Source organism: Sphaeramia orbicularis, chromosome 6 (genome assembly GCF_902148855.1).
Source record: "Sphaeramia orbicularis chromosome 6, fSphaOr1.1, whole genome shotgun sequence".
Lineage (NCBI taxonomy): Eukaryota > Metazoa > Chordata > Actinopteri > Kurtiformes > Apogonidae > Sphaeramia > Sphaeramia orbicularis.
The window spans coordinates 48,507,692-48,568,639 of NC_043962.1; the positions used below are offsets into that span (position 1 = coordinate 48,507,692).

A 60,948-nucleotide genomic window follows, 5' to 3' on the forward strand; every position below is an offset into this window, starting at 1 on the left:
TCATCCAATCCAGTCCACTTTATTTTATTTAGCACATTTAAACAACAAGAATGTTTCCAAGTGCTGCACATAGAATCGTAAAAACAATAAAACAAATAAAAGAAAATACACTAAAAACAATAAATAAGTACATAAAACTGCAACAATGCTATAAATAAAACAATAAAAACCAAATAGTTAAAAGTAATAAAATAAATAAAAGACACAGAGGACCACACAACTAACACACACAACTCATGATAGAGAAAGATCAACAGGTGATGACAGGAAGAAGAGCAACAAACTGTTTCATTGATACCTATGAAGAGATATGCAATCTATATAGTCCTAAAGACAGAAGACGGTAAGTCCATGTAGAAAGAAGACTTTGTTTTGACTGAATATGTACGTTAAATATAAACTTTTATTTAACTGATATGACTTTACAAGTTTAAGTTTTTGATTTCAGTAGCAAATGCAGATTTCTGTATTTATGTACAATGCACAATGGACAGTTTATTCAGGAAGTCAGAGAAGGGTCATTGCTCCACACTTTAAGAGGCGTACATCCTGAGCATTACCTCATTCTTGCTCAGGGTTACAAAAACATGGCCTCTTCTGTCACGCATTTATTTGATCTGAAGGTAGCTACAAGATTTTTCTGTTTCTGTTTCTCTGGTTTGATATATGATAATCCTCCTCAGGTAGTGCTTTGGGGCTCATTTCTTATTTACAACTAGATTTTTTTTATGTTAACCATAAATGTCAAGCTCCTGGAGACAGTGAGTCTGGGAGGTCCTACCAGGACAAAAGCATGTTGTCCAACCTCGGTCTAGAGCACAGGTACATTAAATCATTATTTTTCAGACAGGAAATATCTGCCATAGGACATTTTGCCTGTAAAATGTATTTCTAAGATGAAATGATTCCTGCCTGGCAGAACTCTCATCTGAGCTGGAGTGTTTTAACACTGATCTTTTCAGTGTTTGAGTTTGTTTCTGGTGAAAACCTGAAATGTTGTTCGTCTTATGATTAAACCATGTGTTTGATCATGTCCTTGATGTGATTCAGAGTGATTCAAGAAGCAGAAAAACAAACCCAAAGCCCAGGTCTTTGACCTGGCTTTATGAGGTGCTGACCACATTAGCATTCCTCTCTTGGCTTGATGCTGGGGTTTCTGACTGTGGCTGGCCTCTCTGCAGTGGCCCTGTGCTCCTTACTCCCCTCACCCCAACCCAAACCACAAGCTGCCCCATATCTGATGCCCCCTCTCATTCTCCTGACCTCAGAGGCAGACCCCAGGCCGGCTGAAACCCCACACAGTCCCCACACAGCCAACACCAGTGGTCACCACCCTCCTGCCCCTGACCTATCACCCAAAACATTACCATAAACTTCTGCTTGGCTGCCAAACAACACACACAGCATGGCTTACAGTCAGACTCTGCACTCCTCGTCCTTGTAAAGATAGCTCTGTCTGAGGGGAGAAAGTGGAGCTGGTGCAGAAGAGTGCAAGCGCTCTTGGTTATGATGGCATTTTACACACGACATAAAACCCACTGTGGTGTTTTATGTTTTGTGGCTTGTGGTGATGCTATGGCATTGCCTGTGGAACAGACTTCTGCCCGCTGCATCAACTACTGTGCAGTATTTGAGGCTGATGAAAAATGTGAAGCATTTTGAAACCTGCCACAAGTCTTCGTGCTCCACGTCTGTTACCCCTTGCTTGACAAATCGTGCCGTTTTGCATTGCCTCAGTCTCTGCAAAAATTGGAGAATCAATAGAGGTCTAATTGAGAGGACCACACACACATGGCGTTACGGTAATGACGGGCTGAGTCTGTTTGTTTACATAAGTGAAGAGCAGGCTCAAATCATTAATGAGTGCTTTGCATCCAGCATGTAACCACAGCTAAGCCAGTGGGTCAGCAAGGTTGGCCAGACTAACCACTATATAGGTGTGTGTGTGCGCGCATGTGCGCACGCACACACACACACACACACACACATACATGCGTGCATGCCTCCATTTTCCTTTTATAACTCCTTACATCATCTATAAGCACTCTCTGCAATGTTTCTATATTTAACATCATTCTTTATTTATTTTTACTTCAACACAAACAGATACAGTTTTGTTTCCCCAGTGAAAAAATACAACTATGAGACATTTCAGTGAATATTTAAACACTGAAGAAAAAAATGCTTCAGTTGAAATTTCCAAATCGTTATAATGCACAGTGTGAGCCAAGTGCACTTCACCGACTCAAAGCTGATCCATTTACTGTAAATGAGCTTGTCTCTGTTGGTTTCCTGACCAATTACTGTACAGTGAACTTAGGTTCTGTATTTATTTATCCATAGGTTATTTTAAATGGACTGCACTCAATGCAGAGGCCTTGTTGAACAGTCTTGTCCTCCCAGCCTGCCCTGGGACATGCTAGCAGTGCTTGGCAGACAGACACGGATGCTGAAGGCTGCCTCTGGACAGCTTTATCCTGCGTCGAGAGAGGCCACCCGCTTCGTGCTCACCAGGGCACAGTGACTGGCACAGCGCTCCTCAGCCTCAGTTTTCACCTCTCAATTTTCTGCTTCTCCTAGAAAACTGGAGAACGCTGTACACCTTTTGAAGTGCCATGACCATTAAATGGATATCAATGCCAACCAGAGAACATAAAGGGGTAAACTGAGTAATGAATACTTTTTTGGGGTTTTTTTTGTAACTTTACTAAAAAGTTAATTAGGTCACTGCATGCAAACATACAAAGCAGTTTAACAGTTGCCAAAAAAGCACATACAGATACTAATCTTACTGCTGGCAAACGGAGAAGGGAGTTGTCATGTTTGATTATTAATTGGTAGGCTTTATTATGGTCTTAGGCTTTAGTATGGTCTTGTGTAGTAGCAAAGTATTCATAAAAGTTACTGATCTGTCATATTCAAAGATTTCTAATTTTACTGACAGCACAATTCAATTTAATTATAAAGCTAAAATTGGCAAATGTGGTCAGCACAGGCATCATTGCCTTTTACTGAAAGCCACATGCTCTGTTACTGAAGTTTTCCCTATACATAGATAAACTTTAAAATTACACACTTTGTCATATAAGTATTTTTTGTGTTCAACACGTAAAAATGAGATCAGGACTAAAAGACACTGTAGAAGGATACTTAAAGCCCACAATTCAAGCCAGCTAGGGAAACTGAGCCAATCACTTGCATTTGTTTTTGACTATTAACAGGAAGAACTGAAAATACATGCACTTTATGAATAAATGAGCAAAAATGTAGATTAAAATAAATGACGTTTGGGAACACTTTAATCTCTTCTGTGGAGTTCTGTAGCAGGGTTTACATATTAAAATGGCATTACGGTTAATTTAATTCAATAGCATTGCAAGCACTTAACCAAAATCGAAACCACATTATTAATAATGAGGCTGGCTGCTGATGAATATGAAAATGCACACAACGTAGAAAGTATGGCAAATGTTAACTGCTTTGTTTTGTGATGATAATTTGTGGAACACTTTGAAATCCTGTTCTGATTAGATGGCGATCATTGTTTGCTGGACTTGTGTTGACCTTCAGCTGATGAAACATTGTGTAATTCTACATTTTTCAAACTGGTTCTTGAGGAGAAAAATATTCCCACCCTTTGAGCAAAAAAACTGTATTAAAAAATAACCCTTTTTGTATTTCTACATTAAAAACACATGCTTGATGACATCTTGATGATGTAAATGTTCAAATGTGTTAATTCACTAATGAACAGTGAGTCCATTAGACACACGATTACATATTCTGGGCACCAGATAAATCAACAGTTGAGTGTAATTCAAACATGGGCTCTGGCCAGACAGCTTGTTTTCTGTCCGACTGTGGTTTTCCAACAGTCTAAATCCATGAAGCGGATTTGCTCACAACAGCCAACATATTTCTCCAATCTGCATCCCCTTGTAAAGCAAAGGAAGGAAGGTAGAGCTCACAAGTGTTTGTTTTGTGCTGCCCGTGGTCTCACAACCCTGTAACATAAGGCTGGGCTTTCATTGCCTCCACTGCATGAGCAAAGGGGGAATTAGCTTTTAAAAGTTTGTTTTGTAAGAGTTGTAAATAAAGCGGCACTATTTCAGACCTAGATCCCCTTTCTCTCAGATGGCTTGTGTGGGTGGCTTTGGAAACACTGAGGCATGCTGAATATGTTTATATTACACTGTCCCCAAGGAGAGTTGAGCTTTGTGGTGAAGATGGATTACAGGGGGGAAAAAGCTGTTGTAGACCTTTAAAGTTTGGTGTTAATGGTGGGAGTGAAGTGGCTGCGTAGGTGTGATGTATTCATTTCACAGGTCACAGGCATTTCTGTCACTGAAAGCAAAGGGGGGATTCCAATATCAGCTCAAAAAAAAAATTGGTTTGACGAGGTTTAAAGGAACAATAGTTTGATTTGGTTTATTTGGTATAATTTAGGTTAAAAATGCTAAAATGCAGTGTCATTTTAGCCTTATAGTTGCATATTTGGGTCACTTTCACAGCTGTCTTTAGCATCAGCAGAAAATTAAAGTGGAAAGAAAACTGATTGAAAAAAAAAAATACCTTAAACAAAGTTAGTATAAGACATTGATACAGAACTTAATCAAAACATGCAAAATGATCACAATTTTAAGAGCTGAAGAAATTTTAAGATTTGTTAGGCAATCAAATGAGACATTAAGTCAACACATTGGTTAACTTTGGGGAATTCTTTGTTTGAAAATGTTTTCTTTTTAACAATATTGTAAATGTCTTGTGTGCAAGACTTAGGGGGTTAGGATTATTAAACAGAAATGCAATAGAATATTCATAATTATGTTTTCATTAGTGTTCAGTCACAGAAAAAGTAGAATCATTATGCTTTCCTTAGAATGATCTGTTTATATCTACAGATGGAGTGGGTCACCTCCACAGAGTCTGCCATTTTTCTGCAGTAGCTCTGCAAAGTGTTAGCTTCATACACAGCTCACCTGTTAAAATTACATTAAGGCTTAAATCTATGCATAACTAAAAGAGTGGCCATTCTGAGTGGATGACTTTTTGGCTGTGATTGACATTTAGCTCAGCTGCTGAGTCAGAGATACACAGCTGCAGTTTATTACAGTTGAGTTTAAAAAGATACAGTATTAGCATTAAGTAGTGTTGGACCTGACACCCCCCCACCCCAAATCCACTCTTTCCCCGGTGCACAGTGGGTTCAACTCGGAGACAGGTATCGTCCACATGCCGGGTATGTGGAGTGGCGGTCTGCAGGGAGCATTATGTTACTGCAGTACCTGCTTTCAATCATCTTTATATTGCTGTTTTATTGTTGTAGTTATTGTTCCTTGTTGTTGTTATTATTGTTAACTAATTGGTAATTGTTTTATTCTTGTAATTAAAAATGTGTTATTTTGTACAAGCGTTAGGTGATCGATCCTCTTTGATTTATAGGTGTGTATTTTAGGCACACCCATAAATCAGAGTGACAGGTGCTAGTATTTTAGAACATTTGACCTAGCACAAAAAATAATAATGCATATTAATCAATGTTGCTATTAGTCATTGACATATGCCAGGTTGCAAAAATAGGTAATCCAATTTTCATTTAGTATTTTGAAAAAAAAATATATGTTTTGTGTTTTTTGCATCAAAAAAACTGTAGCGACATCATGATCAAAATAGAAGATTTAAAGGGTTAAAAAATGCCAAATTAATGAGTATTTGATGTTTTCTGATTAGGACTAACCTTGATTTACAAAAATAAAATTACAGTAGAAAAATAAATCAATAGGTAATATTTAGTAGCTTGATTTATAGGTGTGTTTTAGGCACGCCCAGTGACAGGTGCTAGTAGTTTAGAACATTTGATGCAGTGCAAGAAATAATAATGCATATTAACCAATGTTGCAATTAATCATTGGCATAATATGTCAGTGATTATTAACGTATTATGCCAGGGTGCAATAATGAAAAAATAGATCATCCGATTTTTAGTATATTGGGAAAAAAAAATAGTTTTTGTGTTATTTGTATCAAAGACTATGGTTTGTTTCATTACAAACATGGCGTTAAACAGAGGTGCAGAGAGAAGAAAACAGCTGGATGGCCAGGGGGTTCCTGTCCGCATGTCCCCCTGCTCTGGTTCCACAACCTACTCCATAAAGTAACAACAAATGTCCAAAACTTCAAACTCTGGCTAAAGTTTCTCACTCCACTCCACTCCGGTAGCAAATTTGATAACTATTTTTTGCCTTCTCGTCACCAGCTTCATTGAAAACAAATGCACATGGTCGGAGGGGGAGGATTTTATGACAGTGAACATGTACTTCAAAATTGTAGGGGGAGCTCTTTAGAGAAAAATGCAACAAAAACAACGAAGAACCAAAATCTTACACAGTTCCAGTTTAAGAGTCTGTCAGCAATGATAGTATTCAGTTCATTCATGTAAACTTCAAAACTTTGTTTAAAATGTTTCATTGCCTTTGTAAAATCATGATGTCAGATTTAAAACCTGTATAAATCACATTCAGATGTAAATGTTGGTCCTACAACAGTGTACTGAGGTCCCAGTGGACATTTCGGAGACCACCCATTACATTGTTCTGTGTTCTGATTTAATCATATTAACTGGTGACTTTCTTGTGTTGAAGCCATGAAATGGTAAGGGGTTACTCTGGGTTACTTTCTTCTGCAATGTTAATGATTACTTTTTTATTACTGGTGCAGAATCAGAGCCCACCAGAAGATTCTGTCAGGAGGTTTAATGGTATTTAATTACAATATCTGGTCACTTACTGGACCTTAGCTACATTAGCTAATATTAGCACTAAACCACATTGATATATATGGTCCGTCCGCCGATGTGTTTACATTATGCAGTGTTGACATTACTATTATTGTGAGTGTTTTCATAAAGTTTCTGATTTACTCCTTGCTCTTCTCCAGCTCTATTCTGGAGAAGAGCAAGGAGCTATGAACATGGGAACTTCTCTCCGAAAAACAAAACAAAAAAAAAACAATGTAACGTCAGTCATCTCCAGGCTTCAAAACAGCACTCCACAAACCAAAGGGTGACATCACAGAGGCTTCGTCAACTATTTCTACACAGTCTGTGGTTTACAGATAGTTCTACTGCCACCAAGTGGCAAAAAAAATCTCAAGTTAGCAATGTTCTTAGACAAAAGGTAGGAGAGAAAAAACACAAAGTAAAAACAGTTAGAAATGTTGATAGATTTATTTTAACACCTCTGCAGCTGTAGATATCTGTTCCCAATCAGAATTTTTTGTGTAAGAGCACACCAGCCCTCCTTTACAGTAATGAACCACAGCAAGTGCAGGCCTGTGCTATTTGGACGGCACTGTGTATGTATGTGTGTGTGGGCGAGCATGCCTGAGGTTGCTGAGCCTCGGCCTTCTCCTCAACATTAATAAGGACTTCCTTCCTACCAGACAGAGTCAAACACCTGATCACTTACCAAGGAGGACATGCCCACGCATCCCTCAGAGCTGGCAGCCTGTGGCCTCTAATAAGTATGGGTCTGTGTTCTTTAGTAGCCCATCAATAAAAATGTTCACATGCCGGACATCCATACACAAGTTATGTTTTCTCTCCATCCATAAACCTTGCTCCACCCTTAATGTGTAACAGTCTGTTTGTCTGTAAGTTTACACTGAGATATCATGGGTGGCAACTACATCCAGGGAGACAGAGCAAGAAATAATCCTTCTTATGCACACACACTTCAAAACTTGTTCTCCAATGGCAATAAAGTTTGGCTTCTCTGTAAAATGTCGAGCCAAGACATACGGGGTGAAATATGCATTTTTATGATGTGCATAACCTCTTATTTTTCCTCTTTAAATATCAGGTTTTGAAATGGTTTTTCTGTAATTGAATTAGAGTGGCTAGTCACAACTGACTGAAGCACACTGACAGAGCTTCAGCCCAGATGCTGTCAAAAAATCACTCGGCCAAAGAAACCGACAAGTTGCTGAGCAGAAAATGGTCTTATTAAAGTGCTCAGACTTCTGACTGCTTACAGAATTACTTCAAATATCTTAAAAATCTTCATCAAATTACACCTTTTCCACTTGATGTTACTGCGTTGGCTGCTTATTGGCTGTCATAAATCTGGCTTCGTTCTGATGAGTCTTACTGGATCATATTATGTCAACATACCTCCTGTAATGTTTCAGTGGCAAAAGTAGTCAGACATTGTTAGGACAGTTTCTGTGACTATTTATTTCTTTTACAGCAAAGCAGACCATATGTGTGTAATAAGATACTTACTGAACATGGGTGGTGGAATGTAACTGAGTACAAAAGTAAAAATTTAAAATACTTGTACTTTAAAGGGGCTAAATGTGGTATTTCTACTTTCAAATATTAAATAATGACCTGAATGTTGTCAAAGATGCCAGTGTACTGACCACTAGAGGGAGTAGTGAGTCACTCTGCTGGTCTCCCATGGTGAGGAAGAGGAATGCCATGGGGCCTTTGACCAAAGCGTCATAAAGTGACCTGATGAGATAAAGTGGAAAAGTGATGACAGCTAGAAGCACTGTTGTTTTCACCACTGGACATCTAAATGAAAAGAATCGAGTATGATGCCGAAATGGCACCATTTATGCTACAATGGTGAGTTTGATTATTAGTCTTATAAAGGTATAAAGCTAATATGTAATGTAATTTTTTGGAATTTTGTCATTCTACAGTTCAGGCTAAAACAGTGACAGTTCTAACATGGTATGACGATTCCAAACAGGTCTTTGGTGCTGCTATTGACAACACAAACTGTACAGAAAATGGAGATCATATGTGGCTTTACTTTGCCTTATTTGGGTCAAAAAACAGAGTTAAGAAAACAAAACCTCCATAATTCCCTTTCAGCAAATTGCAACATGTTGTAATGTAGAAATTTGGAACAGTTTGGACATAGAAGAGCTGCAGAAGGAATGGCTGCATTTTAATATGTAGGGTTTTTTTGCTGACTTTTACTTAAATAGGGTTTTGAGCGTGTGTATTATTTAAAGGATTCATTGAAGTGCAATAATTATGGTGGTTTTCCTACTGAACCCTTTCCTTAACTACATGATTTGTAAAGCAACAACTCTGATGTCCTCCATTAAGTTCAACAATTATTTTTAATCATAGGCCTGTGTGATGTGAGCAAAATATCTGAAATGTGATAACATTGTATGACTTACATTGTAAGTCATACAGTGTTGTAAGTCTTACATCAACTTTATATTGCTGTTTTATTGTTGTAAAACAGCAATGCATATTGAAGATTTAGGTGTACATGTTAGCTGCTGGCCCCAAGTCTCTTGGCTTTTGGCTCAGATGTTTGGCTTTTATACTTTGTCACATCATATTAAGTCTCCTCTTCTTCCTCAGTCATCTTGCTAGCTAACCAGTTTATCTGACGGTACCAGTCCATTGGCTTTATTACCTCCACCGGGAGGTATTGTGATCATTTTGCTTTGTGTGTTTGCATGTTTGTTTGCGTGTTTGTTAGCAGGATAACTCAAAAAGTTATGAACGGATTTTCATGAAATTTTCAGGAAATGTTGATACTGGAACAAGGAAGAAATTATTACATTTTGGTGATGATGGTGGGGGGGGACAGATCTGTCTTGGCAGAGGTCTGCGCTCTCCGAGTGCTTTTCTTGTTAAGGATGTATTCACACCTACTTCATTTGGTCTATTTAAAATGGACCAGAGTTTGTTTCCCCAGAAAGTCCAGACTTTTTTTAGGTGTGAATACAAACATGCGAACTGTGATTCGAACCAAACAAGCGGACCGAGATCTCCTAGAAGAGGTGGTCTCAGTCCGCTTCTAAATGGACTCTGGGCCGGTTTACTTCTGGTGTGAATATAACCGACCTCGAGCCGAAACAAACCAAGGAACCATGAGCCTTTTTGTGCTTGACGAGCCACCGTAGCTGCTGGAAGTAGCCGAGCCTCATGGGTAGTCAGCAGCAGCCATGAGCCATGGACAGATGTGGAGCAATGAGGAAACTGAATGTGCCATTGACATTTGGTCAGATGCCCATATTACAGAACTGGCTCCGAATGAGCTTTTCTTAAGTGTTAACATTATTTCTGTAAATTTGTGTCTGTAAAAATAGAATTTATACTACAAAAATGATAACTGTACGTAGGACCACCACGTCCATTTTCATCACCAGTCGCCTCTGATTCATCCCGCCCCTGAATTTGCGTGCTTCTGTTCACATATTTTGGTCCACTAGCAAAAAGTGCAATGAGAATGCGATCCAACCCAAATGAAAAAAATAAAGTCCGCGTTTGATCCAAATCAAATAAGCAAACCAAAGGACTTTTCAGGTGTGAATACACCCTAAGTTAGTTTAATTTCTGTGTGCATAGTTTGTTAAAGCTATCAGTAGTAAGCCTTCAGTAGTATTTTCAGATTGTTCTGTACTTCAAATTATTTTGTAAAGAGCATGCTAAGTGCTTGCTTTAATTTTGTTTTTACTTTATTTTGCTGGAGCCAGAATTTTCCTTAAGGAATGAATAAGTAAATTCCAGCCAGTCTCAATATGACGAAATACTGACGTGTTGACTTCATGGCACATGTAAATGAAATGCCTTTTCTTATTCTTGAGTTTTTTTGCAATGTGTCAGTTGTACATGTTCATATCCTGATGGTGATGAAAATCTAACTAGCACATTTAGCCAGGTGTAATCGCTCAGCCTTGGTAACATACTGAACTGAATGTACTCTGCTTGACTTTGTCACTTTGGAAACATCACAGGGAGTAAGAATGACCCAATCTGTGTTCAAGCTGAAACCACAAAACTAAGTAGCATTATCAAAGACAAATAAAACTGGCCTTTATCAGAGCTCTGTAGAGCTTGGTGTGGGTTTTCCACAGTACAAATCTACTAATTCAAGCCCTACTATTCTACAGTGCTAAGGTTCTCAGCTCTGTTTGATTAAGGCAACACACAGGAGGTCCACTGCCACGGTGTTTTCTTTACCTGGGCCCATAACTCTTAAAAACACACAAACACTTGGGTTGTAAATGACCTGTTCATCACACAGTGACAGGAGGGGTGATTCTGGACTCTTGGTGGGCCAGGTGTGCAGATCAGGACGGCCGTGTCGTGCCAAGACCTGTTGGCATGGCGACGCGGGACCATGGAAAGTTCTGGAATCTGTCGCTGCTGGCAGGCTGCTCCTGAGCGGGACTGGTGTTGGCTTTGCCTCCAGCTGTTTCTTTACAGACATGCTGAACGCCAGCAGCAGCCAGGGGCCAAGATCAGCCCTGCGAGTCTGGCCACACACAGGCCACTTACACACACATATACACCCACATTTACACAAGCACACACAAACAAACACACACACACATTACCTGCAATCAGACTGTCTCTACCAGGGCAACAAAATGCAGTGAGTCCAGACACATTTTCACACATTTAGATTTTTCTCATACACCAATATTCATATCATCGTTTAAGTAGATTTTTCTATTTACAGTAAATTATTTTTTTGTTTGGTCAATTTTCGTGTTGTAAGTATTCTAATTTGGGCTTTACATCATTTTGTTCATGTTCTTTGTACTTTGTGCTACTATAATCCTCGTTCCTCTTATTAAATTGTACTTTTTGCAGTCCAGGTTTTTAAGGTTATGAAACTCTCTCTCCAAGGATCAGGTCAGCAAACTCTGATGAATGATTTAAATCTCAGCAACCCTTTATTCACAAAGATTTGTTCCTTTTCCATAACAAGTCTCCTCTGTCTTGTATTGAAAATATCTACAGCATCACAATGTTTTACTTTGCCTTTCTTGTAACTCTGAAGAATTGTGTAACCCTGGTTTTGAAAGGTGCTTCACAAGCAAAGTTTTCCATAGCCTACTTACTCTTTTCTGTTTATTTTTCATTGCTTCATAATGTTTACTTGCCTGATAATTAGACTGTGATGCCATTTCATATCTCAGTTTGAAGCCAAGCAAGGTGCTTGTTTCTGTAGCATCTAATCTTTTCCATGCCCATATAGTAAAAAATACAACTTATTGTATACATTTATTCTAAAAACTTAAATAATAAGCACACAAGTAGCCTGAAATGATTAACACGTACCTCATGTTAGCAGTGCAATACTAAAGCTCTTCTTTGACAAATACTTTACAGATGTTACTTTTTTCCTGTGTCAAAATATACAAAATATACCATTTCAGTTCTTAACTAATTATAATGTGTTACACTGTAATGTACCCACTCGAGCTAAGCATTATCAGTGGTGCCTGAAACCCGTGATTGAGGAACCTTTGAAGGTGGTGTCAGTGAATAATCACTCTGTTGAAATGGCTTCACCACAGAAAAATAAACTTGCCATCCTTTGTTTTCCTTATGTGGTTCACGGTAATTTATTGCGTAAAGAGAGACTGGATTGGATTCTTTTGAGGCTTTTGTTTTCTAATTCATTACGCTCTCCAAACTGGGGAAAGTGGCCATGGAAATTAAAATTTATTGAAATCTATTTCAGTGGTAAAGTGGGCTGTGTTTCTTGGAGCGCTAAGCCCCCTTTTAAACTCTCATATTAAGGTTTGGTCAATGAGGTGAAATACTTATAGGAAAAATGTGTAGGTTTGTGTCCGGTAGAAACAGCTGCTTCTAGGTGTATGGCTGGAAACCTGATAGAGACTGATCAGCAGTCTTTTGTGTTTGACTATGCCTTGTTTTCACATAAAATATGGCCAAATAAAAACCCTCAGACCATTTTATTAATCTCCAATAACGTTATGGAGCACGAATGTGTAACACCTGGAAATTAGCCACCAGCCAAATTCATTGTGGTTTATTGTCGACACTTTGTCACTGAACTTCCGCTCATGTAGATACTGTTTAAAGTGTTGATAGGTAAAAGCAGTACAACAATGTAATGAGGACTGATGTATAGCCAAAAATTTTATCAGCTGATATCAATAATTATCATATTAAGTCTCAAATCATTGTTCTTTTGAGTAATTTGTTTTCCATAGTCATAACTCCAGAATCTAGATGTTTACTTGTGGTTTTAAACCATTTTTTACTGTCAGATCATGATAAACACTGGCCAATTTGCAGAACATTTCACAACAAGCAATATAACATGCTGACTTTGTCCTCTTCTTCTTTGTGGGTCAAGTTCAGTGTTGCTACATGTGAAATGATACCATAGGCCTTTTTTTTTTTTTCCATTTTTGGGATAAATGACTGTACCCAGGTCATAAACAAGATGTGTGCACCACATTAAGTTTTCAATACTGTATTCAATATAAAATACTTAAACTTATTAATTACTTGAGGATCTTGTTGAAGATAATTATGCTTCACATCACATCACAACAAATTTGAGGGGTTATAAATATGTCATGTGAAAAGAGGTGCATTCATGGACAAAGAAGGTTGATTATAAGTGTTAAACTATAATTCAAGGTTCAAGGTATCTTTATTATCCCTGAAGGGCAGTTTGTTTTGCAGCCAGCAGAACAACCACCAAGCACACAACAGACAAAAACATGATAATATGTATGTATGTATAATTAGCATTAAACATTGTACAGAGGGCAAAGTTATTGTACAAATGTCTTATTGATCAGTAACAATGATTAAGCTCATTCAGTGATACACTGGCATATTGTTGCCCTCTAAAGACTCAATATATACACATGACAAGCACTGGAATCATATCAAATTTTATTGGACTTCAGTAATATTTAATTAATTAAAATTGTTATTGAGATGCTAAAAGGAATAAAACTCAACTTGATTGGTCAGGAGCAGGAATCATATTAATGGGTTAGTTTTTATGTAAAAACTCGCAGTTCTAATATCAATACTATAAAACATTGGTGAAATTCACTTCTTTTGTAAAGTGTAAGATGTCAGACTTGCCTCAAAAACATTGCATTGCCTTATGATTACTACCTACTACTACTACCTAAGGACTGCTCCTCCAGCAGCTCCATAGCCTGTTGAAATGAAGACCTGACTGACTGCAAGACTTCCTCTTCCCTGTCTCACTGGGCACAGAGTGGGTGGATACAGTCAGCAGCAGTCATAACAAGCATTTTTCAAAATGAGCTTCATCTGATGACAAGCTTGGACATATTGAATGCTCAACAGTGTTTTCAGGTCCAGGTCTCTCACAGTCCAACACAGACTTTGAATGTGTAGAGAAAGGAAATATGTTTTTTTGTTTTTTTTTTAAAGGTTTAGGAGATGGAGCAAACAAAACTCAGGGAAAGCTATGTTTTCGGCATCCTGCACAGACTGAGAAATATATGGCTTCCTCATGCTGCTACAAAAATTTTCACTTAATTCACCCCAAATCATTATGCTGTCACTTCAATTACAGCCTCACATATGGAATTATATGTCTTAATGGATGTGGTTAGTACAGTTATTACTTACCACAATGTGTCTATCAGCTTGCAAAGTTTCAACAATAAACTAATTTCCATTTATTGTCTGCTGCTGATGTAAGTACACCGTAACTTTCCATATCTGTGATGACTGCCAGCACCCGTCCAAACCACCCATCTGGTCTCACTGATACCTGAGGTTGCCATTTTGTCAGTCAGAAAAAAGTAAGAGCTATAGAAAGGTGACAACAGTTTCCCCTCCTAGTTTACCTCCCTGCACCACACAGAGTCTGACAAGCTGCTGAAAAATAGGACCGGGTTGCGTTTCACCCTCAAAAGAATGTGCAGGAGCTGTGAGTAACCCTGTGGTCTACTTCGGCATGTTTGGTCTGGCTCTTCTTAATATCATGTAGTGTGCCATTGAGGAGCAAGGGCATGAAGACCAAAGAGAGGTGCCGAGGGCGTTCCTACTTTGGACCAAAACTGAAGCCAAAACCTAATAGTAGCACTGTAATCAGTCTTCTCCCTAATATTAGCACCATGTTTTTTTTTTCTCCTGGGTGGTGGTTGATGTGTTTGGCTCAGTACATCCTCACTGACCTTAAAGTCAGTCCTGTGGCTTTATAAAGCACCTCTTGGCATCAGCTGGAGTCAGCACACTCATATAACACTATTTGTACCTTGTATTTGATGCTTTAAGGTATTACAGAAGATAATGATAACAGTAATTTTAAAAAGATCCAAATACTAATCATTTTCCTAAACGATTAGTGAATTGATCCATTATGCATCTCTGGCAGAAGTACAAAGACTTAGTTAATGTACCTGAGTGGACTATTTAAATATCTGTATTTATTTTTCTGACAACTTTCAACATTTACTACCTACATAGAAGATGGATCATCTTATTCAATAAACAAAAGGGCAAAGAGTCTGATTCTGTATACAAGCAAGCTGTCACACTATGTGGGCATATGTGTGTGTGTGTGTGTGTGTGTGTGTGTGTGTGTGTGTGTGTGTGTGTGTGTGTGTGTGTGTGTTCAGATATTTCCCTAAAACATTATTAGCGGAGCAGTAATGTAAAGATGGACCACGAGCATACATTTTATACCTATGAAGTTATTAAACCTAAGAATTACTCCTTTAATTAATGGTTTGTGGTAAAAGATTATTTTAAAAGTTCTGTTTAAGTGTATGGGAGCTGAGCCTTAGTTTTATAGTGGTTGTAGTTAACTTTGCACAGAAACTGCTTATACTTGTTACTTTTATACATTGAATATATTTCAGAACCTGTATGCTTTGATTTTTAAAGTAAGAGTAAATATGTTGTAACACTGCTTCTACTTTTACCCGGACCTGTACTCCTACTTGAGTAAGGAATGTGTGTACTTTTGCCACCTCTGCTCTCTGACATGTCATATGTATTAACTTCTTGGGCTTTTTTTGCCATATGGTTTTATCATTGAATTCCACGAAATCTTATGGAACTGGTTTGCATTTTATCAAAACCAGAGGGGCTAGAGTTAGCATCCTGAACCCAGCGCTCAGAAAGAGTCCGGTTTCACAGAGAAATAAACTATATGTCCCAAAAGGGCTTGACATTAACTTAAAGATAACTTGGTCAGTGTACTTCAAATCATATTCAGTATCACCCCCACTGGCTATTGTTGCACCTCCTATATGGTAGGGTTGCTTTCTAACATTGCACCTGTGCTGAATTTGCAGGAAAGTTCATATCCTCACCCCGAAGAGAAGAGAATGTCAATTAAACTGGAAGCCGATCTCTGGTCAATCAAGCCACCCAGTGTGCACTCTCACTGTGAATTAAAATTAAAATTGATATCCCCAGCAAGGCCAGTATTTTTTGTTCTGCCACTAAACGTCGTCGATTTATCATTCAACTTCCTAGGGTTTTGTGTAGGTACTTTTGGACCTCAGGTTCAGTGGGTTTGATGCTCAGCCAGGGACAATATCGAATCCTTGCCAAGAGGCCAAGCTGTGAACGGTTGTCTGAGAGTTACCGTAAATCCTTCTGCTCGCACCACTAAGAAGCTCAGAAAGCCACAGCCATGCTATTTGCCACCCCTGTGGTCCTTACAGGTAGCCACTGAGACTCCCCATATTGTGATCTCTATGTATAGGGGAGTAAAACATGAACAGAGCTGAATGGATAAAGGCATACCTTTTGCCCCTTATTTTACCAAGTGGATATGGTCTGTCAGTTTTCACTCTGTGTTGATGAATCTGGCACTTTATTGGATATGATCCTGATGATTAATGCTGTATTATTATAATGATTCCCCCTCTGATAAAACATGCAGATTTCAACCATTTCCTGACTCAGAGGGATATTTCTGGCACATTAAATGTTTGAATGTGATAAAAATGTATTGTAAAATTGTTCTAATGTCCAAGGTGTTTCAACATGAAACTACTAAAACTGCACTTAATATTATATTATATTTATTCAATTTAAACTCACACAAAGAAACACATAAAATGGAGTAATATTTGTTTTAACATAAAAGGTTCAGGTGATGTGTCACAACATTGTTCAGTATTGTATTGATGAAATAAACTGTGTTAAATCACCGCCACCATATCGACCCCATTTAATCAGAGAGCTCCATCTGATTAACCTTTTGGCTGACTCTGGTATATTTACGATATTGTCCATTAATTTCCATTGTCCCTGTTGAAATAAACAAATAATAATAATTTAAAAATATGAAGTAATCTATGATGGGTGAGTGTTAGGATCATCACATATACTGTAGATCATATCCCATTGACTATAAAGGCCAGAATGAACAAACCAAACACCAGCTGTAATTAGGCCATTTCACATCCTTTGTGTGTTTTGCATTTTTGGGACCACTTTAGGGGAAGGGGAGGTGAGGGGTCTTCACTGACTTGCAATCTGGAGCTTCATTGCCGTGTCATATTAAAGAAGCTCCATGGGCCCTTTCTTGTTATCTGTGGTTTGATTATAGCAATTTAAGTGGTGATTAGAAAGAATTGTTTAAAAAATCACTTCTGTGAATATGTTTCACTGATTTTGCAACAGCACTACAATAAAAACAATGAATTAGCATAGTGAAGGTAAATACGATAATTTTGCTAATTATATTCATATTTTCCAGACAGATAACGCTCAGTTAAAGGTGGCAAAGTCCAACACTGCCCCCACCAGGAGTTCCCAGCAGGGTTCTGGGATCACACATCAAGGTCTGTCACTAGCCCTCGACCCCTGCCCAGGCCCCTGTGACGGGAAGGGGTGAAGATTGAGTGGGCTGGAGGAGACAACACACATTAGCTGTGTGCAACTGCACAGTGAGTCCTTTCGGTCTTTGCCATGCTGTAGCTGACCGCAGGATTGCAGTGTTTACTTAAGAGCCGGTGCATAAGAGAAAGGTGGACCACCGGCAGTCGCCACCCGCCGGGCCCTGGCAGGACCTGGGGCTCATCTTTGTTGAAAATGGCTCTAAAACCTGCCACCTCCCACCGGGCCATTCTATATTTAGCAACAAACTGAAAAACCTCTTCATTCTTAAAAGGCTGTTTAGGTTTCCATTGAGAAGGGGGTTCAGAGGAGGACGGGTGGTGATGCTGCACTCCTGTGGCCGGAGGGGTGCGTCTCTTTGCACTGGACTCACCTGCACTTGACATTTATGTTTCAGCAGGTTACCTGGAATGGAAATAGTCCATCTCTGAAGGACATCCAAAAGACCAGGTCCAGGGAAATCTAATGGGAGACAAAAGCAAATCAAGAATATCATATGAAAATGCAATTTTCACGATCACATATAAACACTGACATGTTCTGATGTACTTCTGTTCTGTAGTACTGTAGTTGTACAAACTGTGTGAAGAGTTGCCACCATGCCTTGAAAAAGTCTTAACTCAGTCCGGATCAAAACCCTATAACTTATGAAATGTTCTTTCTTTATTTGTTAATTTGATGAGGACAGTGCATATTAATGAACACTCAATACAAATAAAAACATTACTTTGAGTAAATATGCCGGATTTAGCTGGTAGCTATTTTCCATGTTGTGGGTTTCAGTTCAGTGAAAATTAAGTAAATCAATCAATCAATCAATCAGATTTTATTTATATAGCACCAAATCATAACAAAAGTTATCTCATGACACTTTACATTTAGAGCTGGTCTAAACCATACTCTTAAGCCAATTTACAGAAACCCAACAGAATCCCTCAGGAGCAAACACTTGGTGAAAGAAGCATGTTTCTACATGTAATGCAAATAAGCAAAATGAACCATTTAATAAAAACAAGAATAACAAGAAAAGCACTTGGAGAGGCCAAACCTCCGCCAAGGCAGATCAGTGGTCCCCCCCCCCATTCACCACCAAAATTTAATCATTTCTTCCTTGTGCCAGTATTAATGTTTCCTGAAAATTTCATGAAAATCCATTCATAACTTTTTGAGTTATCTTGCTAACAAACAAACACACACGCACGCACACAAAGCAAAGTGATCACAATACCTCCTGGCAAAGGTAATTATTACTAAATCATAAAATGTCATCATGAATCATATCATTTCCATGTTGGAAATAGCATCCCCAGATAACAATAATAAAAAGTTTAAATGTTTTTTTTTTTTTATTGTAATTATTGTAATTGTATACTTTCAAATATCAAAATACATTTTTGAAGTGGCTATTGACACAGTACTGTGGCACGAAACATCAGTTTGTCTATTACCACAGAGTCAATCAGCGCCCTTGTTATATCATGTGTAGACAGGTAACTTGTCACATCCCAAAACATCATGTCCCAAAAAGTACCAAGGCAATCAGATAGCAAATAGATTGGACTAAAAGACAGTGGAGATTTAGCTCAGTAGGGAATGCTTCGAACTGTGATATGAAAGGCTGGGGTTAAAGTCCTGGCCTATGCAAGGGTCAAGGTAAACTTTTTTATCCACGAGGGGCAATTTGTTCTACAGCCAACACTTTCACACGGACAACAAACCAACAATAAATAATCCATTAAAAACAATAGCACCAACATTACAAAGAATTCTTCAACAGAACAATGGCTGCCGGAACCAAAGAATTCCTCATCCTGTTGGTCCTACATTTAGAAATACTGTATCTGCAACCTGATGGAAGCAACCTGAACACATCATAAAGGGGATGACTGGGATCATCCAGGACTGACTGAGCCTTCTTCAGAGTCCGCCTCTGGTACAACACAGTCAGGTCAGGGAGTGTGGTGCCAGCAATTTTGCTGCACACTTTAGTGATGCCCTCACAGTTTTCTACAGATCTGTAGAAAACAAATGCCAGCATTTGTTTTCTACAGATTTTCAAATGTGGGGGCACGGTGCCAAGGGCATCAGTAGGTAAATCCGACACTGATAAAAATCAGCCACTGGGACAAAGTTCAGAGTGCTGAATTCGGACCACAGCACTGAATACAATGAACTGACACAGATCTGAGACACAGCACACTACTGCATCTAACATGTAGCTCCGCCCACCTTCTCCAGTCTCAATCTCACTGACTGAACAGAGCAAAGAACACCATAAAAACAACATATAGAGCATTTAAAACAATAAATCCTATTCTGTGCTATATACTATCACCAATTTGTCATTTCTTCCATCAATTGCCACAGTACTGTGGTAGCAAAATGCACAAAAGAATGCACTGCAGTATATGCCATATATCACCACAGTACTGTGGCAACAAGAGGCTAATGAGTTCATGTAACAGTATCCATGACTGGCTGTAGTACAAATGGCAGTACATTTGATTGGCTCTGTGGCAATAGATAAACCGATATTTCGTGCCACAGTACTGTGGCAGTAGCGATTGCCATATTTTTTACAGCTCCAGACCAATTTGTTTTTTTCTAAAATGGCTATATAGATTGTAAACGTTGCTGATCCTTGTCCTAAACCAAAGAATAGGTGGATTTCCAGTTTCTTCTGAAATTACATACATGCCCAAAATACCATTAAGGGCTTTACAAAATAGCCTACTATAAAACTGTTACATTTAGGCTGTGAGAATGCCAAAAGTATGGCCTGGTTAGGTTTAGGCACAAAATCAGCTTGGTTTGGTTAGAACAAGATCAGGTGAGTAGGTCTAAAATAAGAAACTTACGTAAACACAGTATTTACCTTCAGTTTGAGACAGAACACAAACACTGGTCTCCTGTGTTTAAGTCAGTAGAGTTTGTTATTCCACCATATAACCACCTCCTTCTAAGGTCTGTCCCTACTTAACATCATCCGCCCAATGGCACTTTTCTTTTACATTATTATTCATGTAAATAAGCAGAGATTGTCAAGTGAAAGCAAAAGTAAATGCCACTTGTTTTAAGCCCCTTCAAGTAGCAACGAGTATTGAATTTTTCTGGTGATGCTTTCACACAAATTAAGTTGTTGTCAGTGATGTGATTTATTTACCTCTAAAATGTGCATGTGTCTGAATGTAGATGTTTTATTAATGAAAACTTGCTGACTGTGCCTTTTTCTGTTTGTATGCTGTTCTCCTCTTCCCCAACGTCTCATTGAACTTGGCAGTAGGGCAAATCCAGCACAGGACATGCATATTACATGTTTTCATTTGCCCTTATATATGCCTGAATAGTGAAACAATCCCTCTTTTCATGCCCATGGTTTCATTCAGTGGGTGGCGAGAGCACCAGTATGATTGGAGATGAGGGAGCTGGGTGATTTTTTCCAAGGTGAGCACCTCATGGGAGATGACTGTTCGCTGCCATTAGTTTAAGTGCAGGAGTGTCAGTTAACCCGACACTGGCACCAGGAATACTTAATGCCAGATGGAGGGAGCTGTCCTTGAAGTCTTAACAAGCAGGCATAGAGAAACAAGCCTTTATTCAGTGTGAGAGAACATAGAAAAAATTGATAACTTAGCAAGGTTACCACAAAGTGTACGTTAAATCCCACATAGGAAAGGGAGGGATAAAGGGTACTGAAGGGGGTGGGGAGGGGCAAAAGTCCAAAGTGGATAAAAACACAGTTTAGATGTTGCTGACTGTAATTTTTTATTGCGTTCAAAATATTCAGGAATATAAAACAAAGCAGTGGTTGTCACGCTAAAGGGTCCAGCTGCTTAAGAGGTGTCAAATTATTGTACCTCAGCTGGATACATTGGTGTTGGAATCCAGGGGGTGAGGAAAGAGCCAAACACTGCAGACTTTGGCACATTTGTCCTTCACCGCTGGCACGGATGAGCCACGCTGTGAGGCTTCAGAGCATTGATAGGCCCCTGGTGTTTTACTACCCAAAACTATGAGCTGCTACAAGAGCAGAACCATCAAGACTACCTCCTGGAAAGACAGTAAACACAACGACAAGTGCTTTTTCCACATGGTGCCCCTCATAGTCCACTGACAAAATAAAGTCTGGCCAAAAGCAGTCAATTCAAAGCAACAAGACAGTACGAGGCCAAAAAGTGTCAGCTTTCAGAATTGAATAAATAATGTAAGATCATATCAGTTTAGGTACTTGGTTTTTGGAGATGTGTACTGGCTGCAGTAGAGCTGAGAGCTATTCCTTAAAATAACTTGACACCAGAAAGACCCTAAAGCGACCAGTAAGGAAATTACAAACACATTCATGTCAGGCTATGGAAGCACCTCACACACAGGTCCCCAAAGAGGTCTTTTGTTGTCAGCTGTGATAAAATCCACTCTCTCTTCTTTTTTGGTATTTAATTGAAAATTGAGCTTGAGTCCTGCCAACAATTGCAATAAAATGCTGAATGCACTAAGCTGCTGGCACGTCTCTCAATCTGGCTCTCTGAGGTACAAGTGCTGCTGAGTCTCTGTTGATTCTCTACTTCTCATTCATTAGGTACATTTAATGCTGACACTCCCAAATGGTGACTCGCTTGAGTGAAGGGCCGGTGAGCTCAGAGCCCAGGCATCCGGGAAGGAGAGGAAGCAGTTGAGGGGCATGGCGGTGTCACAACCGACACATCACAGGAGGCTTTTGAGAAGGCTTTGGCTCTTCTCATACTGGTCCAGTACCAGTGCTCAGCCATGCGGACAGAAAAACTAAGCAGAGGCAGGCCTGTTGAGAGCATCAGCCAAGTTAAGCACGGAAATATTTCTTTCCTGTTAACTCAAAAGTATGGCAGTCACCTGTGTAAGGTTGCCCTCTCTGTTCATCGTGAGACACCGGCTATTTGGTTAAGTTGTTTGAGGCCTTAATGCTGATGAGCCATGAGGAAAGCCAAGTATGTTTTCTGAAATCTTACAAATTTGATGAGATGTTTTTATTTCATACCACACTACATTAAACAGAGAGAAATCACTTGGCTGTAAAATACGTCCTTTAATTGTTAAAGTATTGAGAGACAGTGAATTTCTGAGGCTCATGTTGTGGGTCTTTTCATGGGAACTTCGGATAAATTCTTTGTTTTGGCAGAGAATGAGATTGTGCTTGGCACTCAGTAACTGACAGGCAGTAGCTAAGTCCATTTGCCTAATTATATACTTGAGTACAGTTTTAAGATATTTGTATTTTTGTCTATTCAATGTTACTCTGTATTTGTATTCAAGGCCATGTCATTGTTCACTTCAACAAACAACATTTATCTGTTGGTTTAAGTACCAAATGGTTCAGGTAAGAGAGCAGGTTTGATTCTGACATTGGTGGGGACACAAAAGTGCTCCAAAGCAGCACTCCTGAAAGTTGATGGGTTTTTTTGCATTTGCGATCATAATTTCCCATCATGTAGAGCTGATCAAACAGGCAAACAATCATAGTCAGTCAGTTCTAGCCATTTTGGTACCCTAGGCGAGATATGAATTTGGTGCAACCCCCCCCCCCTTAAAAAACACACACATGCACACAAACACACACACACACACATATGGGCGGGAGGGGGGGGGCACAAAGAGGAGATACATGAAGCATGAGAGGAGATGCACAAAGCAGCCAGCAGTAAACCACATAGAAACATATATCAAACAGCCAACTACCAGTAAACCATATAGAAACATTAATAAATCAGAAACATTTTTAAACCAGCCAACTAGCAGTAAACCACACAGAAACATATATAATATCATAGGTAGTACAGAGGACCCAAAAGCAGAAACACCAGTTAAAGGTTTTGAACAGTTTATTAACCAACAGGCTAATAACAGACAGGGAACAGGCAGTAGGAGAGTCGGGGGCAGGCGGTAGGTCAGAAGCCAGGGAATCCTCTCTTGAACCAGGGGCTCGTTTCTGCACTAGTTCATTAAGTCGTTAAGCCCACCACAACACAAAATGCGTCTATTTAATGCATTTTGCGCTATCCCATTTCTGGGCTTGCTCTTTGTTCATTAACAACTAGCGCAACGCAAAATGCGTTCATTCGTTAGTTTGTTAACCCCAACGCAACGCAAAATACACTGTCCCATTTCTGGGCTAGTTCATTAAAAGTGTGCACTCGCCCAGTTCCTCGTTAAAGGGCTGATGTTAACGCGGACCTCGGAGGTCCGCGTTAGAAGGAGGATGTATTCTTGTAGCTTCATTTCACTTCGTTTCTGTCATGTATTTCCTTTGAAATATTATTTACATTTGTAGAAGAAGATTTTTAACACAAGTCTGATAACATCTTTAATGATATCAGATTTTTCCCATGGACATTTTGCGCCGACAAAAACGAATTTACCGAGTGAGGACTGATCCACTCACTGAATTTTATTTTCTATGGATTTATGGATAACTAGAAAAGCACTCAGAGAGCACAGACCTCCGCCAAGGCCAGTGCCCCCCCCATCACCACCAAAATGTTATCATTTGTTCCTTGTGCCAGTATCAACATTTCCTGAAATTTTCATCCAAATCCATCCATAACTTTTTGAGTTATCTTGCACATGGACAGACAGACAGACAGACCAACGCTGGCAAAAACATAACCTCCTTGGCGGAGGCACATATAGATTAGTTCAGGACAAAGTGTGTGTGGCTTTGAGAGATGAATGAATGAATGAATGAATGAATGAATGAATGAGAACCGTATGGGACCAGAACCAGTGAACTGGTGACACACACACCAGCAGGGGTGTGTGTGTCTGTGCGCGTGCCTAATGAGATATGAGCGCGTGGATGAGAAAAACGGAACAGAGTTCTGTTTTTCTATACAATCTGTTTGTCCTGTTCGGCGTGGTAATGACCAACACTGACCATTTAGAGTTCTGTTTATAAAGTCACCAGTGCAGAATAACTGGGGTCATCCTTAGACGCACGATATATATGTGTAACTAATTTAGTTCAGTTCAGAGTGTGTGTGTGTGTGTGTGTGGGGGGGGGGGGGGGGGGGGGGGGGGGGAGGCAGCTGAGGGGGTCCATCTATAGTCAGATGAGGGTGAGGAGGTCCGTCCAGACAGGTGAGGGTAAGGGAGGAGGTCACAGATCCGGGCTCACAGATATCCTCTAATACTTCTTCATTCTAATTATAATGCTGTCAGATCAGATGACTGGAAACAGTGGGAGCAAAGGCGTTCATTCTGGGTTAAATAGTGAACACACCTGTTTAGCGCACCCTTCAACGTAAATAGTGAGCAAACGATGGCTTAATGAATGAAACGAGCGCAGAAACGGAATTTGGGTTCGTTAAGCCTCTGCGTTCGCCGAACCATCGTTCGCTCTCTATTTGTGCTGAAGGGCGCACAAACGGCTGCGTTCACTATTTAACCCAGAAACGTACCCCAGGTGGGCACAGGTTGAAGACGTGGTCGTGGGCAGAAGGCGGTTCGACATTCAGGGTTCAGGCAGAGAGGCGAGGTGAAACAAAGGCAGGTCGTTACCAGGGGACGAGAACAGGCAGGCAGGGTCAGGTAAACGAGCAGGGTCGAATCCAGGTGGCAGGCAGAACGGGTCAGGACAGGCTGGGTAAGGATCTGAGAACAGGCTTAGAGAATAATGCTGAAGAGACACATGAAGTGAACAATCTGGCAAAGAGGCTAGGCCAGATACCAGGTATATATACGCCCCCGCCTAATGAGCCGTGGCTGCGACCACAGGTGGAGAGGGTTAGGCAGATTAGCGGGAGCGGGAACAGAGAATGAGGAGGTGTGGTCAAGGAAGAGAGAGGAAAAAAGAGAGCAGAGTAGATAGGGATGTGACATATAAACCACATAGAAGCATATAGAAACCAGCTAACCAGCAGTAAACCATATAGAAACATATAGAAACCACATAGAAACATTTATAAACCAGCCAACCAGCAGTAAACCATATAGAAACATATAGAAACCATATAGAAACCAAATAGAAACATATATAAACCAGCCAACCAGCAGTAAACCACATAGAAACATATATAAACCACATAGAAACATATATAAACCAGCCAACCAGCAATAAACCACATAGAAACATATATAAACCAAACAGAAACATATGTAACCCAGTCAACCAGCAGTAAACCATATAGAAACATATATAAACCACATAGAAACACTTTTAAACCAGCCAACCAGCAGTAAACCATATAGAAACATATAGAAACCATATAGAAACATATAGAAACTAAATAGAAACATATGTAAACCAGCCAACCAGCAGTAAACCACATAGAAACATATATAAACCACATAGAAACATATATAAACCAGCCAACCAGCAGTAAACCACATAGAGACATTCAAGTACTTGTTAATACCTTTAAAATGATGTATTATTCATGTCTCTAGCTTAAATACTTTTTGAATTAGAGTATAACTTGTAGTCGGGCCATCCCTACATAACCGCGTGACTTGACCCATATATAAACCAAATAGAAACATATATAACCCAGCCAACCAGCAGTAAACCACATAGAAACATATATAAACCAAATAGAAACATATATAACCCAGCCAACCAGCAGTAAACCAGATAGAAACACATATAAACCACATAGAAACATATAAAAACCACATAGAAACATATATAAACCATATATAAACATGTATAGACCAGTTCAGCAGCAGTAAACAGACATCTTAGCAGATATCTCATATCTTAATCATCTACAGTTCCATTATTAGCCAACTTTGCTTCATTTCAGTTCAGCTAGCTGTTCCTAGCAACATAAAACATTTTTTAACATTAGAAAAGGTTACATACCTCTATAATTGGATTGTTTTTCTGCCTCCTCTTATAAACTGTGGTGCTAAGGCCTTGGAAGGCCTTTTCATGGTGATAAACTCTCCAACCTTTACCTGGATGCTAGTTCTACACCTGTCTGATGCTGTCATGCAGCTCCACTCTGTCTCTGTCACTCACACACAGGCAGTAAGCACTGGTCTGGGAGAGTTCACCTGAGAAATTACAGGGGGGTTGTTGTTTTGGGGTTTTTTTTTCCTCTCATTTCTTTATTTTTAAGACAATTAATGAGAAATTATCATGTTATCAGTTATCAGCCTATGCCATGAACCCGCCAAGCAGCATGTACACACATACGCACGCACGCATGCAAACAGACACATGTACAAATGTTTAATGTAAATGACACCTCTGATATTAAAATCCGTCTAGCTGATGTGACCCAGGCAGAACAATTGCAAAGATGTTGACAACTTACGCAAAGCGGTTGGAGATACGAACTGCCTACCGTCCGTTCCAACTTTTTTTTTCCTGTCCTGTCCAACGAGCAGGAAACTGTAGCTTTTACAAGTAGATGGTGTAACAGTGGGGACAGCCAATCACATGTACGATAGCAAAACCGCAGAGCCAATCGGAGAGTGATAATTAGGTTAGAGGCAGAGCTTCTAGCAGAGAATGACTATTAACCCTTTGTGTGCCATAGTCATTGACTAAACACTATGGACAGCAGTTGTATTGGTAGGGACAAAACAGTAGTGTCTGGATATTGGTAGGAACGTGTCCGTAGAGTCCCTACGCAATTCTGCGCCCCTGGGTTCAGGAAATAAGACCTTCATTATTACTTTATTTATTTACTCTATAAACTGTTACATACATTTATCCATAACAATACATCATAATCTAACTGAAGACTTATACTGCAAACTAACATGTAACTGAATTTGTACATTTAGTTGTAATAAATATAGTGGAGCAAACAGGAAATATTTCCCTCTGAAATGTAGTGGAGTATAAAGTATAAAGCATCAGAGGAGGGGATACAATAACTCAGAACTGTACTGTACAGGACAGTAAGCACAGTTCTTCAGTAAATGTAGTTAACTTTGCAGATAAAGATTTTTCATACAACGTATACGGCAGGAGACTAACTAACTAACTAACTAACTAACTGACTAAATAAATAAATAAATATATATATATATATATATATATATATATATATATATATATATATATATATATATATATATATGGATGAACCTGACAATGTTTCACGATGCTGTGGCAAGTTGGAACCAGTAGAGAGCAGCAGAGTCACATCTGAGGAAATTTCAACAATGATCAGTATTTACAGCTGTCAATCATATTCGTACACCCCCCCCCCCCCCCCAACTGTCTGAAAACCTGTGTGATTAGCCAAAATCTGCCACAGTCCACAGAAGTGGGCAGAATTCTCATTTTGTCTCAGACTTCTTAAATTACAATATAATGAAAGGTTATTATAGAATTTTGCCCAATAACACAAAAAAATTAATGCAGCTTTAATGAGTCAGTAACAGTTCATCAGCTTTATAATATAATATGGAAATACTTGCCTTTAACAATAGTGATTCTGCCTCAAATATGAGGACTTTGACTTTCAGCACTTTGGCTTACAACTCATACAATGTATGTGATTTTACTGATGCAAAAAATGTAAAATGCAGGTGCCATAATATTTCTGGAAGTCGCATATCCAGAAAAGTTGGAACAGTGTTCCTCACTGGCAACACACTGCTCGTCTATGCAGAGTGGGTTGTAAAGCATATAAATATGTAGTAGAGGTCAATAGTAGCCGCTGCTACAGAGCCTAACTGATCAAATTTGTGTTGATCCCTTCATGTCAGTGCATTACATGCAGAGGAGACGAATGGGCAGCGTTAAATTTTCCTACAGACCATTCAACATGCCATCGTTCTGTGGCAATTCAATAGAAATTCTTCATTCACTACATGGAAATTCACACACAGTAATGTTTACCCTAAGTTCAGTGAGGACATGAGCAAGTGTGGCTCTGTATTCAATGGCCAAATAAAACGGGAAAAGCCCAAATCATAATAGTAATACAAATACATGGAGGAGGACTTATGATACAAATAGGCCAGTGGCCAAATGGGCATCAACAAGGGCCAAAGAGGGAGTCTCATTTTTCCTTTTGACAGAAATGTCTATAACTAAGTGTGTGTCCTTTACGCAGAGTTTGGATTGTCAGCAGATGAAAATAAACTGTGCGAGCGCTGCTAGATGGCTGTTCTTTGGCCAGGACACACAACTTCTGTTAAAATACACTGCTCCCGCTGCCCGCATCCTTCTCTCCACTTTGGACAGGAAACTGTAAAGGGCATGATCTTAATTAATGTGGCACTGGGCAATAACTTCCTCAGAGGATTAAAAATTGTAGCTATAGATTAGAGATGGAAAACTGCCCTTTTTTTCCCCTCTTGCCTGCTTTCTGAGATTCATGAATGTGCATTTTGTCTAACATTTCAAAATACATTCAGCTGAATTTTTGGCCATTACATAAATATGGACCAGGTAACAGATGAATAGGCACAAGGAAACAGGACTGTGATCATACAGTGTGTTGAAATTTCATAAGTTTGATTAATTTCACAAGAACCTATTTTGTTGTGTCAGTGCAATTGGATCAGACATTCTCTGGGTGGTAAAGGTTGACTTTTCCTAAGCTACTGCTGTGGTTGGCTCAAGTGGGACTTAGAAATGCTTAAAATCCAAGACAAACTCAACCAAGTAGTCTGTGTTCAACATTTTTTAAGTGATCAGGGAATCCACTTTTAGAACATGTCTATTTGTGTTGAGCTTCCTCTAAACACTGTCTATTATTTATGCTTTCTTGTCATAAAATTCTTGTAGTTGGTTTAGATACATTCACACAGTCTTTTACATTCTCATAATTGTATTTATTCTTGTTCCTGCCTGATGTTTCATTTGTACCCTCGATTTATTGTACAATCATCTGTCAAAACCTGTTGTCAATTATACTGCCTGGTCGACATCAGGTGGAGCAATTCCATATTAAATGAACTAATTCTGAAAATGTGAATGTTGACGATTAAAGAGTGGGCTTTGATCATTTTTCAGAGGCCATGACTGTTATTCTTAAAGAGGCACTTTCTATGATTCTTGGCACATGCCTTATTTTCTGTATAAATTACATACAAAGAAAGCTTAAGAGGTGTTTCTCAAGGGCTCAATTTTTTTACGCTTACACTCCATTGGCAAATCCACTATGGAAAAGCTGAACTATACTTCAAGTGCTCTATTTAGTGTGGTTTGGAGCTGAGGTAGGGATCAATTGCTTGCTTTCTGCAGCAGCATCCCAGAAAGCCCCAGAGAGACAGGTCTGAAGGACAGGTGGGGAGCTAAACTGCCACCTCAAACCGCTGTCCCCATGGCAAGAGGTGGGCCTCACCACAGAGCAGAGGCCAGCAGAGCCCAGCAGAGACCTGAGGCAGGCAGGCAGTGGTCAAACTCTGCCATGTCTGTGGGGGTCAGAAAACAGAAAATTCACTGGTATCAAGTGGACAGTTTTTTGCTGCACATGCACTAAGTTCCTATGAAAATGTCATGTACATCATGCAAGAACTACATACACAACAGATGATATACAGTTCAATTATGTTACTTACATTAATTATTACAACTAAAAACAACACTTAAAGGACTTTCCATATAGATTATAGTGCTCTGCACTCAAATCATTCTGGACAATGCCTAAGCCATGTAAAATACATACAGAGAGCATCAAAACGAAGATGATTTTCCCCAGGCTTGTTGGACAGTTGCTGGTCTCTGTTGGATTTCTTTAGCAAGTTTTGTAGTGTATTTTTTTAATCCGCTGTAGCTTTTCCAAATGTTTGTACACATATATGTTATTAATGGTCTGAAATTATAATATCAAAATTTATTTACATTTCAAAATCAGAAATGTTTTATTAAATGTTTACATCAACTATTCCCTGGTGGAGCAGATACAAGCTCCATCCTAATAAACTGCATACCAGTATTGCATAGAAAAAGAATAGCAATGACAATAAAGGCATTAACAAAAAGAGCCATCTCTCCCATGGCACCAAATCCAGAACCAAAGCAAAGGATAAAGATGTAAGACAATAAACAAACCAATAGAGAGAGAGAGAATAAATAAGAGTAAAGATGCATCTGTTCCCATTGAGTCACGTGTTTGCTTAATTGTCAAGGGTAGAGTTAGAATCGATCTCATCATACAATGTTTGGGTGTTACAAAAGAAAGTCAGAGAGGGTTTTTGGGATTTCTTCTCAGAACCATTAACTGTAAAGCGTGTCGTTTCCCAAATGGGACCAGATGCCACTGACAAAGTGTGTGCAGGGAATCCTTTCATATGCACACCTAGCTAAGAGTGAAACAAAGGTGACCACGATGTTCAGCAGCTGGTAGATAATGGTAGATTAAATATTTTTAATGAAAAATGTACAATTTTATTGTAGGACCCTCAGTCTCTCACCTGAGTGCCTTTCCTATTACCTTTGGGAAAACACTAATAGTGTAAAATTATGTAATGATGAAAGCAGTTTATAGTCAAACAACATAAGACCCCCCAAAACTACATAACCACCATCTGCTTACATTACAGTTGATTTCTGCACCTGATACTTTGTTCCTCTCAACTTAACCCTCCTGTTCTCATTGGTTAACACTTTGGGACGAGTGGCAGAAAAAGCCCTATCCAGTGTGAAATTTGAACATTTGGCTGTCAAAATTTTAGCTTTTTAACAAAATTAATTGGATGTATTTTATTTTTGAGATCTCCCCATCAACTGCTATAGTTATTTGAAATTATATAAATGTTGAAGGGCTGTTAAATGGAATCTACAGAGAACTCACAGGATGTCCGAGTTTCTCTAAATCTTTTCTGACTTTCTCTTGAATTATGTGGCTGCTGCTGCCCTCTTCTGTTAAAAACTGCATTTCACATAAATCGCTTAACATCGTTCACTGAAGAATTATGTAACCCATAACCTTTAACTATACAGTAGATACTTTCACTGACCACAGATGATTGTTAAGCCTTAAATGCGAGGTGACTTTGCAAAACAAAAGTCATGAATTGCTCTGCAGAAATGGCAGCCGCATAGCCATTAAGCTGCCTGTAGCATTGTTCGCTTATCACGTATTACGACTCGATTTGAGAACGTGAAACTCCGGTTTGTATGCACATTAAAAATTATACTGTCGAAAGCGTGTCTAGTGTGACACAATGGTTTAAATGTTATCTGCAAGTTTTAAGTAAAGTCGTTGTCTAAAACACAGCCTTCTTGCAGCTCATTTCTTTGTGGCTGTGGCCTGTGACTGTTCCATTCATAGCCAGCCAATCAGAGGCGACCTTACTGAGGTCTTCTGTACAATAGAGATGCTGCTTCTTTATTGGCCCTGTTTCGACCGCGGACAGACAGAAGCAAGTGGACCGGTTTAATGCTAAGCTAACTCAGTCAATTTACAAGCGGGTAATTTTGATTTTTGCTTTGGTTTCCTCCTCAACCCACGCGCGGATCTACTTTCGAAAATTCATATCTACATGTAAATATTCTAGCTGGTAGGCTAACAAGCGGAACCTGCCGTTTATTTTGGTAAACCGCTTCTGTGCTGCTAGCAGAATCAGCAGCGGTAGGCGCCAGTCCTGTTTGACAACAGCGTTATTTGGTCACGTTCTTGGTGTTGTTGTTTGTAGCTGCTCAGTGAACGAGCTAATTCCCGTTAGCTGCAACCGGGAAAGCAAGAAAACTCCCGCTAACGATATAAGAGAAGTCCATCATGGCAGAATTCCTCGAAGACCCGTCGGTTCTCACGAAAGATGAGCTGAGAGATGAGCTTAGAGCAAACAATGTGCGACTTCCCAGCGGCGTGCATAAGAAAGAGGTGTACGTTCAACTGTATCTCAAAAACTTAACCATATTGAACAACAAGAAAAGTCCACCCGCGGACACCTTTTCCAGCGACGAAGAGTTGCCTGCACCTGTGGTTTCCAACAAAAGTCGGTCTGGCAGAGTAAGTTATTTTAATATTCATTTTCATCTCTGATCGTTTGTGTGCTGTGATAATCTGCACTAAGACATCAATCACCCAACGACTTAATCGGCTTGTTTCGGTCAACACTGTGACTACTTTTCTGCAGAAAGCTACAAAAAAGACAGACAAGCCTCGCACAGAAGAAGTGGAGGTGACAGATCTCACTGACGAAGATTTAAAACAGCAGCTGGCAAAACACGGTGTGGAATCAGGACCCATTGTGGGTAAGTGACTGGAGGTTCCTAGAACAACTTCAGAGCATTTGTAAGTTGATGTTATAGTTTAAAATGCAAATTTGGGATTTATGTTACGTATTATGTTTTACAGTACAGCAAACTGTCATTTTCAAGTTTTAGGGATATTATTTCAAATTGTGGATGATAAAAAAGCTGGTCACAATGTAATTTTCATATCATGACAGTTACCCTTGTAGATTAGCAGATTCTGATTACTTTTTTGTGACAAAAGTTGTAATTGCTGTGATATTTCATTTTTGTCTTTAGTTTGTGTAGTCAAACAAAACAAAATTGTTTCAAGTTTTTGTTGTTTCACTCATGTATAATCTGATGATTTATGGAGTATTTTAATTATTTTGAATATTCTTTGTCTAGAATTGCACAAAGTTATGAAGCGTTTGTTATGTCGTGGCAATAAAAAAATGTTCATTCCACGCATAAATGTTTTAATATTATCCAATTGTTTCAGTATTGTACAATTTTTCTGCAATATATTTGATCATGTCCCCTCCTGCTTCCTTACCAGACTGTCTGTAAACCAGTACTATGGTACTTACACTCAAATCTTTGCTCTCCTGATAATGTATTTTTAAACATTAAAGACTTAAGACTTGTCTTAAATGTACAAAATACATTTTTTTTTTTAAATTTTTAAATGTTTTTTTTTAATTAATAAAAATAGTGTTCTTATTGCTGAATTGCAATTGCAGGTTTTATATTTTATTCATTTTTCTGCTCTCCATTCAGCCTCAACTCGAAAGGTGTATGAGAAGAAGCTGCAGAAGCTTTTGGATCAGCCTCCAGTTGAGCCTGAAGCTCCTACAGACGTAACAGTTCTCCCAAAGGCTGACAGTAACCAGAATGGAAACACAAACTCTGACCAGTACAGTGACAAAGAAGATGGTGAGCTCCCACCTCACACCATTCAAATTTTACTCCACAAGACAAATTCATGTGGCGTGGATTGCTTGTTTTATTGAGTAACATGGTCAATTTAACTAGTAAAACCTGTAATGATGGCAGCTTTTATCTCGCATTACTGTTTTTAAATGTACCAGAGGAGATTACGGCCCCTGAACCTGAGGCAGTTCCTGTAGTGGAGAAGCCTGTGCGAAGTGGAGGGAAAGCTCCCGTCACTGTCAGAACGAGCAGCAGACGACAAGCAAAGGTGAGGCTCATGTTGCCATTTCATATTCGACTAAAACATACTGTGTAAATATTCAGTTTATGGTAAGACATTTTCTGTTTCTCTGACAGGTGGTTGAAGAAGTGGTTGTTACCGAAGAGAGTCCCAAGAAAAAGACAGCGGAGAGTGTTGTTGAAGATATTCTTGCCAATGAAATAAGCACACCAACAGGCATCAGGTAATGATCCAACTGATCCAAACTTTTCTGTTGTGGTATGCTATTTATTTAGATATCTCTATGGAGTGGTTATATTGCTGCTATTCAAGTACACATAGTTATAAACATATTAACGTAGTACATAAGATGCATTGCAAGTTGTAAAGGTTCTAACATGTACTTTAAAGTCTAAAAATTCAATCAGCTGTATTTTAGGCATTAAAATGAGTTAAAACATCTAAATTACGAACTGATTTTGTACAGCTTCCAAGCTCAACATGACATCCTCAAATGTTTTGTTTGGTCACAATCTAAAGATATCCAGTTCAATTAATAGAAGAGGAAAAGAACCCAAAAACATTAACAATAGAATTTGAGTATTTTTTTTATTTTTTATTTTTTTTTACATTTTTTGTTTTCTGTAAAATTTACTCACACCAGTTAAAAGCGATCAAAATAGATGTTAATTAATTTAGTTATCAATGAACCCTTGCAACTTATGTAATAAATCTTTTAGAAAATTACATTTACTTCAAGTCTCTATCAGTGTGTTTTGGGAATGGCTTATATTGATCATGCTGAAACAAAACTACAAAACCTAAATTAGTTGTAATACAAAACAATATTATTGGTCAGAACTTAATGGAACACACAGTCTATGTCACAGTTTGTATGTCAGTGTGGTGTCACTTCATTAAAAAAAACTACAACTTCATTAAATCTTTTTCTTCTAATGTTACTTTCATCTAGTATGGGTAAATAAAAGTTTGATGGGAGCTGAGTCAATGAAAAGTATAAGGAGTGAATAATATTAAACAAGTCAATGAAATGTAAAAACACCTGAAAATGCCTGGCATTGCCTCGTACTGATCTGTATTCACTTTGGGAGCCTCAATACAACATGCTCAACACTCAAGAAGTTGTTTTAAAATTGATCTTAAGAAGTCTTAAATTAAACCTACAGAATGGATTGATTCTCAATAAGTTTTAAAGTCCCTGTGAAACAGTTGGAGGAATTTGTGCTCCCATAGACATATATCTACAGATGGAAATGGGTGTTTTAGCCAGAGGAATACCTATAAATCAACCCTTTTGTCATAGTTGAACAAGCTACTGGTATGTAAGTGACGTGCAGCCCAAGATGCATGATGGAAAAATATTTAAAGATTGAATTTCATCTCATGGGAACTTGAAGATAGGAACACTGAGTTGATGCTGTTGACTGTCTTTTCAGTGCAACTTGCAGGCGTCCAATTCGAGGGGCAGCTGGTCGACCAGTAAAACCAGGCGATTACTGGCTGGATGAGTCCCGCGTGCAGCGCACCATCCACACCGAAAGCCGCACCTACTCAGAGTCTTTTACCAGAGGAGGCAGTGTCACAGTTTCTTCAAGCAAAGCGCCAGCCCGACGAGGTTTCCTGTCTGTCCTACTCAAGCTCCTGCTGCTCATTGCTGTGGTTGCTGGTCTGTACTATGCCTACCAGAATCTGGATGCCAGTCACATCAACACCCTGAAAGGTCTCCTGGACGGTGTGGTCGTCCCTCTGCAGGGCGTTGTTGAAAACGCAGCCACCTACCTGGGTATCAGCGGTGATGGTGCCACACAGAGTACCGACAAGTAAAGACCCTCAGCAGTCCCTCGCCATACCCATGCCGCCTCCCCTCCACCTGCCACAGCACATCACAACCCACGCACCAAACTGGGCTCACCTCCTCTTCCTTTTTCCTACATGTGTGGACAAAGGACACAGTTTTAATTGGAATCGATTAACTTTTTTCCTCTCTGGGTTTGTGCTCTCCTCTGACCACTAGAGGGAGCTATACTCAAACAGTAGCTTCTGGATAATGCTGTTTTGTGGCAGTCAGAAGAGACTAATTTTAATGTTGATTTTAATCTGTGAATTGTTTGTGTCTTTGTGTATTTAACCCGTGTATGTAGAAAAGAGTACAGAATGGAGAGGCCAGGTTATCCATGCATGGTTGTAGTTTTTAAAGGTCATACTGTAGTTCTTAATGCTCTGTGCCAGGTTTTTTCTGATGGTGGAGTGCCTGGACAATGTTAGCACTTAGTGCCCTCCCATTTTGAAGCACAAAGCTACACTACTACTAATACCATATTATCTTCATGTCTTTCTATATGGTTTTCATAATTTGCTCTGTAGTTAGAGATTTAGCTAGAGATCATTTCTATGGTGCTCAGGTCAATTCAGCTCAAACCTTTTCATGTGGTCTGTGCTGGGAGGACACACATGGTGCGGTCAGGTCACAACACTGCATGAGGAAAACCAACCCTCATTCAATCTCCAATAAAAGATTCTTTTTAGTCAATCACAGTATTCGAGGTTCTGAAGTTACACCTCGGGTCACCTTTTCATTGTGTTGTAATCATGACTTCTGGAGTCGTCAGATTGAAATAGAAGACTTAATGTTTGTTTGTTTGTTTTGTTTGTTTTTTTTAAAGCATCTTTTTACAACATCCTCAAAGTTTCACATGCAGGATATGGAAAAATCAAATGAAACTGCTTTTTATATGATCATTTGACTGTCCCTGCTTCAGGAAACTGCAGCATACTGTCATACATCATTACTAATTTTCCAGGCCTGCCTGTGTGCCCATTTGAGTTTACATGCTTTGGGTTTTAGTGCTTTGTTGTGCTTTTTTCCATTTTTGTTTCTGTTAGATTTCTGATCCTTCAGTCCTTGATGTATGTGCAGGACTGGCTCATGCAGGGCACCCACATAGCCCACCTCACTGACACAGCAGACCTGCAAACACACATGGAGAAAGCGGATTCATTGGGATGCTTAACCTGTTTGCTTGTTTTTATCTGCCTGTTTAAATTGCCACAAATTTACTGTAAAGGGTTTGTTTGACCACTGGGATGACTCGCTGCATTGGTTTTTCTGGAAGTGATTGGGGGGGTGGGGGGGGATTCCTTGGGTGTCTTGTTTCTATTTTGATATTTTTCTAAAGTAGCGTGTTGAGCTTTTTATAGCACATTTTAAGGTAACAGTTGAAAGCAATATGTAATCCATTCAGATGGGACTGTATCCTAACCAGAACTTTCATGATTTAACACAATTGATTTCTCATCAGGCAGCTCTCCCACAGTGAACAGAAGGACAGGGGTTATGTGGGTAAGGATTCTGAATCTGTTTATTTATGATAATGTAGGCAGTGTATCATAAAATAAACTTGATTGTTACCAGATCCTTCATTGTTTTCTGTTACCCTGTCTTGGCATCTCAATGGTTTTATTCAGGGTGTCTGTAGGTTCTTCAGTCATTAAATAGTTGTAAATCTCAACACGTGAGGTGTAAATTGCCACCAGTTTTTTTCCCCATTTTATTTTATTTACTTCATAATTGATCTTTTGGTAAACTCTTCATCAATGTCACATTTGGTGTTACAAATCTTTAAACCTACTGAACTTAAAACAATTTTACTTAATATTTTCACTAATTTAAGATTAACCTTAGTCATTAATCATATTGCTTACATTCAGTTTCACTCTAAAGGACATTTTGCCCAAAATTAATTTTAAATTGGATGAAAAAGGATCTTTCAAAGGTAGTAAAGGTTCAAATTTAAAGGTGCGGGAGACTTTCGTCACCAATTTTTCATCAAATCTGTAAAACCCCAATCATAGCCTAAGTATCATGAATCTTTAAGTTTTTCTGTGATTACTCACCTGAATCTCTTGCATCACGGTGAACAATTTCAAAGTGCCATCCACCATAAACAAACCATGTGTTTACAAATAGAGCCAGGAGGTAACTCAGGCATCTTCAGAATTTTGTTGCGATATGCACTGTGGGAAACAGAGGTTCACGCGGCTGCGCAACCATATGATATTATATGGATGAAACAAACATGACGCGGAAACAGCTGGAGGAATATGCATAGAGGGAAGGGAGCTCCTGCTGTTTCCATGTTGTGTCTGTAGCAGCTGCCGCTGCCAAGTGGCTGCGCGAGCCTCTGTTTCCCACAATGCATGTCGCAACAAAATTCCGAAGATGCCCGAGTTACCTCCTGGCTCTGTCTCTAAACACATAATGTTTTGTATTGAAATTCAAGCAATTCAAGTCCAATGAACAGCTTGAAATGGTAGAAAGGTAAGCGGTGAACTGCCAGAGGTAAGAAAAAAAAAAAAAAAGGAAAGGTTAAACAAAACTGAAAAATAATGTATGTCAGAGGCGATTTCTCATAGACTGCAAGGGAAGCCTGGCTTCCCCTAAAATTACGAAAATTAAATGGTTAAATATGTACAGTTGTGTTGACATTTCATTGACTACAAATGCGTTAGAACACGTTCATCTTAAAGATGACTTCGTTCAGAATCAGCTTTATCACAAACCAACGGACGCGATGTTGTTCACTTCTCATCCATTCCCGTTGTGCTGTTTTCTCATTCGATCTCTGCTCAGTGCATTTGTCCGTAGACTGCGGGCGTCTATGGGCTTCAATGGGACTGAATGGAACAGTTTTTTTCATTGAGTCAAAACTGGACGGTAATTGGATAAATGCCACGATGTTGTCCGGACGCCGGGCGTCTCTGGGGGTGAATGGAGCTGTGGGCGGAGCTCGGCCGGGCTGGACGCCAGAATCCCACGTGCTGATTGGAAGATTGGTCGAAAGGCTGAATCCCGTTTGACTGACAGCTATTTTCAGATCTACTCATTCACTGACACAGTTCAGTTTAATAACATCGCGCATTCTGCTGTGAAATCGAGGGAGAAACCACTGCGAAGTTACTTGTTCATTTCTTGCACTGTAAATAAAACACACTCATTGTACTTCCTTGTTTCAATTTAACATAATTTCAGTGTTTTCTTGTTTCAGTTACATAATTTAATCATTTCTTGTTCGAGTTTAATATCGTTTTGTAGATAATTAAATCAATCAAACTGTCGGCTAGGTCGGAGTGAAAGGAGCATCTCTAGTTTAAAAAGGCTGAAGTCTTACACCCACAACACAATGGGCCAAGGCAATCTAAGCAGAGAGGACACTGGTCCAGTTACTGGGAAAGATGCCTACTTTGTACGATAAGGTCACTGAGCATTTTCTTAATTTTTTTTTTTTTTTTTTTTTTTTTGTGTAAGCCGACAATGAGCTTCCCCTATCTGAAAGACGAGCAGCCGCCACTGATGTATGTATATTTCAGAATTATTCAAAAAGGCAAACAAGAAATGGGTTAACAACTTAAAGCAGTTCTGCAGCAATGGAGGTTGATCAAGCCTCGAAAGTTGGTGCTACCAATTCCTACAGGTGTCCCAACGTTTGTGAATTACTTACAACCCCCTCTGTCTGCATCAAAGTAGTGTTGGAACACACTTTGGTACTATACCGTTGTGAGCATTATTTGAACAGTGTTGTACTGCAGAAAATAGTGTGTTACTATAAAAAAATGGCAAGGAAAAGGCAATTTACCATAGAAGAGAGACAGACCATCATAACACTTTAAAATGTAGGTCTTTCCTACAGAGAAATTGCCAAGAAAGTCAAGGTGTCAGTAAGTCCAGTTTCTTTCATCAAAAGGCACTCGGAAACTGGGGGAAATGCTGACAGGAAGAGGTCTGGCAGACCCAAAACCACAACAGAATCAGAAGACAAGTTTCTGAGAGTCAACAGCTTGTGTGATAGGAGACTCACAGGACAACAGCTTCAAGCACAGCTCAATAGTGGTCGTAGTAAGCAAGTCTCAGTTTCAACTGTGAAAAGAAGACTTCGAGTTGAAGGTTTGATCAGTCCATAATACCTTCTTCCAGACTTCAGTAGTCTACTGGCGGTGTTTCATGGCCCAGGCAAGCCTCTTTTTCTTATTCTGAAGTCTCAGCAATGGCTTTCTTGCTGCAACTTGACCCATCAAACCTGCAACGCGAAGTCTTCTCTTCACAGTTGAAACAGAGACTTGCTTACTACGACCACTATTGAGCTGTGCTTGAAGCTGTTGTCCTGTGAGTCTCCTATCACACAAGCTGTTGACTCTCAGAAACTTGTCTTCTGATTCTGTTGTGGCTTAGGGTCTGCCAGACCTCTTCCTGTCAGCATTTCCCCCAGTTTCCGAGTGCCTTTTGATGGTGAAGGAAACTGAACTCACTGACACCTTGACTTTCTTGGTAATTTCTCTGTTGGAAAGACCTACATTTTAAAGTGTTATGAGGGTCTGTCTCTCTTCTATCGTTAATTGCCTTTTCCTCGTCATTTTTATAGTAACTCACTACTTTCTGCAGTACAATACTGTTCAAATAATGCTCACAACGGTATTGTACCAAAGTGTGTTCCAACACTACTTTTATGCAGACAGAGGGGGTTGTAAGTAATTAAGAAACAAGGGACACCTGTAGGAATCAGTAGCACCAACTTTCGAGGCTTGATCAACCTCCATTGCTGCAGAACTGCTTTAAGTTGTTAACCCATTTCTTGTTTGCCTTTTTGTATAATTCTGAAATGTACGTACATTATTTTTCAGTTTTGTTTAACCTTTTGCCTCTGGCAGTTCACCCCTTACCTTTGTACCATTTCAAGCTGTTCATTGGACTTAAACTGCTTTAATTTCAATACAAAACTGGAAAAATTGGTGTGTTGCTCTGGTTGCATGTAATGAGAAGATGCAGAGGCTGAAAGAGCACATAGATAGAAATGACAAATGAAGCCTTTCCAGATTAACTGGGTCTTGTTTGATATCAGTCTGTGAAATCTGAGGTGTTACGTGCTCCTCTGAGCAACTTGTATTGCATATCAGTGTGACACTCTTCTTTCCTCTTCGCCACCCTCCCCCCTCCTCCCCACCACCCGCTTTATCTACATTTCCACTCTCTCTCTCTTCCCAGGCCCGCTGGTTGTGCATGACCATCCACCATTGATCAGGTTTAAAACCATGGCTTTGACAAGCAGGTGTGGCTCCTCTGAAAGGTGCTTTTTGGTGTAATGTGGGAGATGGGGACAGGGGGTTGAGAGAAGTGTGTGTGTGTGTGTGCGCGCGCGCGTGCGTGCGTGTGTGTGTGTGGGTGGGTGGGAAGAAGGTAGTGGCTAGTAAACAGGAGAGGCACCGGAGAAAGGCCATGAGAAGGCAGCAGGGAGATGACAAGATGAGGGCAGAGTGCAGGAAACTGACCGGGGGGGTTACCTCCCAATTATGGAGGGGTAATTCGCACTTTGCTTAAATTATATTTCAAGCATTTGTTTTCACTTTGATTAAAACAGTAGCCTGTGTTGTACTATGCCCTAATCTCTGCAGCTGATCAAGGTAACCATTAGAGTGCCGAACTGAGACTTTGAAGGGGATGGAGAGGCTTAGTCAATTAAATCCAGTAGGCTGCAGCCTGACAACACAGCAGGAAGAGGCACGCGGCAGACTACACCAGACACTAAGTGTGTGTGACCTACACCAAGCCGAGTACAAGGATTTACATCTCCACAGAGCAGCCCAACAATTGAGACAGGTGAACAGTTTTGTTTTTCATTGTGATGTGGAAGTGATGATGGGAGTCGGGGATTTCTCTGATTTAGGGGAAAGTTTAACCATTTCATGCATAGCAGTCACTACAGTGGACAGTTATTCTACAGCTGTTCTCTTGTATATTCATAGGTTGTGTTGTTTTAGTTGCCTATCAGGCAACTTTGCTGTTCTTGATAAACTTGATCTGCAGTAACATGTTTGAGAGTAAATCAATTGCTATTTGTTATTAGACTGTAATTGACAGTTTTCTTGAACGAAAAGTTTTTTTTTTCATATTATCTCCATGAAATGAGTAATAACTACTATTAGAGTGTGCTAAAATGTGAGAACATCAGATTAGCTGCATTTTTAACATTTTATTTCATAGTTTTCACACAGTATATCACTTTCTGATATTGTGTTTTAAATATATGTTTCTTCTCTTCAAAAATTAAATGCATGGTGTCCAGCTGAGTGGACATTTTTGAAACTCCATAAAAAACAGGTTCATAAAAGATTTCAATCACATCGTTTTTCTCATGCCTAAAGAGGAATAAAAACACTCAGAAAAAAATCTTGACTAAGGTCCTCAATATTCATGCATCAAAAGGTTAAGATGATAAGAGGTGGTGATGGTTGGAGCAGCACTTGGGTTATTTAGCAGGTGTTTTTATCAAATCACATCTTTTTTGTCTGCTGCAATTCTTCTTTAGCTGTTTTTGTCACAGAAAACATCTGTGTGCTTTTTTTTTTTTTTTTAGAGAAGTCTCTCTAGAATGTTTTTAAATAAGAATTGAATATGTAGCTTTTTACATGTAACTTTCAATGCATTGTTTCCAGGCAATAAATCAAAGCTGTTGCTCAGTTCTTCAAAGCAATGGTTCATTTAGTTAAAAGTCATGAAAACTGTTGTTCCCACTGTGACCTTGCAGGCTAAACCTTCCCATTAACGCTCATGTTGACATGTGTGAAGCTATGCTTTCCTTCTTAATCCAGATTCACTCACTCAGAGTTAGTGAATGGACAGTTTGCCCACGTGTTTTCAATGGGAGGTGGGTCATTTGTGCAGATGCTTTTATTTAAGTGGTCAGCGCCTCATGTATTTAGGTTTATTTATAGTGTGCAGTCTGACATTAGTTGGCTACTGAAGCAAACAGTTAATTTTCTGTATTTTTTTTTTGTCTATCAGAATATTTCTTAAAGCATTTATTGTTTTGTGGAGACATATCCTATTGGATACAAGGTTAATGTACAGCAGATGGATACAGCGTTAAGGGATTATAGTAACTCCTTTAACAGTCTGCGGTCAGATAGTCAAGTTTGGCATCCGATTATAGTGCTCCGTCCTGGGTTTAGGGAGGGGGGAGGGATGAGTGTGCAGCTCATCACTCCCCAGTCCGGCCCCCAGTCACATGTGCTCAGTGCATCCATTGCAGCCGACCGGATACCTACCACGACCGGATCACACAGGCAGGGAGTGGGAGGTGTTGTTGATGCAGAGGGGGTACACAGCTCTGTGGAGACACACCTCAGGCATCAGCTCAATTTGCCATGCTGATTACATGGTGGTATTTATACCTCACAGCTCGGAACATCGTCAGACAATGCAAGTATCATTGCTTTTTTTGTGTCGTCTGCCTCTTTTCAAGGTGATCTCTGGGTGACGGGGCTCAGTGTGTGTGCGTGTGCGTGTGTGTGTGTGTTTTGAGGATAGATGGAAGTCACGGTGCTTCCATCAGTGCTACTAAGATGGGTGACAGTGAGCTTAATTTTGTAATCCTTCACCACTCTGATGTGAACAAACATCGTAAATGTAGAATTCATTAAGTGTAAATGCAGGATGTTTTTTTCCAGGATGCAGAACTCTGTTGTCTGTGTTGTGATTGTGAAAAATTTCATTTGGGTCTACATTGCACTACAAAAACATCCATACATGAAAAAAATATACTTTAATATAACTAAAATGGTCTTGCATTAAGCAAAATACAAATCTTTAAAAGGGATGGAGAGATGTTGGTTATCTATATTTCTTAAAACTAGAATGAAAGTGTAGCCATTGAAAATATAAACTAGAAAAATGCAACCATATGAGCCAATTCTAACTCACAAAAAGTATAATTACAGATAGGCTTAATGTTCTTAATTTGAGGTTAAACTAATTAAAACAATCCTTTTCTTCTTATTCAAACCATTGTTTAAGGTTCTTTCTGGTTAAATCTAACTCCTTATAGCTGAAATATTTTATTGATGCAAAGATAGATAAATTCTCTAAAAATGAGATGATATACTTAACATGATTATCATTCATTTTAGAGCAAGATAAGACTTATTTCCAGGGAAAAAAGATTTTATTTACCTTTTCAAGATTCATTTTTGCTGGGTGGACTGTTAATGGTATTAATAGTTGTGAAATGTCTCTTAATTTTTCATAAAGTATGTCTATTTAGGGGTTTTTTTTTATTTCAGCTTGATTTTACAAGAGCAAAAGTAGTTTATTTTTTATTTTGAGGAATTTATTTTAGTTTAGCAGGTATCATGGCAAAAGCTTTGATTTGTTAGAAAAAGGAGCAATAAAATCAAACATGACTTAAAAAACAAATCAAGTAAGTCCCATATTATGCAAAGATATTTTTAATATGAGCTAAAATATGTCTTAAACTTCTTGGAGGCACTAAAACAATGCTCATTTTTACTTTTTACTTTAGTTTTTATTTTTTTTATTTTTTCACTGCTCCACTTTGTTTTCATCATCTATAATGACCCTGGTTTGGACATGTTGCCTCTTGTCATTCCCTTTCTTCTCTCCTCTCATCTTCTGCAGTGAAAATGTCCTCAATCCTGCAGAAGCTCATCACTCCACTTTTCTGCGGTCCCCCTGAACCCCCCAGGAATAAAGTGACCGTGGTGGGGGTGGGCCAGGTGGGCATGGCCTGTGCGATCAGCATCCTGCTCAGGGTAAGAGTCCATGTCTCAGATTAGGTGCTGCTTCACAGGAACTGTTAATACCCAGGACTTTGATGGTAGACTGACACCAGATTACTGATCTCATGGTGTCTGCTCTGGGTCTTATCTCTTGTCTGTCCTTCACTGTAGAAACACAACTACTAGAAAGAAACAAATGTCCTTAAATATATCAAAAATGGCACATGTGAAGCAGTACAATAATCCAGTGGGGTAATATTACTTGGGTAGATATTATGTAAATGGGAAAATATTGAGTTACTGAAAGACCTAAGAACTTGGTCAGTGTATCTTTTAGTAATTGGATTTTCTTTTCAGAAACAAAAGAAAAACTAGTAGTTAATTGATTTTCCTTTTAGAATAGAAGAATTAAAATTTAATTTCAAAGCGTGTTTCTCTTTCAGTGTCAAAACAGATGAACCAAATTTAAAAAATGGATTGATTTTCATTTTCTCATTCTAATAACAAAAACTAAAGTTACTACCTGACAGAAATGAAAAATGAAAATGAAAATGAAAAAAAAGATAGTTTTTCCATTTCTGTCAGGTAGTAAGTTCATTTTTAGTAATTAGAAAGAGAAAAGGAAAATCAATCATTCATTCATTCATTTTCTGAACCCGCTTTATCCTTACTAGGGACACTACTTATAGGCGAAGGTGGAGTACACCCTGGACATTTCACCAGTTCATCGCAGGGCTGACATATAGAGATGAACAATCACTCTCACATTCACACCTCTGGGCAATTTAGATTAACCGATTAACCTATCAGTGCATGTATTTGGATGGTGGGAGGAAGCCGGAGTACCCGGAGAGAACCCATGCAGACACGGAGAGAACATGCGAACTCCACACAGAAAGGTCCCACCCCCATCGACTGGTGTTGGAATCGAACCCAGGACCTTCTTGCTGTGAGGCACAAGTGCAATCCACTGCAATCAATCAGGTTTTTTTTTAATTTAGTTTATCTGTTTTGACACTGAGAAAGAAAAACGCCTTGAAATTCAGTTTGAATTATTCTGTTATAAAAACGAATATCAGTTAACCACTAGCTTTCCATTTGTTTCTGAAAGGAAAATCCAATTACCAAAAGATACACGGACCCAACTTAAAACTAATAGACAAACTTGCCATCTAAAGGTAAGCATTTTTAAATGCCTGTTGTGTCTTGTTGCACTCGGTTTATTTCAGCATTAGATTTTGCTGTATTCAATTTATGTTCTATTATTTATTTATTTTTACTTTTAGTCTCTTTAGCCTTTTTTAAGCATTTTTGGGAGCTGTATAAATTAAATCTTCTTGTAAACAGTACCAACCCTGCGTCCCATTGATGTTTTCAGTTTGCAATTAAGAAAGTAAGCAACAAAATGAACAAAATAATCAGCAAAAAACTACAAAATAACCAACAAACAAAAGACAAAAGAACCAATAAAATAAAGAAAAAGAACAAAATAATTAACAAAAAGATCACAAAGGATACAAAAAATCACCAAAATCAACAAAGAACAAAAATCATCAACAAAATGAACCAAAACTGAATAAAATAATCAACTAAATTGAATTCAACCATCAATAAAATGTACAAAATAAGCAGCTGATATGAAATGTTTGGTTTACCACGTCTCACGTCATTTATTCATTTTACTCATTCATTAAATATCTTGAGGGTGGCTCATAAACCTACAAATTTCAGATCTAGACTAATACTAGCATGTATCATTGGAATCTTTTTTTTTTTTTTTTTTTAAATTGGACACAGATGTTGATTAATGTAATTGACAGTAAGTTGATTCAGTAAATAATCATTGTTGTTGTATTGTTGTACTACCTTATTAATCTGCACATTTCTTATAAAGTCTTTCAAACTTCTGATGCCACATTGACAAACCACCCATTAACATGCTCTTACATGTATTTGTTCACCTGAAAAACTGTTCTGAATGATGACTGATTCTATAGTTTGCTGATAATGCTTTTTTCTGGAGTAACCTTTAGGACCCAGGATTTGTACTTATAATGTAGTATTTGTACGCTGTGGTATTTGTACATTTTGCCCTGATTTCTGTGTGAACTCATTGTTTCTTTGCAGGAACTGGCTGATGAGTTGGCTCTGGTGGATGTGATGGAGGACAAGCTCAAAGGAGAGATGATGGACCTGCAGCATGGCAGCCTTTTCCTCAAAACACCCAAAATAATTGCAGACAAAGGCAAGTTTTTACGCATTCAAAAATACTCCAGATTTGTCCTGACAGAGCAGCTTTGATTAAAGTAGGCCAGATATGGGCAGGTTCCGGCTGACTGTCTGTGAGCAAATCTGCTCTAACACATTTGGGAATATATTTAAACTGCAGAACGAGCATGTGTGTATGAAATGAAAGGTGCCATTATCAATGGGTGAGCTCTGTTTCTTCTTCAAGCACGTTTTCAACTAAATAGCTGGAGCTTTTAGCAGCTAAAGATCCAGATAAATCCTTCAGGAATTAGTGAAGCACAGATTAGAGTTCAAGTGAAATGGAATCAACCATTACAGTAATTAAACTCCAAATGATCTTCTAGATCTGTATCTGCTGAAAGTAGAAACTGGCATTTATTCCAAAGCGTTACCATGTTCAACTGATGATCAGATAATTGAGTTTTGATGGGTTAATCAGACACTGAGGACAGGGCTGTTGCTGACTTCCTCCATCTTTCTTCCAGACTACTCGGTGACGGCGAACTCTCGCATCGTGGTGGTGACAGCTGGTGTCCGTCAACAGGAAGGAGAGAGCAGGCTGAACCTGGTCCAGAGGAATGTCAACATCTTCAAGCATATCGTCCCTCAGATTGTCAGATACAGCCCCGACTGCATCATCATTGTTGTTTCCAACCCCGGTAATGTTCAACACACAAGCAAATTATCCCATGGTAAAAATTATTAAACTCAACTTGTCTATAGAGCCAAGTTTAACTTAGAAACATGGTTGAATCATATTTCAGACTTAATCGGGCTCAGTTAGTGTTTTGATATGTAGGTATTATATTCTACAGAAATAATGGTTTAAATTTGACATTTTTTCATTCAGTGTTGCGCTTTAGAGTGTAGAGAAGCCTTGGACATATTGAAAATGTTCCACTTTAAACTGCTGTCACTATGACTGTGTTTGCAACTGTCAACCATATTTATCACAAATGTAGTCACATTTGTCCTCTTTCAGACAGTGTAAGTGTTAGAGACCAGTGGCTTTCAGAATTTTAACTATGAGCTTCAAAGTGAGAAGGCTCCCTGAACATGCCCAATTAAACCTAATAATAAATCAGGGCAGACATTTCTGTTTAAATCCAGGAACGCACACTTTTTATATTGCTGTTTTTTTTTTTCATTTATATTATCTAGTTCAGCCAAGTCGCCTCTCTCTTATGGTGAAAAGAGAGCTCAATATAAATATTGCAGAAATATTAGTGAACTTTACCTCCTTGATTTGATTTATAGTAATGATATTTCACCAAATTTATAATGGTTCCATGTAAGAGGTAGCAGTCTCTTTGTTTTCCCTATTTCTAATAATTAGTATTGGCTTTAAAGAACATATTTGTTGATGCCCAATATAAAGGCCAGTAATCATATCCAAAGTTTTAAAGCAAGACTTAAATGCAAAATCGGTAAAAGTAATGTACATTTTCCTGTGAATGACGTCAACATGACTCTTCACCAGTTGACGTGCTGACATATGTGACCTGGAAACTGAGTGGCCTACCTAAGCATCGTGTCATTGGCAGTGGCACTAACCTGGACTCGGCCCGATTCCGTTTCCTGATGGCTGATAAACTGGGAATCCACCCGAGCAGCTTCAACGGCTGGATCCTCGGTGAACACGGAGACACCAGTGGTCAGTGAAATGTGATGATATCCCAGCATGCCGAGAGGTTGTATTTGTGGTTGATTATGTGTCTGTGTGTGTGTTAGTGCCTGTGTGGAGTGGAACCAACGTGGCTGGAGTCAATCTACAGTTGTTAAACCCTGATATCGGCACTGACTCAGATGAGGAGAACTGGAAAGAGACTCACAAGATGGTGGTGAACAGGTAGGTCAGAGGTCACATCAAGCACTGAGCATTTATGTCACAAGTGTTTGCTCCTGGAGGATTCTGTTGGGTTCTGTAAATTGGCTTGAGAGTCTGGTTTCGACCAGCTCTATATGTAAAGTGTCATGAGATAACTTTTGTTATGATTTGGCGCTATATAAATAAAATTTGATTGATTGATTGATTGATTGATTGGGGGCGGCCATGGCTTAGGTGGTACCAAAGGGTTGGCGGGTCGAAACCCGTTCTGTCCATGTGCTGTTGTATCCTTGGGCAAGACACTTCACCCTCCTTGCCTCCAGTGCCACTCACACTGGTGTATGAATGCGTATGAATGTTTGGTGGTGGTCAGAGGTGCCGTAGGTGCGAATTGACAGCCACACTTCTGTCAGTCTGCCCCAGGGCAGCTGTGGCTACATATGTAGTTTACCACCACTACAGGGAGAATGTGAGAGCGAATGAATAATGGATCAATAATGTAAAACGCTTTGGGTGTCTAGAAAAGCGCTATATAAAATCCAGTCCATCATTATTATTATTATTATTATTATTATTATTATTATTATTATTATTATTATTATTATATCACAGATTACATTTGTAAACACTGAATAATATTCAACAAGAAACTAAATTTTCTGATTTATGAGACATTAAAATAATTTTAAAAAACAACAAAAACATTTCACACTTTAAATGCATATTGCTCATGTATGACAATGTCAGCCATAAAAACAATAATATCACTGTCAACATCTCTGCTTTAATACATGCACAAAATATCAAACTGTATTTTGTAGAGTTCTAATTGATTAACTGTAATCAATAAACTGTATGAAAATAAGTGTGGAATTGTTTAAGTATTTATCTCTTTTTTTAATGCCTCATGAATCAGGAATATTTATTTGTTGTAGCAAATTGTCACGAAAAAAGCAATTTGAGGAAAAAGTACATACCAACATCTGAAAGTTCTGATGAGTTTCAATGTGGAAATACAACAGGTTTTGTCCCAGTCTTTGCAAACATGTATCTGTGGATGTTCTTTTACAGAACAAACACTCCTGAAAATGTCATGCATCTATCATGAGTAGTTGAAAAGTAACAATGTATTGAACTTAGGGTCTTTTTTTTCATCCACTAATTTTTACAGCACAATAACATAATATCAAGAACAACTGAAGTTATGTGGCAAAATTTTATATGGTGTTTACTAGAGCTAATAACATCTTATGAAATTATGAAGTGACTCTGAAACGGTCAGTTAAGAGGCCTTCAAAAATTTCACATGCATTGACCCTGAGCATTCAATCAATCATATAAACCATTATTATTACCATTCATGTGATTCCATAGTTTTATGGTCAGTTACAACATGTGTGTTTATTTTTACAGTTCATCCTTGTAGAAGCCAATAACGTAATAATGACCCATAATGTAATAAATTTACTATTTTTAAAATGTAATAGGCCAATAATGTAATAACTGGCCAATAATGTAATAAAAGTCCTGAATCGATAACGCAATAACTTTTGGCCAATAACATAATGACTTATTACATTATTGGCTGGTTATTACGTTATTGGCCAGGTAAAAAAAATTATTTGCAAATGTGATAACTGAGCCAATAATGTAATAATATATTATTACATTAATATCACTGTATTTAAGTTTCATTTATTAGATATAACTTTGATAAAAAATCCCCCCCCCCCCATCTCTCTCTCCATGTATTTTTCTATATAACTTGATGGTTAAAATGATCTCTAGTCCTGTCTGCTGCTACTTAGCCTTTCAAGCTATCTCTGAACGGAGTAAAAGCACACATTTACAAGCATAGACAATGGTATGATATGAAATATGTATGACATTTATGAGATGTAACTCACTCTTGAAGATAGTAAATTTTTTTCAGTTAAAGATTTTTTGATTTCCCATAATTGACCACTAGATGGCAGTGTTGTGATATTGACTTTCTTCAGTTGTCCAAACTTCCTTTCTTCCTTTCCAGCACATGTTGAAAGGTAATCACTACCAAGTTAACTGACTATACCTAGCTAACTGTTGGCTAGTTATTAGCATGATTAACTATTACAGATTGATAATATCAGGGGGTCTAAACATTTTTAAAGAAAAGTGTGTATGTTTGTGCATGTGTGTGTGTGTGTGTGTGTGTGTGTGTGTGTGTGTGTAGGTGTGTAGGTGTGTGTGTGTGTGTGTGTGTGTGTGTGTGTGTGTGTGTGTGCACCAGTGGTGATTTCTCATAGACTGCAAGGGAAGCCCAGCTTCCCCTAAAATTATGAAAATTAAATGGTCAGATATGTACGGTTGTGTTGACATTTCATCGACTACAAACGTGTTAGAACACGTTCATCTCAAAGACAAGTTCATTCAGAATCAGCTTTATCACAAATCAACAGACTTGATGTTGTTAACTTCTCATATATTCCCATTCCACTGTTTGCTCATATGATCTATGGTCAATGCATTTGGCCGCAGATGCTCGGCGACCATGCACTTCTATGGGACTTCATGGAACAGTTTTTTTCAGTGCCTCAAAACTGGACGGTAATTGGATAAATGCCATGATGTTGTCCCGCCCCCAGATGCCTGGCATCTCTGGTGGTGAATGGAGCTGTGGGCGGAGCTCGGCTGGGCTGGACGCCGGGCTTCCACATGCTGATTGGAGAATCAGTCGAAAGGATGAATCCCGTTTGACAGACAGCTATTTTGAGATATACTCCTTCAATTGACAGAATTCAATTTAATACCATCGCACATTCTGCTTGTGAAATCGAGAGAGAAACCACTACGAAATTACTAGTTCATGTCTTGCACTGTAAATAAAACACAATCATTATACTTCCTTGTTTCAATTTAACATAATTTCAGAGTTTTCTTGTTAACTTGGTACGATAAAACCCTGACCATTTTCTTAAAAAGGAACAGAGGGCCGAATTTCTGTTTAAATAACTTGACTTTTTTTTATGTAAGCCAACAATGAGCTTCCCCTCTCTGAAAGACGAGCAGCCGCCACTGGTGTGCGCGCATCTGTATCTGTGTGTGTGTGTGTGTTTTAGCTGATGACTTCTGGTAAATTTTGTGGAACGGAATGGATAAATTGACTAGATCAAATATGGGGCAAACCCTTAAAAATGTTTAGACCCCCTGATATTATCAAACTGTAATAGTTAATAATGCTAATAACTAGCCAACAGTTAGCTAGGTATAGTCAGTTAACTTTGAATACACTCTCAATAATGTTATATCCTCTTGCAGTAAATATATAAGATTGTGAATTTCAACAAAATGAACTGTTCACCAAAGAAAATTGATCACTGATTACCTTTCAACATGTGTACTAGAAAGGAAGAAAGGAATTTTGGACAACTGAAGAAAGTCAATGTCACACCACTGCCATCTAGTGGTCAATTATGGGAAATCAAAAAATCCTTAGCGCTCTAACACCAAACGTATCATATCTGATACATGAGTTTTGAAGCCTTCTACATGATCAGTGTGATATTTTTTTTCTTGAAAAACCTGATGTATACAATTAGATACATGCAATACACAGATAATCCACCAGGGGGGATGCATTTATTCACTAGAGGCTTTTCCAGTGACACTACAAGACTGTCATTAATGAGGAACGAGGCACAGGTGGTTTTTGAAGAAGAACTTCACCAATTTTGAAAAGGTTAAGGTAAGAAAACTTTTTTTTTTCACTGAAACATCAATAGGAAGAGTTACTGGGTTGATGCAATATGACATTACTCAATATTTCATGATCTATGTTTTGGTAAAACCATGTTGAAAAAGGTGTATCAAATTTGATACAGCAGGTATGAGGTCATGTAACTCTAAATCAGTCAATTGTAATTTTAGGGACACACCAATACCGATAGGAGTATCGGCATCGGCTCAGATACTCAGTGTGTGTACTCGTACAGGACATCCGATACAAATGCACCGATACCACTTACGGGCGTGTGACATTCACAGTTCAGTGCAGCAGGTACGCGGCAGTGGAATAATGTGTGTGGAGTGTGAAGAGTGTGGAGATTTTTGAAAATAAATGACGGTGATAAAAGTAACGCTGACTGCAAGTAACGTTAAAGACACAGATATGGACGGAGCATTCTGTCCGTCCTCTGCGTACATTCCATCCGTTTACCAGGTGCTCGCAGATGCGTACACAGAATGAGAATACCAGTGGATGTACAGAGCGGTGCAGACCGTGCCACCAACAGAAGTGAAAACGAAACTTATCACTCATTTCTCTATCGGCTGAAGCTAAGCTTTTAAACCTTACTAGTGAAAATGCTGCAATATTAGTATATATATTATATATATATATATATATATATATATATATATATATATATATATATATATATATATATGTATATATATGTATATATATCATATTTGTGTTACCTCTGTCGTCTCCATGTTTGTTATTACTGACCTTCCCTTTCTTCTTCATGGTATTTGTTCAGTATGGTTAATTCAGAGCGGCGCCCCTTAGTGGATTAATTGAGAAATGCTCATTCCAACACATTAAATGTCAGTAGCAGCACTTTTTTCCAGTCAGACTAATGATAACAACAATAAAGCACATTTACAAAAGGAACTAAGTGTAATGGTCAGAGTACGGAAACTGAACCCAATTGCAAGACCCAGAGATGGACGTAAAAGTTCAGTGTTTATTAAACACAATATCAACTGACAAGTCACTGATAGTATAAATAAGGAGATCCTTGAAGACATTGAGTCCCGGATTCTTCACAGGATCCGGAGACAGGACCGGAGATTGGACCTCACAGCCCAGGCCGGTAACACGCATTGGTAACCCGACGAGGGGAAAGCAGAGGACAGTCAGTATTCGAACCAGGTCATACACGGAGAGGCAAACGGAAAGGCAACAGGACATAAGGAACAGGCAGGCCCACATACCAGTTAATCAGGCGAAAGGTTGAACACACGTAGAATTGTTGGAGGCAGAGGCACAGACAAGGGTCGGGCAAAAGGCAGGAGTCAGAAAAGGCAATCTGGGTCAAAAACAGGCAAACAGACAGACAGGATCTAAAAACCGCTGGTAAGTATCACATGGAGGAGAATACAAACTGGTGCAGGACAAGGGGAAAGACAGGGCTTAAATATACAAGAGGGAGGGAAGAAAACAAGACACAGGTGTAGCAAATCAGGGCAGGGAAAGGCAATCACACAGGTGGGGAAAATTAGGAACAGGAAGCAAAGACACCAGACATGACACACGAGGAGGACTTAACAAAATAAAACAGGAAATGACAGACAAGACAGACTAAACCAGACTAACGTCTGGGGGCTGATGTGACACTAAGAACTGGAATGGGATTATTAAGTACTCGTATCAGTACTCGGTATCAGCAAGTACTCAAATGTAAGTACTCGTACTCGTACTTGGTCTGGAAAAAAGTGGTATCGGTGCATCCCTTGTAATTTTATTGCATTTCATGTATTATACATATCATCAAGCAACATACAGTCTTTTTTATTTTTCAAGTAAACTAGATAAATCTTTAAATTGCATAATTTAGTACATTTAATGCAAAAAATTTAGATATGGGTGCTTCTATGAAACTGGGTCTATTTTGGAATCTGGCACTTTTCCAGCTTTTTAGGCCCAATAATAAAAGAGAAATCAAAACATATTTCCTCCAGGATGTACTTAATGATGACCTCAGATAAATGCAAAAAATCCCAAAATTAATGAATTTTTAATAAAATATCGGGACCCAAATTGGGACATGAAAAGCTACCTAGGTGTCATTTTTGATCTGAAAACATGGCTGTAAATGGTCTTATATAGACTATAAATAAAGACACTGTGTTAAATGCGTCGATCCTAGTGGTTTTTCTAATCCAGACATACAGGGGTTGGACAAAATAATGGAAACACCTTAAAAAATCAACAAAATATAATTTAATATGGTGTAGGTCCACCTTTTGCGGCAATTACAGCCTCAATTCTCCGAGGTATTGATTCATACAACTTGTGAATTGTTTCCAAAGGAATTTTAAGCCATTCTTCAGTTAGAATGCCCTCCAACTCTTTTAGAGACGATGGCGGTGGAAATCGACGTCTTACTTGAATCTCTAAAACTGACCATAAATGCTCAATAATGTTGAGGTCTGGGGACTGTGCCGGCCATACGAGATGCTCAACTTCATTAGAATGTTCCTCATGCCATTCTTTAACAATTCTAGCTGTATGGATTGGGGCATTATCATCTTGAGGTGAAGGTGTTTCCATTATTTTGTCCAACCCCTGTATAGGATTTTCATGAATCTCAGTCTCATTCGAGGTTTCTTGTGGAACCCATCGTGTCCATTTGCCTTACATGCGGAATTTTGATTTGATTTTTGATTTTGCAACAGCAGTCATTTTTATGAAATACTCTGCTTTGCATATTTACTTTGATTCTCAAAATGTACATGTAAGAAAATAAAAAGATATTCAAAAAATAGTAGCATGTAATTTTCATGTCCTTTTTACCGTGTGACATGGATTTTTGTATGCGCGCGTCAAATAAAAATGTATTTTATCTGGAAAATAATTTATTTTATCTCAATAAATACTTATTTTTAAGATAGACCCAAAGCGCTTCCAAACTTGCTTCATAACATTAGTCTACATCTGGTTTGAATTTTGAACCCCTCTGTCCTGTTTTTGGGGACCAGTTTCATAGAAGAACCCATATTCAACTTGCTGTATCATGATGAATGATTACTAGCTGGGTGTTGCCATGGTACTATTGCTAGTAACTCCCTTTTGCTTGCTGATTTTCACTCAAAATTGACCAATTTAGAGAAAAAATACACAATAACCTGTTTTTGTGTGTGCATGTGTGTTTTTAGATGGCAAAAAAAATACAGTGTTGAAGGAGCGTTGAAAATGATTATGCTATGATTATAATGATTATAATGATATAATTATAAGCTCGCATGTGTACAGTAAGAAATGCCGAGTGCATCTCTGTCTGAACAAGGACAGGAACTGTTTTCAGGCCTCCTGCCATGCAAAATAAAAAGTTTGTGAACCACAAAATTAGTAAAGATAACTGAAATGTTATCTCCTCCAAACTTCCACTGTGCCAGTTCCACTGGTAGATTTCTCATTGCTGCATGATAGTAGCACTGGAAAATGTTCTTATGTATGTTTGGAATTACCAATTTGTTAGATATGTTTATGTCATATTATGTTTTTGTTTGTTCAAAAATAATAATACTTAAGCATGAAGATGTAATGCATCAAATATGATACAAATTGAAACTCATACATGGAAATTAGTATTTATTTATTTTTTGGTTGTTCAGAAGAACGAATAAAGGCTCCAGTTTTAAAGAATTGGAATTTTCTGTCAATGATTTAATGGTTCAGACTTTACAGGGTTAACAGTGAAAAAAAAATTACTACCGTATTTTCAAGAGTGAGTTACATGTCATAAATGTCAAACATATTTTATATCATACCATTGTCTGTGTTTGTAAACGTGTGCTTCGACTTCATTTGGAGAAAGCTTGGAAGACTAAGGAGCAGCAGACAGGACTGGAGATCATTTTAACCATCAAGTTAAATAGACAAATGCATGGAGGGGGGGGGACACAGAGACAGAGAGTGGAGAGAGAGAGAGAGAGAAAGAGAGAGAGAGATTTTATCACACTTATATCTAATAAATGAAACCTAATACAGTGATATTAATATATTATTACGTTATTGGCTCAGTTATTACATTTTTTTTACTGGCCAATAACATAATAACCAGCCAATAACGTAGTAAGTTATTATGTTACTGGCCAAAAGTTATTACGTTATCGGTTCAGAACATTTATTACATTATTGGCCTACATTTTTTTGTAAAAAAAAAAATAAATAAATAAATAAATAATAATAATAATAATAATAATAATAATAATAATAATAATAATAATAATAATAATAATAATAATAATCAGTCGTGAGTGACAGTCTTTGGAAATAATTTGTAGACTACCTGCAATTTTCTGCTCAAAACCAATATAACAACATGACCATTTGTTTCTACTATTGAGAAAACTGTGGTTTGGGCTGGGTAGATAAGGAAAGATAAGATAATGAAGGAATTTCAGTGTTACAGCTTAGGGATAGCAAGTACAGCAAATATACAAAACATATATACAAAAATATATAAATTGGCAGTGGAAGGTTTCAGTAGAAAGTGTAATAACTAGGTACGAAAAATATGTGTAAAAAAAAAAAAAAAAGAAGAAGAAGGAAAGTATGAAATATTATAATTGTATATTGTGAGAGAAGATTACTCAAAGCAAATGTTTGTGTCTTTTGTCTGGGTTTTTTTCAAACTTGCACCATGAGAAAACCCCTGGAGTCACATGATCAGTTCTGTAGGACTAGATGTATGATCCCAATCTTGCATAGCTCCTGCCAGGAGATCTTCCTCTTCTCCACTCCCTCCCAAGTCATCCATTGCCCTTGCTTTGCCTGTGCCACCGCCTTTACACACCTTGCTGCCTCTTCTTGTCAGCGCATCTCCTGAATGACCAGTTTGCACCTCTGGGGTGCAGTAGGCTTGTTCCAGAGTGGTGTGCTGTCTTCACTGCCAGGACCACTCCTCCCTTGCTGCACTCGTCCCACGATGTCTCTGTGCCTGAGTGCGGCCATTGCCTGCTTAGTTGCTTCTGCTGAGGTCCACTTCCTCCCAGTGGCCAGGATGGGGGTAACTTGGGCTACCAAAGGATCATTTGAGTCCGACAGTGTCATCTCCAGCCTCACTTTGGCGCACTTGAACTCCTCTGTTAGACTGGAAACGGGCAACTCCAAGACTCCTTTTCCGTAGAGCCCAATGCTACTAAGGCACCTGGGAAGTCCAAGCCACTTCCTTACATATGAGCTGACCAGTCTCTCCATCTTCTCCACCTTTGAGACTGGAACTTCATATAGGGTTAGTGGCCACATGAGGCGTGGAAGGAGCCCAAACTGCATGCACCAGAGCTTCAGCCTGCCAGGTAGCACGGTTCTGTTGATGTTCTGAAGGCTGTTGGTTCAATCCTTCCTGAGCTGATCAATTTGCTCTGAGTCCTTGAGGGTGGCATCATACCATTGCCCAAGGCTCTTCACAGGCTTCTCAGAGACCAGATGTATGACAAATGGTCACTACTTTGTCACAGTGGGGCAAGAATTATTTTCAAAATCATATCTAGTCAAGTCAAAGCAGTTGAGTGTCCAGTCTGCCATATGCACAAACAAACATATAGACTGCATATATATGTGTTTCTATCAGTCACGGTTTACAGCAGGGCTGAATCTGATGTAACACTAACTGTCCTGTGATGTAGATGTTTATAAAGGAGAATCATAAGATGCCGATATTTTTGAATAAAAAGAATATCTGAACCTCATATGTAGCTCTTTTTATCCATGCTTTATCATCATTACTATTAAGCTAAATCTGAAACTCATGTAAATGTTTCTGTGCCTTAGTGCCTACGAGGTGATCAAACTGAAGGGTTACACCAACTGGGCCATCGGTCTGAGCGTGGCCGACCTCACAGAGACCCTCATGAGGAACCTGAACAGGATTCATCCCGTCTCCACCATGGTGCAGGTAATGGCTGTTCTCACATACTTCTCCTCCCCTCTCTGAGGCTCTGAATAGTTAAAACGACATCAAAAATGGCTTTCTTTATTTAAAAGAAAAAACCTCACATCCAGTTATGAAATTAAGTTAAAAAAAATAATAAGATGAAATAAAAGGCATAACTGAGACTAAACAAATCAAAATGAGTACAACATATTTCCCTTTCACTGGTTTTATTTATTTATCGGTTTATGTAACAGGGACATACAATACATTGTACATGAATTCACATCGCTGTAAATGCACCAGATTTAGCCCACATATAGTATAAGATGAGTGTTACAATTCAAAAATTTACAATTAATTACACATCAGGCAGTAAGCAAAAAAAGGTTAAAATACACATTGCACTAAGACATATTAAAAAATACAATAGAGACAGAACTAAAAATGTCTACTGTTGGCAGCTCCAATTATTTATGTGCCAAATTTTTTAGATGCATTTTTAATTCATTATAAGATTTCAGTTCTCTGATTACGACTGGAATAGAGTTCCACTTGTGCAACTGTAACTGCTAATGAGGCCTGACCAAAAGTGGAACTACGTGCTTCCTTCTGGCTGCACCTCTCATAATACGGTACGAAGCTGTTCTTATTACCTCCGCCAAGGAGGTTATGTTTTTGCCAGGGTTTGTTTGTTTGTTTGTTTGTCTGTCTGTTTGTCTGTCCGTTAGTGTGCAACATAACTCAAAAAGTTATGGACAGATTTTGATGAAATTTTCAGGGGTTGTTGGAAATGGGATAAGGAAGAAATGATTAAATTTTGGTGGTGATCGAGGGTGGAGGGGCCCACAGGGGGGCCCATTTCCAACATCCCCTGAAAATTTCATCAAAATCTGTCCATAACTTTTTGAGTTATGTTGCACACTAACGGACAGACAAACAGACAGACAAACAAACAAACAAACAAACAAACCCTGGCAAAAACATAACCTCCTTGGCGTGGGGGGGGGCCCACGGGGGGGGCCACTGATCAGCCTTGGCGGAGGTCTGCGCTCTCCGAGTGCTTCTAGTATTTGGGTGCTTCTATGAAACTGGATACATTTTGGTACTTGGCACTTTGCCAGCTTTTTAGACCCAATAATAAAAGAGAAATTTAGACATATTCCCCCCCAGGATGTACCTAATGATGACCTCAGATAAATGCAAAAAAATTATACTCTTGCTATGAGATATCCCAAAATTACAGAATTTTTAATAAAATATTGAGGCCAAAAATAGGACCAAAATTAGGACATGAAAAGCTACCTAGGTGTCAGTGCATTTTATCTGGACCACATGAAATGGTCTTATATACTGCTATAAATAAAGACGCTGTGTTAAATTTGATGATCCTAGGGTTTTTTTTTTAAATCCAGACATGCAGGTTTTTCATGAATCCCATTCCAGGTTTTGTATGTAACCCATTGTGTCCACTTGTGTTACCTGCCCAGTTAAACGGGTATAAATTGCAAATAATTTTGTAACAGCAGTCATTTTTGTGAAACACTCTGCCTTGCATAATTAGTTCAATTCCCAAAATGTACCGGAGATAAGAGATAAGAGATATTCAAAAAAATAGATGCATATAACTTTCATGTCTTTTTGACCGTGTTACATACAGATTTTTGTATTAAATATAATGTAAAATAATATAAAAATGTGTTTTATCTGAAAAATATTTTCTCTTTTATCTCAGTAAGTATTTATTTCTAAAACAGACCCAAAGTGCTTCCAAACTTTCTTCATAACATTATTCTACACCTGGTTTGAGTTTTTAGCTTCCATATCCTGTTTTAAGGGACCAGTTTCATAGAAGCACCCATTTACAAACTGTCTGAGCGGAGGACAAGTCAACAAGATGAGACGAGTTATTGATAATATGAAACAGTAAACATGAATTCTGTGCCCTGCGTCTGTTTACCTGTAGGGCATGTATGGGATTGGCGACGAGGTCTACCTGAGCCTGCCCTGCGTCCTCAACAGTGGCGGTGTCTCCAGTGTGGTCAACATGAGTCTGGCAGATGAGGAGGTGGCTCAGCTCCAGGCCAGCGCCAACACACTGTGGGACATCCAAAAGGACCTGCAAGACCTGTGAGCAGACAGCAGGGGGCGACGTGGACCCGGCTTCTTCTTCATCACCTCCACTGTTCTCTGTGAATATCAGTTCTTGCCTCACTGCCCTCTGTAGTCACAGCTGTACCAGGGCTTAAACCCACCAGATTTAGCTGTAGGAGCTTGTACTTGAACGCTTGCTGAAGAAGAAAGCTAACTGAGACCAAAGCCACAGCTCTCATCTGTGTTTGACTTATGATGCTTTGATGTGAAATAAAGTTGGTGGTGCTTGAACAGGAAATGCATGTGTTATTCAGCAGTGAAAGGAATAAACAAAGATAGAAAAAGAGAGGTTATAAGGAGATGACATTACAGTCTTACTAGAGGATAACAACTTTCACAGCAGTTATTAGACTGGATGAGACTTTATTGATCCCACAACAGGGAAATTTACTGGTTAAGGCAGCAACAGAATAAAGTGCAAGAAAAAAAAATGTGCATGTATAAAGATAGTGCAAAAGACAAACAATATATTAAAAAAAATAATATTAATAGTAAGTAAAACTCTATAGACTTTATACATATTTACAATTATATTCTGCATGAATAGAATAGAATAGAATAGAA

General features: G+C 38.7%; 2 protein-coding genes across 4 annotated transcripts; both read left to right on the forward strand.

Moving 5' to 3' along the window:
• Nucleotides 1–31,921: 31,921 nt before the first annotated feature.
• On the forward strand, nucleotides 31,922–37,358 carry tmpob (thymopoietin b). The gene is made up of 6 exons (XM_030136611.1): nucleotides 31,922–32,547; nucleotides 32,675–32,792; nucleotides 33,552–33,707; nucleotides 33,863–33,972; nucleotides 34,062–34,168; nucleotides 35,382–37,358. The coding sequence occupies exons 1-6, from the start codon at nucleotides 32,314–32,316 to the stop codon at nucleotides 35,767–35,769; spliced, it is 1,113 nt and encodes a 370-aa protein (XP_029992471.1). The 5' UTR covers nucleotides 31,922–32,313; the 3' UTR covers nucleotides 35,770–37,358.
• Nucleotides 37,359–41,452: 4,094 nt separating this feature from the next.
• On the forward strand, nucleotides 41,453–60,622 carry LOC115421253 (L-lactate dehydrogenase C chain). 3 transcript variants are annotated; one of them, XM_030137049.1, is made up of 8 exons: nucleotides 41,453–41,601; nucleotides 44,411–44,544; nucleotides 46,639–46,756; nucleotides 47,247–47,420; nucleotides 48,242–48,415; nucleotides 48,493–48,610; nucleotides 58,131–58,254; nucleotides 60,197–60,622. In XM_030137049.1, exons 2-8 carry the CDS (start codon nucleotides 44,416–44,418, stop codon nucleotides 60,362–60,364), a joined length of 1,005 nt encoding a protein of 334 aa, XP_029992909.1. In that variant the 5' UTR covers nucleotides 41,453–41,601; nucleotides 44,411–44,415; the 3' UTR covers nucleotides 60,365–60,622. The 3 variants fall into 3 exon arrangements, with proteins under 3 accessions (XP_029992909.1, XP_029992908.1, XP_029992907.1); XM_030137048.1 differs by having other exon boundaries at nucleotides 41,453–41,593; XM_030137047.1 differs by lacking the exon at nucleotides 41,453–41,601 and adding an exon at nucleotides 43,017–43,195.
• Nucleotides 60,623–60,948: the final 326 nt, after the last annotated feature.

What these genes read in the sequence shown, in the direction of transcription:
- tmpob (XM_030136611.1), top strand. Translation starts at nt 32,314, where the DNA reads ATGGCAGAATTCCTCGAAGACCCGTCGGTTCTCACGAAAGATGAGCTG. An exon ending in ACAAAAGTCGGTCTGGCAGA is followed by an intron (nt 32,548 to 32,674) that starts GTAAGTTATTTT and finishes ACTTTTCTGCAG; the next exon opens with AAAGCTACAAAAAAGACAGA. An exon ending in GTACAGTGACAAAGAAGATG is followed by an intron (nt 33,708 to 33,862) that starts GTGAGCTCCCAC and finishes TAAATGTACCAG; the next exon opens with AGGAGATTACGGCCCCTGAA.
- LOC115421253 (XM_030137047.1), top strand. Translation starts at nt 43,141, where the DNA reads ATGCTGATTACATGGTGGTATTTATACCTCACAGCTCGGAACATCGTC. An exon ending in TCGGAACATCGTCAGACAAT is followed by an intron (nt 43,196 to 44,410) that starts GCAAGTATCATT and finishes CATCTTCTGCAG; the next exon opens with TGAAAATGTCCTCAATCCTG. An exon ending in CCGTCTCCACCATGGTGCAG is followed by an intron (nt 58,255 to 60,196) that starts GTAATGGCTGTT and finishes GTTTACCTGTAG; the next exon opens with GGCATGTATGGGATTGGCGA.